The 72089-nt window shown below is 33.2% G+C and overlaps 1 protein-coding gene across 1 annotated transcript; it reads right to left on the bottom strand.

The window, feature by feature from the left end:
* Window positions 1–14715: 14715 nt before the first annotated feature.
* Window positions 14716–64315, bottom strand: CDH19 (cadherin 19; the record flags this gene model as incomplete). The annotated part of the gene is made up of 11 exons (XM_082852785.1): window positions 14716–15206; window positions 18125–18376; window positions 20643–20757; window positions 39834–39955; window positions 42734–42855; window positions 47809–48062; window positions 48813–48994; window positions 50709–50873; window positions 53926–54045; window positions 60601–60895; window positions 64121–64315. 11 exons carry the CDS (start codon window positions 64313–64315, stop codon window positions 14716–14718), a joined length of 2313 nt encoding a protein of 770 aa, XP_082708911.1.
* Window positions 64316–72089: the final 7774 nt, after the last annotated feature.

Raw genomic sequence — 72089 nt, 5'->3', positions numbered from 1 at the left:
AGTCTTTTTTTATGTTTGTTTTGTTTGTTTTGCGGTACGCGGGCCTCTCACTGTTGCGGCCTCTCCCATTGCGCAGCACAGGCTCCGGACGCGCATGCTCAGCGGCTACGGCTCACGGGCCCAGGCGCTCCGCGGCATGTGGGATCTTCGCGGACCGAGGTACGAACCCGCGTCCCCTGCATCGGCAGGTGGACTGTCAACCACTGCGCCACCAGGGAAGCCCGGCGTAGTCTTTTGTTTTTTCTTCTTTCCAGATAGTGCCACCTTTGTGCTCCCCTCTGCCTTGCCCCAGCTGGTGGGCTCCATCTTCATGTTTTCCTTCTGCCTTGCTTAAATTTTGACGAGAGATTTCTGGCACAAGCAACGACAGATAAAGAGCTTGGAAGACGTCACCCCCATTCTTACAATAGTAACAGCAAAAGCTGAACAAACTGAAATTCACTGACTTTTCTTAAACCCGTCAGATAACTGATATTGCAGCTTATTATTGGAAGAATGCCACGCTGAACTTTGGAAAGACGGGTGAATCCAGTCAGTCTCAGCTCCTGGACCCATTAACTGGTAGTTTGAACTAATTGCCGGGGACTGAGTGTGGTCTAGCGTGAGTGTGAGAAACTCCTAAAAGCTGCAGTCTTTGGTGGATTTCCCCTCTGGAATTCCAGCAGCTTTTATGAAAAAGAGCCCCAGGTCCCCCAAAACAAACAGGAAAGAAAATGGAGAAGGGAGAAAGGAGAGAAGAAGAAAAGAAAGAAGGAAGGAAAGAGAAGGTAACAAAGAAAGGTTCCTTGTGTTTCTGGCAGTGGGGAAAGAAAAATAATCTTTGTGAAAATACGCCCCGAATATTCTTGGTAGACCTGTAGAACAGGGTTATCGCCGTGGCCTACCCTCCAGGGAAACAGACCTTTCCAGAGACAAACCCACCTAGAGACAAGGGCATTTATCTAAGTCTAGCTCCCACTACCGTTCTGCCTTACGTAAGCGGTGGGGGGAAGAAAGAAATACTTGTGAAGGTCACAGCGCTGGGACAGAGGGCCACTAAGAGAGATTAATCATAAGCTGAGATTTAATCATAATGTTATAGAATGCTTCCCCTCCCCCCCCCACATTATTACCGCCTCATCAGAGCTCCAGTAAATAAGAATGGATTATAAATGAAATAACCGCAACCCAAGGACTCCGTGTAAGGAGACAAACAGAAGGACACTAGGCGAATTTGAAGATATATACATGTAATCACTTTAAATATGAATGGTATAATCATTAAAAAAAAGAGATTGTAAGAGTGGATATAAAAATAACCCACTATGAGCTGGGTATATGAAATGCACTTTAAATGTAAAAAGTCAAATAAGTTAAAAGGGATGAGAAAAATGTACCATATAAATATTAATTTAAAAAAACCTCAAATCTGTATATAAATTTCAGAAAAAGTAGACTTCAGGACAGAGAAAAGTAGCAGGTATAAAGAGGGATATTATATAGATTATAGACATAGACATAGGAATAGATATAGTCAATTGTCCATGAAAATATAACAGATAACGGTCCTTAATGTGTATACATCTAACAAAAGAGCACCAACATGAGGCAAAAACTGAAAGAACTAAAGGATACATAAACAAATCCATTCTTTGACACTTCAACACCCTCTTTTAGTAACTGACAGTTCAAGCACGCAGAAAATCAGTAATAATATAATTACCTGACCAACATTGTCATTCAATCGAATTGACATTTATAGAATACTCCATCTAAACACAGCTGAATAGACACATACAAAGTTTCATCCCAAAGGGGTACTTGTTAACAATTCTGATACTGCTATAGATGTATATTAGAATTGAATAATTAAGTAAATGGATGGCAGATATTAGAAACCACGTTTCTCACTGTTGGAGCATAGTCTAGATAATAGCAAGTGTAGAAGGCTAGAATGACCCATTAGCTAATGGATTAGTGTTGGAAACATAAGTATAAGCTCAGGTTTTGCTTAATACAGATGCAGATGGTTGCATATGGAAATATTTATGATATGATTAAGATATGTGTATCTACACATGACAGTAAACACATGTATATTTCCCTGCTCTTACGGCTGAGAGCCTAAAAGGAGGAAAAATAAAAAAAAAGAAAAACCAGTACCCGAGTAGCAATAAACACTCTTATTGCCCAAATCTTGGTTTCTAACATCATTCACCAGATGAACATCATTCACCAGATCATTCACCAGATCATTCACCAAGGTCCCAGAGCTCATTGGAGAAATGGCTGCTTCTGGGAGTGAAGCAGGAAATATACAAAATAAACCTAGAACATCTTATTGTGCCAGAAAGTAAGAAAGTGCTACGCACAGACATATACACATACACAGAGTCATGGGGGGGGGGTGTCAAAATGACACAAAATCCAAATATAAGAACTCCTAATGGCCGAAGCTGGAACAATCTGAGCAACAAAATAAAGTAATATTGGATTATAACCCAAAATATAAAGTAAATATCCATGAGTATATACTGATATAAATAACTGAGTGAATACATAATCAGGAGACCTGTCTCCCATGCATAAGAATCTCTGAAAGTATGCACTTACTCTGCCCTCAATGAGGGGAAGCATAATTCCCCATGTCCTAGATGTGGGCTGTACATAGGCACTTCCTTCCAAAAAATATAGTGTGAAAAGGGAGAAAAAAAGAGTAACTTAACTGTGGAGAAAAGTGACAGACGCTACCCCAACCAGGCAAAGCCAACAACAGCAACAACAAATCATATGGAAAGTGTGTACCCTTGATCTGGTATGATTAAAATGGCACCTCAGTGATCTGCCCCCCAAAACACACAACCCCAGTCGAAACACTAGGAAGACATTAGTCCAATTAAATTAGAGGGACGTTCAACAAAATTCCTGACCAGAGATATTCAAAACAGTCAGGTTCATCAGAAACAGTGAAAGCCTGAGAAACTCACAGCCAAGAGGGGCCTAAGGAGCAGTGAAAACAAAGTGTGTTGTATCCTGAATAGGACCCTGGAACAAAGGAGACATTAGTTAATAGCTAAGGAAATTTTAATAAATTGTGGACTTTATTTAATAATAATATATCATTCTTGGTTCATTAATTGTAGTAAGTGTACTATACTAATGTAGACTGTTGATACTGGGGAGACTGGGTATGTGGTATATGGGTAGTCTGTACTATCAACACAAATGTAAATGTAAAATGCAACATAACAAACATAAATCTAGAATTGTTTGAAAAATAAAGTATATTCACAATTTTCTTCGGAGAGAGACATTTGTGGCCAGAGTTGCCTCATGAGTCAAATCCTATTGCAACACTGATTGCAAATGAATGGCGCCCCTAAGAGTTTCTCTATGCATGGTTATGCCCTCTACCTAGCTGTCTGCATTTGCACAAAAACTGGCATTCACTACTTGTATATTTGGGGCAAGCCTAGCTTTGAGGTAATTCTTATGTACCTGCAAGCTAAACGGTGTCACCAGAAGGTTCTGTCTAACATCTAAAGAAATTCCACTGTGTGGTAGGTAAATGTGTATGAGGTACAGTATTGTATCCACAAAAAGCATGTGAACAACCATCTCCTTGTCAAACTTCTTCAAACCCAGCTCAAATATCACCAGCTTATGGAGTGTTTTCTCACCACACCTCTCTGCCCTATCCCCTACTGGGCACTGCTAGCTTTGGGATTATGAGAAATGTATTGTTGCACACCTGTCTCTCATTTAGAGTATATTTTGGGTATTAAGAGACCTTGTAGTATTCTCTTTGATTTTCTCAGCATCTACTAAAGTGCTTGCCATGTAATCAGTGCTCAATAAGTATTTATTGATTGGGGTTTTAAAGGGAAAATTGAATAAATAGTAAATATGCTACATGTCCTTAGAAAGAACCAGGGATGAGAACATAGCAGAATAGATTCTCACTATCTTATGATGTGACTTCTGCCTCTTATGATATATGTTACTATGAGTTGTTATATATACATAATGGTATTTTTCATTGCACAACTCTATAGGTACTTAGTATAACTAGAACCAAATCATCTTAAGAAATGCAACAATATAGGATCACATAGCTATCACATTTTAAAGATATTTAATAGTATTATTCAAATGGATCTTTTGAAGAAAATAATTGCTTAAGTAACAAAATATCGTCTAAAATTTGCATTTTCAACTTTTCTTGCTACTTTTAGTAGGTGAAGGACACTTTAAGGACATTGTGTCTTACAAGTAGTTTAACAGTGGTTTAACTGTGTGAAATTTAACTTTTGAAAAGATTAACAATGTTTACTCACATTATATTTCCTCAAAGAATATCTACTAAATACTTGCGTATTCCAAACCAAATTGCTTGACTCTTTTATTACTAATGCGAAGCAGTATGGGTATGATATTTAAAAATTCATTGTTATTCTGATCCTCTCCCATCTGGGGCAATGTGTTAAGTCAAAAGCTAATTGTGAAAGCCACACATCTCTCAGATAATTTCTTCTTGAATAAAGGAACTGCCTGGAAGAAGAGAGGCATCTTGAATTGCTTTATAAAGGTGTGATGTTGTTGAGATTCCCAGTCTCTCAGTGGGAAAGTTGCCATGTTTAACATATTTAATACATTTAACTATCCTACCTTTCAGAAAAGCAATTAGAGGTCATAATGGAATACTCTGATTAACTTAATGTTATATACAGTATGAAAATCAATGGAAGTGATTAGGGAAGGGAAAATATGGGCTGAAACCTTCCTCAGAGATTAGCATACATGCCACAAAAAAGTAGCATTTGGCTTTTGGAAGTGTAAGCCGTGTGGCAAAGCAAGAGTCAGCTTGGAAATGAATCGCTCTGCCCCCACAAGGCATTTGAGTTCAAATCCCAAGGTTCCATAAGCTTTGTGCAACCAATTTAATTAGAAAAAAGAATACGTTATAAGGTAGCAAATGATTTACAAGGGCAGAAACCTTTCTGCAATCTGGAATGTTAAATACAATACGATGACTCATTCCTAAAAGCTTCAGCTATGACTTTCAGTTCTAGTTATCTATACATTTTAATAAATCTAGTAGTTTTTATTAATGTTGCAAACCAAAATTTTTTTAAAGGCTGAAAACCATAAGAAATTCAGGATTTTAATGTAATATAAAATTCTGTGTGGGTTGGTGCTACTTCCTCATACATATTCAGTTATATTCTCTTACTCTGAGCTGATAATGGTAATGTTTGCTTTGACACAAAATACAGAAGGGCCCATAGTCTTCTCTCTAAGTAAAAATGGGTAGAATGCACCCCCTGCAGGGACAGATTATATGGGTGTCTTGTCTACCTTGCCTTTCCCAGATCAGAGTCAAACTTCATTTCATCAATAGTAACAAGGCATTTTAATTACTTGGTTAGGAACACAGTAATGATTCAATGCTAATAACTGCCCACCATGTTTTAATATTCACTCTACAAATATTAAGAGGAAGAATTTTAGGTTACATTCTTTCCACATGGAGAGTAGAAAGAGAGCATGGAGAATAGTCACTTGAATACATTTCCTTTGCAAATGGCTCTAGGTATGTGGCTCCTGAGTTATTCTCTTTCTTGTTTTCATCCTTTCCAGGTTTATTATATTAAAGATTTGCATGGTTTTTGGCCCAAAAGTTTATCAGAAGACAATTTTAAACAAAGAATTTCAAGTTAAAAACTTGAAATTTTTAAAGTCAAATTAAATTGACTTGTATCATTCTATGTTGACCACCTTAAAAATTAAGACCAGAGGGCTTCCCTGATGGCGCAGTGGTTAAGAATCTGCCTGCTAATGCAGGGGACACGGTTTGAGCCCTGGTCTGGGAAGGTCCCACATGCCGCGGAGCAACTAAGCCCGCGAGCCACAACTACTGAGCCCACGTGCCACAATTACTGAGCCCACGTGCCACAACTACTGAAGCCCGCACACCTCGGGCCCGTGCTCCACAACAACAGAAGCCACTGCAATGAGAAGCCCGTGCACCACAACGAAGAGTAGACCCCGCTCGCCACGACTAGAGAAAGCCCGCGCACAGCAACAAAGACCCAGTGCAGCCAAAAATAAATAGATAGATAGATAAATAGATAAATAAATAAAGACCATATTTGAGTATGTATGTAGAAAGATCAAAAATAAAAACAATTACAATTCAGATGTGCAAAAAATCAGTTGATTGATATGCTTCCCAGTGTATTAATTTTATATGATGACCATATATCCCAATATACAATCACACATTGCTGTGGAAAAAATAGAAACTTCTATTTTGTTTTCATCCTGAGTGAAGAGGATGTGTGCTGGCGAAACCAATAGATGACCTGGTGCTCAGTAGTGATGGTGGCTATTATCTTGGTATTTCAGGTGGTTTCTTGGTCAATTGCTGTCTCCCTTATTCAAAGAGTACTACATTCTTTAATATGATTCAGACCATGAACTCTGATATCAGTAGAGGAAAGCTAAAGGAACACGTCAGACTTATTATCATGCTTTTATTCCTAAGGCACAGATCATTGCTGAAAAATACATCAGGGAATCATCTGTGTTTATTTACGAAAGCTTACTTTGTGCTACCCAACCACATCAGAATAATTCAACAATCCTGTGAGTCTTGATGTTCAGTTCTCTGTTTCTATGAATCTCAAAAGTCATTGCTTAAAAATAGCTAATCCTTGTCTCTGATTGAGGATTAAATTATGAAAAATAAATCAAGCACATTCTAAGATACAGAAAATGCTCAAATAGAAAAAAAAAAACAGCAAAGAAAGAAGCAGAGGAACGTGACAAAAGCAATGTAAATGAATGGTAGTTGCTCTGAATTCCCAATGTGAATTTAGTGGTTTTTTCATATTCTTGCCTAATCTTCTTTCTTTCTTTTGCTCATTATTTATTTGCTATTCATGACAACATATACACAAGTATTTATTTTATTCCCTTTATGGGGGGATTATTACTAAGGAGAGGGAAAAATATAAGTCATATTAAGTAAATTAATGTACTGGATTTTTATGCCATTATCTAATATAACAATAATTTGAGTATCCTTAAATAACCAATCTTCTTTCTGTTCTCAAATATGTTTTGAGGGTGTCATTTCTATGGTTGATTAGTAGCAATAAGGAATGGTATGTAATAATAATGGGAAAAGTAAAATGTTCAGCACTTCATTTTGATAGAAACAGTTTCAGTAATAATAATATAAAAATAGCTCAGTATGTTTTGAAAAAAGAATACTAATCAACTCTTTATCCTATCTATATGTATATATAATTTATATGCTACCATAACATCTAAAGTAACAAAAAAAATCACTGGTAACCAAATGAATAAAGCCCCTACATTAATAACATAAGGAGGTGATGCAAATTAGAAGCCGGTATGGTATGATGGGTGAAAGCCTGGAATCTAGAACTAACTTGCCTGGGTTTACATTATCACCACGTATTACATGTATGACTTCGGGCAAATTGCTCAGTCTTTCTTTGTCCCAGTTTCCTTATTAGTATGCTAGGAGTAACATCAGTACTTTTCTCTTATAATAGAGATTTAAATAACACTTAAAACAACACTTAGAATAACACCTGGAAATGCAACTGCATTTAAAAAAAAAAGAAAAAAAAAGTGAGAGAGATTTAAAGGAACAGCTTTATTTATTTTCTTTTTTCACATCTTTATTGGAGTATAATTGCTTTACAATGGTGTGTTAGTTTCTGCTTTATAACAAAGTGCATCAGCTATACATATACATATATCCCCATATCTCCTCCCTCTTGCGTCTCCCTCCCTCCCACCCTCCCTATCCCACCCCTCTAGGTGGTCACAAAGCACCCAGCTGACCTCCCTGTGCTATGTCGCTGCTTCCCACTAGCTATCTATTTTACGTTTGGTAATGTATATATGTCCATGCCACTCTCTCACTTCGTCCCAGCTTACACTTCCCCTCCCCGTGTCCTCAAGTCCATTCTTTTTGTCTGCGTAAAGGAACAGCTTTGACATATTCAGAAACATCTGAAAGAATACAAATCTCATCATTAATACTTTCCTGTTTGGGGCCAGTAGCGTAACTGAATGAAGAGCAGTAAGAGGCAGTGACTCCTTTGCAAAGCACAGAGGGGAGCTGAACTCAACACCAAATCTCACCTTAGCGCCAGCTGTCACCCTGGTCACAGTCTCTCACTCCACCTCCACTTGTTCCTCACCATAATTTTTCCAGCGAGGATGCAGATATAGCATTTGTTAGGATTCCAATCAGGGTTCATTATGCAGTACTCAACTTGGAGATGCTCAGTAGATGATTCTAGTGGATAAAATCTTTGATGTTTGTTATTTACTTATGGCGATGGGTGAACACAAGTGTGAGAAATACGTAGGATTTTCACAGTTCACACTTTTTGCTAGTATGTCTGGTACAGATTTCATTTTCAAGCATTTATGTAAAAAAATAAAGTAACATGACTGTAGACTATTTTATAAAGTGGGAGAAATTTTTGCTCCTAAAAACTATGTTATTGGGACAAATTATTTTAATAATGTGTGATAATGGTAAGGTAGTATGAATAAATATACCATATGATTTATCAACTTCTAATTTTATTTATATAATCGCTAAAACTTAAAACATTTTCAATTGATCAGATGAAATTCTATGTAAATTGAATTTGTCATGTGCAGGCATGTTTTAAGTTTTAAAGAGAGTTAAAATTAGTTAATTAGCTCCGCAGAGGAATAATACGGAGGTCATCTGGGATAAGAAAGGAGTTTCTGAAAACTGAGGTGGCAGTATGAGCTGGATAATTGCCTAGAAGTTGCCTGAGTCCTAAGATTGGATAGAAGAAAAGGAGATGATAAAAATGTACTCATCAGAGAACATATGGCAACAGGTCCTTAATTTTTTGTTTTTAAAATGAGAAAGGACAGGGGAATGTAGATAGAAGCCAAAGTGCAGCTTTTCATTTTGTATCTTCAGAGTTGCTGAGAACAATCTGCTTTGTAATTTAATTTTAAATTCTTAACATAAAATTAGAACTGTGGGTATCAGACCTTAGATATTACAACTGGTATGAAAGCTTTCTCTTGGAGCCATTAGCATGTGAACTTCACGTTTTCCATGTAGTTCTAATAAAGCATAGAAATAACTTCATTTCTCCATTAGTTACAAAAGTGAGCAAAACCAACCCTTTCTTTTCTTTTTTGATAGTTTTTGTTTGTTTCTAAAATATTTATACCTAGAAAAAGTTGCCAGCAAATGTTGTTACTACTTAACTTAGCAGGTCTTTTTCCAAATAAATGTCACAGAGGAACGACTTTCAATCAGAACATCTCATACATAATGTATAACTTGAGCAATTAATTTTTTCCTTTGGTAATAATGGCACATTACCCTGGAAGGGTGAAGGTGTTCAGGCAGGAAGTAACAGCAAGTTAATTATTGTCCTGAATTAATTAATTTTCTTCTCTCCATTTTTTTGTATTATTAACCACAGTCAGCACACTGTACATTATATCCCCAGGATTTATTTATTTTATAACTGGAAGTTTGTACCTTTTAGCCATCTTTGCCCATTTCCACTTCATTTTCTTTTTGGCCATAATATTTCAAGAGTAAGGAGATAAGTCTATGAGCATTCCTAAAGTTAAACTTAATATAATTATAATAATTATTATTTTAAGAATCACAACAGGTAAAAATGTCATGTTTGCTATACATTAAGCCCAGTTAATTATTTATATGTATTATTTCAGTTAATTCCTCCAATGATATGATGACTTATATATCCTTAATATCCCTATTGTACAGATGAATCCCATATATAATCTCTATTCCCTTTCCTAGGACAAAATATTCTATAGATTTGTACCTCTATGTAATCATGAATATATGGTCATTTCCATGTCCAGCCTTATTTCTAGCTGAGATAAACCACTTAGCACTGCAGAAGCCAAAAGAACATATCACATTTTAACTATTAAAATGAATAAGCACAAAGAAATAGCATGAAATAAAGTTGTATAAACTATTGTAACAGGCTTTCAAATGTCCTAAGAACACTATAAATTATATTTACTTTTTTTGTATTTTGCTAATGTTTTCTACTAGTAAGGTGAAATTTAAATTATTCAAACTATATGAAATGCCAAATTGATTTGATATGTTAATGTATCCACTTTATCGATTAGTTTGTAACTTGAAAGAAACATCATGAAAATGTTTCATTTTATTCCGTTTTTAAGAAACACTTGCCTTGATCTTTCTTATGCCCACTTTGGCCAAGGTGGTTTTCTCTCTCCCTGTTCCACTTACTCTGCTGCATCTGGACCTCTGGTTTCTGGGTGGGGATGGAGAGATGAGAGATAAAGGGCATATAAACAAGGCTGGCTCTATCATAATTTCACAGCCAAAGTTCTGTGTGATGACAGGCATCTGACTGCTGGCACTCTATTCTGGAGCTCATGCATTGGGTATTTGGAGACATTTTAAGGACCAGAGGTCCCTGTTTTTCCTTAGCCTGTGTGACACAGTCTTTGGATGACTGATTTAAGCTCCCTTTCAGCTTCTACATTCTGTGCAAAATTTCTACACCTGGAACCACTTAACCTATGGGAAATTCATGCAGTTTTGCCTTGCCAAAGGCTAAGAACTGCATTTTTCCCAGTTTTAGCCCTCTCTGTTTCCCTGCCATTTCATATCAGGCAGCTTCCTATCCTTAGAGCTCTCTAGGAAAAAAAGACAGCAAGAAATACTAACGTGTCTCAAGGATCTAATCTGTGATTGAGATGCTAGTCTCTAATGTAATTGTGAAATTATAGTTTCCTGGAAGAGGGGATAGATAGTAGAAAGGAGATAGTTGATAGATGGATATGTGGATGGGAGGATGGTTGGAGGGGTACATAGATATATAAGACAGATGTAATTGGATATGTAAAAGCCACATAATCCTTTTCTACATTTATTTCCAGCTTTTAATGTACTTGATATCTAATGCCTATTTATATCATATAAAAGAACATGAAGCTACCTTGTAGGTTTTGTGTAGCCCTGTGAGCTTAACAATGCATTTGTTACCAAATTGTATTCTAAAACATGAAGCATAGAATTCTCATGCATCGCAAATGTTTTCCTATTCATCACACTTCATGGGAACTTATTCATATGAGAACTTCTACAGCAATCATCAAAGGATGTGTTTTGACTAAACAGTATAACATTATTACCTTTCCCCACAGCAGGAAATGATATCAATAAGTACAAACTAGTTAAAATACCAAATTCATATAATTTCTAGAAAGATTTTGAAAAATCTTATTGTAACCCAGAACTACCCAGTGCTAACCTGGTTAGAAAAATACATTAATTTCACATTAATATTCAACAACGTCAATACGGCTTCTATACAGGACCAAGTAAAATAGATTGGGATTCATTATTACATTCATTTAAGAAATATTTATTGGTCACATACCATGTGCTAGAAACAATTTTAGACAAGAACAAATGAAAAAGTCCGGCAACCCCTTGCCCAATTAGAGTTTACATTCTAATAAAGGATAAAGGCAATAACAAGTAACATATATATAATGTACTTGCTACAAAGTAGCTGAGTGATTTGATGCAAAGAAAGGCAGAGCAAGGGACACAGTGGGAGAGAGTGGTCCGGTAGGCCTTTCTGAGGAAGTTGCAATTGATCACGGACTTGAATGAAGTGAGGGAATGAAAAATAGAAATGTTTGGAGGAAGATTGCTTCAGGCCTAGAGCATGGCATTAGAAGAGGTCAGAGCACACAGAGATAAGCAGACACAGGATAATATATGACCTTGTATGTCAGGTCAGAAAACTGATTTATATTTCAAATGCACTGTGAAGCCCTTGGGATCACTCAGTGCTAGAAAAGAAAGGGATCTGTGCATTCCAGCAGAATAAGGTCAGCTGTTACGATGCTGGGCTGATATTTATTGAACTCTTGTGCTTTGTCTGGTACTACGTGTGCTTCCTGTTTTACTTATTCTTCACAACAATCGTGTGAAATACATACATTGGACCTCGTTTTACCGATCACAACCTCAGATACGGAAAGATTAGACAGTTCGATAAAGTTCACACAATTATTTAAATAAAAGTGAACTAATTCAAACTCAGATCTGATAGGCTCAAGCTATGTGCTTAGTGAACAACTATTATTGCTAACATTTTCTGATCCCTATAAAGGATTTCAATATTTTCCTGTTTCAACCACTAGTAACTTAAGACTTACACATAAACCTGTAAGTTAATGAAGGGTGCTGTTTAAGTAGTGCAGGTATTAATGCAAAGCTGTGCTATTTCATAAATATCCTCGCATTGATTTACCTTTATTAAAATTTACAAAAATGAGACCTTAATGTCATGTCTTTAGCTTAGGATATAGCTGTGTTCTTGCAACAGCTGTGTGACTAGAAAAAAAGGTTAAAATAGTTATTGAAATACTACCAAGTATAACTTCTAGAAAATTGCAACTTCTCTACTAGAATCAGATAGTATTTTCTTGATATAGTTTAAAAGGACACTTTCTAGACTAGCAAATAGGTATCCAGCCCTGAATCTCTTTTCCTATGTACCCTATGATTGACAATCCTATCATTAACTAAACCAGAATTTATTTTAACACATCTTCTTAGTGCCACTGGACTCAAACACTAAACTTAGTGATGCAGATACTGCATTTTTATAAGGTGTTCATCCAAGTTGATAAGTTGTTTATAAGGCTTTCATTCATGACTGAACTAACTGCAAGCCTCCAAAGACCCTATTTCTTTTTTTCTAATCTATTTTCCATGGATTGCTTCATCTGCTGTTTATCATACATTCCAGTTCAACCAAGATTATATAGCACTATTTTCTAAATACAGGGTACAGCCATTCATGGAATAATTCATGAAAATTTCCCTAACTATACTCTTTCAATTTTTATGTCCATATGATAGGAATATAAATGTTCTCTCAACACATACATTTTTTTACCTGCAAGTTTTTACTTTGTTTTTGAATTTTCTTTTGTTTACTGTTCTTACTTTTCCCTAAGTAAATAACGATATGAATATACCAGGAGTTACTACAGCTTATGTCCTCTCTACTACATTTAATATCTTCCTAAATTGTTGTATTTCAAGTCTGATTTTCTCAGGCTTTTGTAAAATGGTGATATCTGTGTTGCTGACATAATGGTACCTGATTGATACTGATGAAAAAATTCTCTTCTATTACATGGTATGGATGGTATTGTCTTAAAGTACAGAGAAAAAATATACTGTAGCTATTGAACTACTCCAACTTTAGCTCAAAATTATTTGAAGTACTTGATTAGAACATATATGGTCCATTTGGTTCAGCTCAGTTTCACATGCTATTAATAAAAAATGAACAGATAAAGCTATTTTGAGGACACAGTATTCACTACTTTCTTTCTGTTCAACCTGTGAATTTTGAATTCCACTTTGATTTGGATAGAATAATTGAGAATCATTCTTACAAGGTTGATTAAAATTAAAGTGTTTTATTATCTTACTATCTAATGTTACCTTAAAGCTTTATGTCCAGCAGCTTAGCATACTTCCTTCATAGTGTTACCATAAAAGTAACTATTGTACCTAATTTTATATTCCATAATAAAAAAATGACACAGAAGAATCAGTTATAGTCTAATCTCTTAATAAAAAAGGAAATGCTGAGAATTTTATCATGTTTTATTTTATGCATGGTAAGAGCAGGGCAGCTGATCGTAACATTTAGGATGAATAATAACTCCAGTTTGAATCCAGTACTCCTTTCATTTATATTATTTTTAGTAGCAATAAAATTAGAAATCAAAAACTAAAATTAAAAAAATTTCACACTTTCTACCATTTTCTTAAAGTTCAAATTTAATGTTCAGTAAATGTTGATATGTGTTTTATCATAGTATTGTGACATGATAAAGATGTATTTTGGATACATAAGAAAATAACATATGAAAATCTCCTAAACAAAGTCTATGTCCCTTTTTTTATATAATGCTGTAATATCAAAGAGAATACAAATTTACACTATATCTTTGAGTAATTAACAGATACAAAGCATCTGTCTAAATTTGAAATCAGTTTTAAAATATGGTCTTGATGACATTTTTAAAATATCAAACTAGAATGAATCATAGACTCTCAGTCAGAAGCTTGCTTATTCATAGAAAAGAAACAGTTTTTAAAAGATGTATATAACCACCGAGATTCTCCTAGGTGTTTATCTCTGTAGAGTATCGGGAGCTTACCACACATAAACTCTTCACTCTTACTTTGTAAGATTTTAAAAATGGATAAATGAAATAATATTAAGACAATCTAGATCAGGGCCCTTTTCACATTAAACTTTCAAAAATTTTGAGAATTTGTATTGGATGGTATTGGAAAAATGTCAGAGGAGTATTTCAGGGGCACACTAGAGCTGGCCTGCCTTGGCACCCGAGAGCTGACTGTTAGCTTCACTTCCCCATACCTGCAGTCAGTGACAATGGATGGGTAGCTTGAAATAACCATGGGATACTTACCCCAAGAATATCAGAAAACATTATAAATTGGGTCTTTTCCTTTTTCCCAAGAACCGGAGTATACAACTCTTTACCAAGAGACTACCAGTTTGCCCAAATACACATTAGCATTTAAAAAAATTTATTAATAAAAAAGCCCTAATTATTTGACTGCATAGCCGAACCAAACATGCATGCTAATCTTTTAAAGCGAGGTCCCAATTCATTAAGGTAATCATAGTTTTCATCCTGATCAAAGACTGCTGACCCTAAAGAGCTCAGGGATCCAGCTAAGGACCCTGTCCCCTCAAAAGCATAGGTCTGGAGGGAGTCAAAAGGAGGGGCACAGGGATCAGTGTTAGCCTCTTCGAGCTTTTCTAGAATGAATTTCTTGAATACGGCACTATCTGGGCCAACCTGCAAAGACTGCCTGTACAGGCTCCGAATCTCTACCCTGGTGGCTCTCCGAGTCTTGCGTTCCCGCATGACTGTGCCACCCTGCAGCTCCACTATGTCAAATGCCTCTGTATCCTCCTCTCCGCCACCTTCATCATCATATCTGAATATATTCTCTCTGAAATCTTCACCTTTCTCAGGAAATAGAGTCTGTTTCCTTCGTTGTTTCAGACCTAGGTTCAAAAAAATAAACCCTGTCAAAGAGAGCATACAAGAACATTAATTAACACAAATATAATACAATATTATATATTATAAATACATATGTTTCATATTACCCATAATATTACTATTATATTATAAATATATAATAAATATCATATATTAGTATGTTATATATTTATACTAAACACATTATTAAATATTGTATGTTACAATATTTTATATTATATATTATACATAAAAATATAATGTACTATTTAATAAATATTATGTCATAATATATTATATAAGATATTATTAAATATTGTTATTTATAATAAACTATATAATTCTTGCTTCTGTTACAAGCTCAAGACATAAGCTTCGATTTTCTGATTATAAGACAAAAAGATATATTTGCTATTGAAAATTTACTGAAGGGACTTGCAGAATGACAAGGAAGTATAACAATCTTTCTGGCTGATGGTTTAAAGTAGAAAAACATCATAAAAATATAGTGAATTGGGCTTCCCTGGTGGCGCAGTGGTTGAGAGTCCACCTGCCGGTGCAGGGGGCGCGGGCTCGTGCCCCGGTCCGGGAGGATCCCGCGTGCCGCGGAGCGGCTGGGCCTGTGAGCCGTGGCCGCTAGGCCTGCGCGTCCGGAGCCTGTGCTCCGCGACGGGAGAGGTCGCGGCGGTGAGAGGCCCGTGTACCGTAAAAAAAAAAAAAAAAAAAAAAAAAAATATATATATATATATATATATATATATATATATAGTGAATTGTTTATGATGATCAATTTAAGATTAAAAATTTTATATTTTTCTTATATATTGAAAACGGAACAAAGCAGAATCTATATGCATCTGCCAATCTCAGTAACCAATGATCCATGTTAGTGGAAGTTAAGCACACAGAACTGATTTGTTTTTCACCATTGAGACAAATTCTGTGGCATAATTATTTTCTAAGTTAATATTTATTGACTACAAAGTATGTACCAGTCATTTTTCTGAAAGCTTTACATTTATTCATTGATTAGTTATGATACCTGTATTTTATTATAATTCTCTATTAAAGATAAGGAAACTGAAGTGCAGAGAGATTAAGTCACATACCCAGAGTCACACAGCTAGGAAACAAAAAGCTGGCATTCAAAACCAGAAAGTTGGTTCAGAAGCCGTGCTTTGTTATACCATATTAATTTCAGAAATTCCAAACCTATCAGGTTTCTGAATCATAACACTGGTATGTCCACATCGATCAATTATATAAGATAATTTTAGCATTGTGTAGAAATAGAACAATTTCAGAATGCCTTTTTAAATTTTAAAGAAAAGTGCGTGTGTATATGTGTGTGTTTGTGTGTGTTTCATGGATAGCCAATCCTTACACAATCTTGGATCTTATGTAGCTGTTCAGCATTTCATCTATAAGAATTAAAACAGGAAGTAATGTCATTAATATTATCACAAAGAGAAATACATTAGGATATATTTTATATAAATTTTACATTTAAAGAAATTGAAATAGTGTTCTTGAAATAAGGCCATCGTGTTTGAATCCTGGCACTGTACTTTAATACAGCAGAGGTATATGGTTGAAATAGAAAGGGATCTAATAAATAATTTTTCAATCTATGAACATTGAAGAGCGTATTCTTGAAACTTTCACAGGAAACTGCTGACTACTGGTTTACCCTGATTTCCCACCTTCTCAGTATTACTCGTGCCCTTGACTGTGAGGCTGCCCTTGGTATTTACTTGCAGGGTTTCGGGACTAGGTTTAGTTCTGTACCAGTGAGTAACTTAGTACTTGCATCCTGCAAACATTATACTGTTTTTACTACTTCTTGCTTCTGATATCTAGCTATGTAGCTCTAAATTCAGTTTTTGATCAAAGATCATTAAAAATAATTTTGAAAAACTGAAGCTAGGTAGAAATGAAGGGTAACTTTGAATGGTAAAAGAGGAAAGCTTTGAGACAGACGAGAAGAGTGAAGGCAAAGCAAATCCTGAAACATTTTGTATGTCCCTTCGAGCAGTGAGTTTGGGATTCCAGAACCCATGGCTGATACCATTGCTGTCAACACTCTGTAAAGCTGTGTTGGCTTTGATATGAAGCTATGAGGGAAAGCAAGAGAAGGGTTTAGATTATATATACTGGTATGTTAAAGAAAGGGAAAATGTTTTGCTAGATGCATGTAGTTTTGAAAGCCTGGCTAAAACATTTGGGGCCTCATTTGCCTCATCCGTAAAATGAGAATAACTTATCTCCTTGTGAAAACAACAGCAGCAACAAAAACAAACAAAAACAGGTGGAGCTATTTTACTATTTCTTTTGTGTTTAGCACTTTAAGTAAGACCCTCTCTTTTACATTTTTTCATCTTAACATTTACTTCCTCAATGCTCCTAGGCTTCAGTGAGCTGCAGTATCAGGTTGGATAGAGGTGTGTTATGGAATATTAGCACTTCATTTACTAGCTGCATGACCCTTTGTAAACCATATAACTCTTGGAATTTCACTTTCTTCATCTACACAATGAAGGTGATAATAGTCGCCACTTCTTAAGGTTATCTTGAGGATCAAACTGCATAATTTCTGTAAAGCACTTAGGACAGTCTCCTGGAGTATAATAAGCACTCAATGGAATCTCACCATTATTATTACTAATTTTTATATTGCTACATATGTTACAATGTGTGTGTCCAAAACACTCTTAAAAGGATGGGCACAGGTATACTCATATACTCATAGAATTCAAGGATCAACTATTTTCAACCTGAAGTGCATATTCACTCTATTTTTCATTCACTCCACTTGATTTTAGAATTGTAACACATTAAGAAGGGCAATTAAATGCAGACACACACACAAGCCCACACATACCATTATAATGGAATTAACTCTTTTCTATATTTATCATGTTACTGTCAATAAATGAAGATATGCTCCGTTCACACAACTTACCACATATTATCATAATGCATATCAGAATAGCAATTATGACTTCTGTCCTGAATCCCATGGAAAGCATAAGATCCTTATTACTGCAGGTCTGTGTGCTACCAGTGTCATCACAGGCACAGACGTGTATGGTAAGGGTGTTTGTGCTTGTAAGTGATGGGATTCCATTGTCAGCAATTAGGATGGATACGTAGAAGACAGGCTCTTCTTGAAGGCTGAAACCAGTTCTATTAGTCAAAATTACAGCTGTGTTATCTAAAACAAAAATCCATGTGCATGATTTTTTCAATAATACAAAAGAAATTCATACCAGTTAACTGTACTAGAGGCAGCAGTGTAGAGCTCAAATAAGTTCAAATAGGGAAGAGCAAATTTCTGATAAAAAAGACATGAGATCAACTCAAAAAGTCATTATTGATTTTGACATTGCCTAAATCCCAATTTAAAAATTAGATAAGGTATATGAATCAATTCCAAAATGTTTTTTGATAAATATATGAAATGTACATGTGGAACACAGAAAAGAAAACAGCATTTTAATTAGATATCAATAGTAAATAGGGGGTACTAGCATTAAATTTATATTGACAGTATCAGTTTCATTTGGGTTAAATACTCATGACAGTGCTTTTTCTAGTAGAAACTCATTATTTTCACAAATACTATAAATACACAAGATTTTCAAGTCATCTCCCTATCACAGCAAGTGATCTCAAATAATGTATTTACTAATAAGACAAAATAATTCATTTTACTTGGTGTAAAAGATTCTATTAGAATGTTTCATTTCACTTTGACATTATTAACCCATTTTCTACTTAAATTTCAGAGAATCGTTAAACCTTGGTAGTACTGATTAATTTACCTAGACAGAAGATTCAAAAAATTAACAAAAATAAACAATATATACTTCAACACATTTGAAATTGCTTTTCCCTCAATCCCAAATTATTCTAAATAGTCTTTTCCAGGGCAGTTTATTGTGTCTCAGTACTAGTGTTTACCCCCGACTTGACTTTGATTTTTTTTTTTTTTTTTTTTTTTTCGGTACGTGGGCCTCTCACTGTTCTGGCCTCTCCCGTTGCGGAGCACAGGCTCCGGACGCACAGGCTCAGTGGCCATGGCTCACGGGCCCAGCCGCTCCGCGGCATGTGGGATCTTCCCGGACCGGGGCACGAACCCGTGTCCCCTGCATCGGCAGGCGGACTCTCAACCACTGCGCCACCAGGGAAGCCCTTGACTTTGATTTTTGGTATTGGCATTCCCTGAAATATTTTCTGTGGCAATCAAACAAATTTTAGAAGACACAAACAAATAAATGGAAATATATAAATGGAAGAATTTGAAATAGGCAAATGCAAATAAATAGAAGTCTTTTGAAATGTATGCCTACTTATGACTTTTCCCAAATCACCTTTTAAAAACTAATTCTCCATCATGCTCTTGAAGTCTATAAAACACTTGTGATTTTATTCACTAGGCAGATTGAAGAGGTGAGAGAGTTTATATATTTTTGGTATGTATTTCATTAAATTCCTTGTAACTGCAAACATTAAACCAAATCAATTATTCTCTTTATATTTCAATATATTTATTTTGTCCCACTAACTTATTTTATATTTACATAAACAAAACTAACCCACAGCTTATTTCTTATATTGATATTTGCATTTTTTTAAATCCTAAATCTATTTGAGTTTCCTTCACTGGGGAATTTGACAAAGGCAAAAGGAAAAGAACGTGTCTGCATTTATTCTCCCATAACAGATCTCCCCTTATATGGAGCTTAAACTCAGTTGTAAGGAAGGACAGCTGCAGGTGTTTGGTTATAGATGCTTGAGTAATGAATCCTACGGTGTTTCATATCTTTGAGATATGAAGCAAAATTAGAATAGAAATCCATGTAATGACAAAAAAATATTTTACTGAAGTGAAGGAAAAAAGAACAGAGTGGCTTTGTAAAAAGTTATTCCCCTTCTATATGGAAGGAAAAGGAATTCTGTCCCTCTGTACAAAATCCTTTAGAACATTTTGTTCTCAGGCTGATATAATCACTTCGTTTTGAAGGAAAAAGCATAGTCTTAAGCCAATTCCAAATACTTATAGCTCCTAATTAATGACTCCAACTATCTTTCAATCAATCAAGCTAACATGATTATATATCATTTTCTTCCCCAGACATGGGTTGAAGTTTGAGTTATGTGAAGACGTGAAAGGAACCATGGTGTCAGAACTGCAATTATATTTGCAAGGTCATTCAGACTTTACAGGGGCCTATAGCCAATGATGACTTGAAAAAGTGCTTCTAATTTAAAGAAATCCAGTGGGAAATGGGGAAATGATATTCCTAGGACACTACTTTGAGTTTTGTTTCCAATTTCCATTGCCACTCCTTGCTCTATTTCTCAACATTATCATATTTCAGGTATAGTATAAAAAGTAATGTTACAAATTTCCTTAAAATTAAACAAGATTCTCGAAGAAGAATGGATAGAAAGTTATTATGAGTGAATGGCATTACCTTGATTATCTATGATTGTAAAACTTGAGTTATTTTCTACCACAGATACATTAAAGTAAAAGTGGTGATCTTCTATGGATTCATCTCTATCCACTGCACTGATGGTCTGAATCACCTAGAAAAAAATAGGGATAAGCTTTTTATATTATTATTCAGAAAAATGATCATTATCATTATTATATTCTTCTTATTATTAGCTTTTATTAAAATTGCTTTACCAAAATCTTTATGGATATTGCAGAGGATATCTCAAACTGGTGGAGAATATGAAAATATTTTTTCAGATTAAAAATATGTTTACTTGGGGCTTCCCTAGTGGCGCAGTGATTGAGAGTCCGCCTGCCGATGCAGGGCACATGGGTTCGTGCCCTGGTCCGGGAAGACCCCACATGCCGCGGAGCGGCTGGGCCCGTGAGCCATGGCCGCTGAGCCTGCGCGTCAACGTGAGAGGCCACAGCAGTGAGAGGCCCGCGTACAGAAAAAAAAAAAAAATATATATATATATATATATATGTTTACTTGCTCCTTTCAAAAGAACATTTTAATATTACATAATAAATAAACTCTTGTTAACAGAGGAGAAGATTTCCATAAGCTAAGTTCGTTAGAAAACATCCTCCCATCCTTCCTGCCTGGATTTCTCCCTTCCTTCCTTTTTTCCTTCTCCCTTTCTTATCTGAATACCAACCATTATGATTTGCTGAAGTTATATATTTCCTGCTTATATTGACAGCATAGCTGTGGTAAGCTTATTGTCTTACTAGAGTATTTGCTAAAGTAATGAGCTTTTAAATTGATTTGAGGAAGTAATGCATTTAAAGCTTAGGGGCAATGTACATGATTTCCTTGACCCACAAAGATTATAGGAAAAGTGTTCCACGTCAAATAAATCCCTCTCTCTATCTCAGATCATAAAAAAGTGAAATAATGCAACTATGAACAAACGACAATTAGTTCTTTGCTTTCAAGACATGAAAGTGTCAGTCAAGTAGTTAATTATTGTCAAAAAAGAGATGTGCTGTCAAGATCAAATAATGAGATTGTGATTAATTCTGGAAATTAAAGTAAATTGACTATAGAAGTTATTGCTTTGAATTTTCTAGAATGAAAGTGCTTTTAACAATGTGTCAAACAAAAATATCCTTAGTTACAAGATGACAGACCCATAATTTATAATGTTACACTTCAAAGGGTATCTCCCCACATGCATAAAGAACCTTGTGAAACTAATGCAATTTGTACATTATTTCTCTACATTGATTTATCTTTTCCCTCATAACACGTTCTTAATTAAATCATAATCATGTAATGTTAAATAATCTAATAAAAGAAAACATTTTGATTCAATTCATGACTACAATAATAAATGTTCATCGTATGAGGATAATTATTTTATTCTGGGTTATTATAAGATTTTGTATAGCCAGGGAGAAGGGCAAGGACTTGGAAGTCTGATACTCTGAATTCTGCCTTTACCACTTAATTTTCTAAGCTTAAAAACTGGAGATACTTTTTTTTTTTTAACTTTTTAATTTTTTTGTCCGCATTGCACGGCTTGCACGTGGGATCTTAGATCGCTAACCAGGGATCGAACCTGTGCCCCCTCCACTGGAAGCACAAATTCTTAACCACTGGACCGTCAGACAATTCACTTTGCTGTACACCTGAAACTAACACAACATTGTAAATCAACTATGCTCCAATAACATTTTTTTTTTAAATGGAGATACTAATACTTAACTTTTAGGATTCAATGTCTTAGCTTGTCAAAGTGCTTGTCATATAAGCAGTACACATTTTTACGTGTTTTCTTCGGGAAAACATTGTCTTGTTGGGATTTGCATAGGATGGTGTCCTGAATACTGTGAGTAATCTTGTTATATATATATTTGCTCAATTAAGATGGATAGCAAATTGTAAAAAAAATCACGTTTATCTTGTTGGCATATGCAGCCTTGATGTTTAGACAAGGAATAATTTATCTTACTACCTGACTTTCTGTTTTAGACACATGCCTCTGACTAAATGTTGAAAATGTTTTCCTTTCCTGTATGAAGGCTCAAGAACACTAGAGAGATTTTGACTTTGTATATATTTTAAAATACTTTAAAAACCAAACTACCAGGGTGAGCTGTGACAAAGCGAGAGAGAGGCATGGACATATATACACTACCAAACATAAGGTAGATAGCTAGTGGGAAGCAGCTGCATAGCACAGGGAGATCAGCTCGGTGCTTTGTGACTGCCTGGAGGGGTAGGATAGGGAGGGTGGGAGGGAGGGAGACGCAAGAGGGAAGAGATATGGGAACATATATATATGTATAACTGATTCACTTTCTTATAAAGCAGAAACTAACACACCATTGTAAAGCAATTATACTCCAATAAAGATGTTAAAAAAAAAAACCAAACTACCCTATACATATGTATAGGTAAATGGAATATGTACAGATTTCTCCTGCCTTTTTCAATGAACATACCTCCACTTATAAATTGCTTTGTAAACTGGGTTTCCATATGTTTTATTGGGTTCCACCACTTTACAAAAATAGGAACCCACTGACATAATAGAATCAGTCACATAGTGGGTATCATTAATTCTATTGAACCAACCTCAAACACGTATATTTTTCTTGAAAACGCAAATCTCTAAAAAGGGGTCAACATTAATATACCTTCAAGTCTTTTTTTTTTTTGCAGTACATGGGCCTCTCACTGCTGTGGCCTCTCCCGTTGTGGAGCACAGGCTCCGGACACACAGGCTTAGCAGCCATGGCTCACAGGCCCAGCCACTCCATGGCATGTGGGATCTTCCCGGACCGGGGCATGAACCCATGTCCCCTGCATCGGCAGGCGGACTCTCAACCACTGCGCCATCAGGGAAGCCCTTCCTTCAAGCCTTGACTGAGGATATTGATTTTTTATTTTAATATAACAATGGAAAGTTTTTCATTTTAATTTTCAAATAAAATTCTAAGAAAAATCCCTATTTGTTGCATTGGTTAGATTTCTAAACTATATACTTATATCTACTTACCTGGATCCTATCTCTGGCCTTATACATTTATGAGAGAAGCAAAGAAATCAAAATGCAAAGCTCATACAAAGAACAGCTGTGTTTGACAAATTCTGAAACTGTAGCTTTTTCATTTCTCTTTGCTCTCTGGGCAGAATTTTGTCCAATTTCCCTCTGACACAGTACATGTGATTTTCTGTCTATACTACTTTGAAGTCTACAATGGAAATATATTTTGTAAGCATAGAGAACCTAACAATAACCACCTTTCACTGAGAACTTACCTATTGGCCGGGGTTTGTTCTATATATTACCATAGCTGATCTTTGCAACAATCTTGTGGAATAAACCTTATCATTGTCCCAATTTTATATTTTCTTATATTAAGTTTCAAGTCAGTTATATATCTTAGGTAGGTAAAATTGCAGGGTCAGAATTTGAATGTAAGCTGATGCAACAGCTGGTGTGAAATATGAGTAGTATATATGCCCCCCAGAGTCTTTTTTCAACTTTATTTAGATATAATTGACAAATAAAATTGTAAGATATTTAAAGATAATCAAGGAAGACATATAATTATTTTCCTTCTATTAATTACCTTTCATTATGGCTTTTTTTTTTTTAAAGAGGCACCCATGGACCAGCTTACTAAAATGTCATTCCCAGATTAAATAGCCTGATTTTAAATCAGTCCAATACTCATTTCTCCACAAACTATAGGTATGGCCTTTGTTAAACATGCAATTTTTTGAAAGCTAGTCAATAAGCAAGTGTTATATACTGTGATTTGGAGCAAACAACTCAATTGAGTCTGTTTCCTTACCTCTAATGGCAGATATCAGTGAAATCTACTTCCAAGGTTAGTTGAGGAACACATTTTTGAATTATTATGAACTATAAATTGAATTATAAACTATAAATCAATACACAGGTACTGAGTATCAATTGATGTAAATTATTAATTCCCTGAAATGTGCTTAATAAATAATTTCTCTCAATGCAAGCTATATTAATTAACCAAAAAGTAGGAGTTGCAGTAAATGAATATGTGGAAGGATTTTTAAAAATCTTATCAAAATTGCTTATCTAGTTAAGACCGTCACTTCTTATAGTACTTCCAAATCAGATTCCAAATCAGATCTGTTTGAAAAAATAAATCTATGGAATTCAAAAATGTTGTTGAACACCTGTTCAAAAGGTCAAAGTGCTAATTAATAAAATAATAGAGCCACAAGATAACTGAGTCTGTAGTCTGTTTTCTTTCTTTGTTTAGAATGTTTTTAGGGGAAAAATGTTGAGATGCTCATGATATTCTAATATTTTGGTCCTAGACAGAGGCAGAGCTACTCTGTTTTAAAAAAATAAGTTTTCACAAAATTTTATTAGATGTATTTAAAAGCCGTAGATATTGCAATGTTTTGCCATTAACTTATAGAAATCTACCCATATTCTGTTACAAATTATACATTATTAGATTTTTATTGCAATATATTTAGTTTTTATTTTCCTTTGACAAATTAAATTTTAATCATTCTTTATAAGTTCACATAACATCATATATAAATTTAAAATTAAATTATGAAAATATCTAATTAATATCCCAAATGTATCCATTTAACAAATATTTCATTGACACTTGGAACATGCCATGTCATCTCAGGTCTGGGTGTCCCATGGTGGCTGGGGTCAAGAGTGTCTCTCTCACCACTGTTTACATTCTAGTGGAATAGAGGTAGAAGCAGGACTGCAAACTTAGAGTGTTGAGTAAGGACCTAATACCTAAAGTACAGAATAAAAGCATATAATAAAACACCTAAAGTACATAATACTCAAACTTTTGGGGTCAGAGGACCTGGCATCTAAACTGAAATTAGATTTTACTTCAGAGTTGATTGGTGGCCACACAAACATTTATTTAAGGAGGGCATTTTACAGAGTTTGGACTTCACACCAATGGCCACTCACAAGTTTTAAACTGGGAAAGACAAAAGTATTTTTATTTAGAATCCCAAATTATTGGGGGAAGTTTTGCATTTTAAAAGGCTCATTCTATGGACATCCTTAGTGTGGGTATGAAAATAGAAGACCTAGTTAGCAAGCTTGGGAGCAACCGGTTGGTAAACAAAACTCCTGGATGTGCTATACAAAAAGACAGCAACAATCAGTGATAGGATGTAAGTTACTTTAAATGAGAAAGTACATATAAATTACTGAAGTGTTTGCATAAACTGAAGATGGTACAACATGCTTCCAGATGGAGATACAGTTTCCCAGGTCCCCAATTTTCTCTAAGGGTAGGTCGATGTCACCAAAGTAAGGTCTTTTTATCATTTCTAAGAAGGCACACAATATATTCTTCTGACCATTGCCGCAAAACTTAAAACTGACTGTCATAGAAGCGGTTTACGTGCCTACAGGCTTACCTAACGATAACTAATGAACAACCGTAGTATATCTCTGCATGTCGGCTGTGAGATCGGGTAATTCAACATTTGATTTTACAGGAACGTCCCTCAGCAGAACTAAGGTTCACTGCGCAAGTGTTGCTGGCCCTTGTGAGCTTAGTAAGAGTGGGGATAGGGTACGATGACAGATGACAGAAAAATTTAGGAGATGGAATCAACTGAACTTAATGATTGATTGGATATAAAGAATAAAAGCCTAGAAAGAATTAACGATAATATCCATTTGTCTTTCTTGCACGACTTGGTGAACTGTAGTAATTTTGCTGGGGACACTGTAAAAAAAAGGCAGGCTTGGGAACAAATCTGGTGTGACCATAGGACACCCGAGTAAGTATTTCATCTAATTAGTTGGACCTATAGCTTAAAATACAAGAGAAAGAACTGGCATAAAGATCTAGAAGTCACTTGAATATGAACTGTATTTAAGACATATTTGTGGAGGATAGCAGGAAGAGTGAGTCTGAAACAAATGAAAAGTATAGGACACAAGAGAGAAAGGAAGATGAAGAGAAACCAGGGATCACACTGTGGGATCACAGAAATTTAGTCAAAAGAATACTTTTACATGGAGACAATGTAAATGTCTTTACATTAGACAGTGTATTGGTATGAAAGAATCTAAAAATCACTGCTATTACACTTTACTTCTGGAAAAGAGATTTGGTATAAGTCAAGATAATGGGAATCATTAATTTGAAAAATAACTATTTACACCAAACAGAAAAGACAAATTGCCCTAATGTCAGCTCATTTATTATATTCACATTTTGCAAACCAATGAAAAATTTTCTCCTTCCTCTCCTCCCCATTCTGGCCATTTACACACTAAGAAGAGAAATAAAACTTCTGTTTACCCACATAGGTCATTAAGGAAATGTCTGATTTCCTCCAGAATACAGTGCAGCTATTCTGGTATTTTGATTTTTTATAATGAATGTTATTATCTACCCAAAGCAGATAGATATAGGAGACCTTTTAACTTGTCATCTTGTCCAGCTGTTTGAGCCTGTGGGAAATGGGATGGGAGTGATTTTCATAGTATGAGAAAACATATAAAATATATCCCTTTTGATTTTTAATTCATTACATGTGAAAATCACAATATTCTGTATATATTGTGTCAAATAAACATTAAAATTAATTTCATCAGTTTCTCTTTGACATACTAAAAACTTTAATTGTGATAAGAGCACTTGACATGAGATCGACCCTCTTAACACATTTTTAAGTATCGCTAACTATAGAGACAATGTCGCATGCAGATTTCTAGAGCTTATTCACCCAGCTTAATGGAAACCTTATGCCTGTTGGATAGCAACCTCTCCTCTTTTAAAAATATTTTTAAATGTGCCTTTAAGAAAATTTAAAATTCTGTCATATTTATTTGTCAGTATTTTACTAGATAATCTTATCTTCTCAAATAAATTTTCTTCTTTCCAGTAACTCTGTTTTGTATGTATTTTATATATTATTGTGTGGACCTAAGCTTCAGAACACTATGCATTGATAGTGTGGAAAGCAGGAATTCCTTTCTCATTACTGTTTTAAATTATGCTACCAGGTGTGTTTCAGTATTAAGTGAGATTTTGACTATTGATTTGAGTACACTATTTCATTCTTACTATTTATATTATGTCTGCATTTTGACTCATTTTATTTGTAATCCAAAATTTAAGTTTTTCTCAAAGGACTTCTTAGCATCAAATGAAAAGTTTACACATATTTTTACATTATGTGTATACTATATCACTATATCTAAGGAAAATATTAATAGGTTTTAAAATATTGTTTTGTTATTCTCCTAAAAATACTGAATATGTTTTCTCTTATGGATTGGGCTTTTGGTGACATATTTAAGAACTCTTTGCCTAGCCATAGAAGAGAATTTCTTCTCCTCTGCTTCTAAAAGTTTTGTTGCTTTAGGTTGACATTTAAATATATGATACATTTTGAAATAATCTTTGTATAAGGTGTGAGGTTAAGGTAGAGTTTTCCATTTCCTCCCTATGAATACCCATTTGCAACAGTAAAATTTGTTGAAAAGACTTGAGAATTTAAATGTATTTGTGTATCTTCTCCCCAATACTGCTCATATCATCCAGATTTTCAAATTATTAGAACACACAAATATCATATTATAAAACAGAGATTTAATTTTTACTCCTGTTTATCTAATTATTCTTTCTTTTTCTTGATTTGCATTCTCAAAGGTATCATTTCATTGTCTTTCAAACAATAGTTTTGAAATAAAATAATTTGGTAAACAAATATTAACTTAAAGAAAGAAAAATGATAAATGCAATTTATTGAATTATTACTCCAGAGATTTAAAAAAAAGCTTAATGTTTCAAACCAATCAAAATAAATCAAGAATCTGACCAAAAAAACTCCAAAAAAAAAAACCCAACATCAATAATATGTTTATATTGGTTTTTGTAACTTTCAATTTTTATTTTATAAGTAATGGTTTCCTTTAAGCATTGAATGAGAGACATTAACCTGCTTCCACCCTCATCTGCATATACAGTGACAGACAGTGTTGTTTCTATGCACTATCCAGTGTACACAGACGACTCATAGCTCATCAGAATCTCTTTAGAAGGGTATGGGCCCCATGTAAAGAACTTGTAATGTATGACACGACTCTTAAATGTTTGCTGCTGTTAGTATTTACAAAATTACTTTGAATAAAGTTCAATTCTACCAATTTTCTCATTTAATAGTATTTTTTAAGTATTTTATCTTTACTAACCCTTTTGTAGAGCAAAAGTTGTATCATTCTTTTTCATATGAGGAGACCAGTATTCAGCATGGTTAGATTATCACTGAATTCAGTTAGTGTGGATGAGTTTAGTCAAGTTCTCTTGCTATTACGCCAGGCAATCTTTCTATTATTGCTGCTTAACTGTCGTTATTGATGTTTCATTCCCACAGTAGGGGAAACATATTTGAATTACATAACTGATTTTTAGACAATAAAAAATACCAATCAGTCCATACCATGCCCCAAATTAACACTAGAAAACAAACGTTCATTGCAATCCTCTCTAAAGGACCACTCTGTCTCTCAAAAACATGAAACAAAACAAGACACAACAAATAAAAAACAAAGGACAACAGGTAGAGAATAAAGGGAAGAAAAATTATTTTGCTATCCTTTTCATTTTTTCTCAAATGCTAAGAGAAGCAAATCCATCAAACTTACACAAATACACACAGTTATCATTGGAAAGCTGTGTACATGTATTGCTTAAGACTAAATTAAAAGTGTAGTAGAGGGCTTCCCTGGTGGTGCAGTGGTTGGGAGTCCGCCGGCCGGTGCGGGGAACGTGGGTTCGTGCCCCGGTCCGGGAGGATCCCACATGCCGCGGAGCGGCTGGGCCCGTGGGCCATGGCCTCTGGGCCTGCGTGTCCGGAGCCTGTGCTCCGCAACAGGAGAGGCCGCAGCGGTGGGAGGCCCGCGTACCGAAAAAAAAAAAAGTGTAGTAGACAATGCCACTCAAAAAAGAGAAAAAAAACTTAGAGAAGCCTGAGTTAATAAGTACTTCTTTTTTTGACTCTGTGGTCACTTTGATGCCAAGAATGATAATTAGCTGGAAAGAAAATGGCTTGTTGTTTAGTTTTCTGACGTTCTAGCACAGTTAAGCAATCTTCAGTATCTCAAAATAAATTCATTAACAAATTACCAATGTTTGTAAAACAATCAAATCCCGATTTGAGATAATCAAGAAAATATTGTATATATAATAGAACATGGTTTTAAGATATAGATATATTTGTTGAAATTTGTTTGGAAAATTTTTAATAATTTTAAAATGCGATACTTTTGCCCTTCCTACTTATTCATAGATCTGCACTATAAAAAGCGAACCAGCAAAGCTCATGGAAAATCTCATGAATTCTTATACACATAGTCACATTATAAGCTTTAAAAAACAAGTTTCACAATTCAAAGCATTTTTCCCTAATTGTTTTTGAACCCAAGTTTTAAAAATTTGATAATCTTGATGTCAAAATAAAGATAAGGGAAAATGTTGCTTTTACAGGATGACACTGATTGTTCTGGAATCTAATTATTTCAAACTGTGCTACTTCAAGACTCATTAGTCTGGTTGTTCTAATAATCTAGGAGCTAATTAGAAAGAATGCTTTTCTTTTATTGGTTTTAAGGTGATTTATTAGGTAATTGGTATTTCAAAACATCTTTCATTTTGTTTGTTTTTCCTAAATTAAGTAAAATTATCTATATGCTTAAATTATATTTTATACTCATTTTTATATACTCACTTGGTATTTCTATAGTCATAAGTAATTTACAAATATGTTTTCTATAAATCAATTTATTAAAAATGTTCACTTCCTATGAATATTAGTAGTAGATTCTATTATAAAAGACTATACAGTAAAATGTGGTTTTGATAAAAATGAAAAATAGATTAATTTATAGTAATACATATTATAGAAAATGATTTGGATAAACTTCAATAGGACCACTATATTCTAGAGAAAACATTCATATTGACAAATCATTAACATGTCATCTGTAATGGATACAAAGTACCCGGATATTTATTTATTGACAAATTTATTCATAGTATTTCCAAAAGACAGTTACTACATCAGTATCAAGGAACCAGCTTTTAATAAGATGATTTCTTATCAATCAGCATGCCCTCTTATATGTTAATAACAGAAGCACTTTTTTTTCAGTTTTTGCAAATAATTATTTTCCCTCTATCTTTTACCTTTATTTTTAATTAAAATTTATTGATATACCAAAAATGTATAGGATTTGTGAATATATTTACTTGTAATGGAAAACATTTACTAAATTTGACACTGTTTTCAATCATTTTATTTTTTAAATAGAATTTGCTTCTTCATCCTTTGTCTTTTAAGTTTCTGAGAGTGTGTGATATGTAAAATTGATTTTTTATCTTTTGGGTATCATCACCTTATAATATTTTTCATATTAATTCTATTACATTTAAGAATAGAGAGTCTTGTACTAGTCCTAGGATTCAAGTCTCTATTAGACATTTAGATGAAGTATTTTGGTCAGAAAGCCCACGTTATTTGCCATAGCTGTATACGTATATATTGTACACACATTTATGGCAGAACTATCCTAACTAGTGCTGAAATATAAGTGGGATTATCTTTTGCAATTTGAGAAAAAATTATTTACCTCTAAATATTTATAAGTGTTCTAATTAAAGAGGACCTCTGAAAATTATCATACCTATCTTTCTCTAAAATATATTAATTGTACATAACTGAAGAAAATAAAGAAACTTGCAAAGAAATAACAAAATGAGATGGAGTTTTCCTTACAGTGGTCTTCAATACTATTAAAAATATGAGAGAGAGAGAAGAAGAGAGCTAAGATAGTAGGGTAAGAGAAAGAGAGAGCAGGGTTTTCCTTGGTTTACATGGACAGATATCCCAATTTTATTTAGATATTGCATCTACATTTTCTATAATTCTCCACTAAAAATATCACAGAATCTTGGAAAAATAACTGATTTGAGATCTTGAACAGGAAATATAAAATGATCCTATGTATCAGTCTATTTCCAATTGAGAGAGACAGTAATTTAAATGAAGGAAGTTTAATATAAAGAATTATTAAGCTATAATAGGGGAGTAACTATAAAGATGTAATGAGAACTCCAAAGGGTACTCTGGGGTTCAGTGAGATCATCTAAGGACAGACAAATGTGGAAGGGAGACAAGCTTCAGATGTCCTTGGAGGAGGTGTGGTTGCGGCATCTTGCACGCAGGGCAAAGGAATTTACTGGGCTAGAACCAGTCCACATTCTCCAGGCAAACATGGATAATCCTCCAGGGTACAAGTGGGCTGGTGGTTGGAAATGTAGAGGGAATTGGGAGACCACTGCAGGTGCAAGGCCTGGAGCACACAGTGACGACACTGGCAGGGCTGTAAGACCTCCTCTGGCCTGGGCTGGAGTCCTACGGTTGCCAAGGGAATGTACATTTGGGACTTTGGGAACTGTGCTTGTGGTTAGGCAAAGCAATACATGTATTTCCACACATCCAGTTAGCTGGTTAACCGTTCAGCATGAGAAAGGGAAAAGCAAAAATGCTACACACATAGAACGAGGAAGAGGAGTCCTTTTCCTCCTGCAATGTGCATTCAGTGCCCTTTATTGACAAGACTCAACCTTGCACTCACAATAAAAAATGCTCTAATGGGCCAATCCATTATCATAGTTTCACAGTGCCAGTTCTTTTTAAGCAGGTAGTGAAGGATGAATGTGCAGCTAGGAAGCAATAAATTGGTAAGTGGCAGAGCCTAGAACATACTGCTGTACCAAAAACGATGAAAGCAATCAAAGACTAATAGGTCGTGTCTAAAGTACACAGAAACGGATACAAATTCTGAAGATATATTTTTCTTAACATTGCCCATTTATAAATCTGTGATGTAGATTGGTTACATTCTTTTCTTTTGTTTTTACTTGAGTGTATGTATGTGTACCCATGCAAACGCACATGTATTTATTTTTTAAACTAGCATGGCTCTGGGTTTTTTGAACATCAAAGAGGACTTTTCTTTGTGTGTGTGGTGTGGGGAAGGAGAGTGTGTGGGAGAAAAAAGAGTGAACTTCACTTTGGGATTCTTAGTATAAACAAATTCACACCAAGTCTATTGTCCTTGGCACAAAGTATCCCCTCAGATTTTACTATTAAGAAGTTTTATGTTTCTTACTCCAATATTTTCTAAATTACATATTCTCTATATTTTATTCTTAGCAATTAACTTTGGGGAACCTCAGGCTGAGAGGTGTATTGCAAAAGGTTCTTCTTTCTCATTACATTCCCTTTCTCATCTCATCAAAAGGTGAGATTCTTTCCTCTCTGCTTTCACCACCCAACTTTCCTGTTTGCCATCTGGGGAAGTATATGCTGTTTCTTCATCTTCTCTCTGCTTAAGCCAGAATTTACACTATGTGACATGTATAGTTCTCATTTTATGTTTTGATGGTGCAGCCACTTCCTTATTTTATTGATTATTTATTCTTTATTTTTAATAAAAAAAATTCCCTCTGAAAAATTTTAAACAGAATGCTCTTAACAATATTTCACTTATCAGCACCATTTGGTTTCGTTGTCAAGATTATGATAAACAAGTAACTTTTACTACCCTTTGTAATATTTTTATGAAACTTATTTATATAGATATAAAACTTAAACTAATTATGGTTTCTACATAAAAACCATTCAGTTACACAAGATATGCTTTACTATCTTTTAAAGCAAATATTTTCTGAGAGCTTAATCCATTAAGTTTAAACGTTCACACATTACTATCAAACTTTTAGGAATGAGTAAGAAATTAACAGCACTTTTGAAAGTTTGTATTGGTACCCTGGGAGGTATGTATTAATATTTGGTGCTTTGTTTTAGTTGTACTTGAAGGAAGCCTACCCAGTAAATTTCAGACCAGATATATGAGTGTAAGTTAGTCTGATTCCACATGTAACATCTAAGAAAACATGGGGGAAACCGTGACAATCCAGGAGCCATGATAGCCCTAATGCCCATATTATTTTTTCTTTTTCCATGTTATTAAAATAAGGTCATTGCCATGTACTAGGAAGAAAGTACGTATGGTAACGTTGCACATATTGGCAGAACTCAAATTGTCCGTCCGTTGAACTGATTTCAATTCATAAATCATAGTGTATGTAGCAGTGCCAGTGGGAATTTTTGGAGTCCATTTGAATTTGAGTGGAAGAACATTACAGGTACCCATGCTATGTACCATTCTTTCAGGTACATATAGACCTGGGAAAAACTCCTAGGTTTGATAGTGACATCTATGAGCCCTCTAAGAACTATTTGATGATTTCTGGCCTTCCTCCTTAAAGGAAACTGATTGTAATATAGGGCTGATCAATGTGACTTATTCTGAATTTGAGCAGTACACATTCCGGGAAGGAGGTGAGGATCAGCTGTATTGACCTTATTTTAATTTTTGTCCTTAAACTTGTAAATGTAATTACTTATGAGTACAGAAAGAGAAAAACCTTTTTCCTATTTCTCTTTGGATTGAGCAAGTAATCTAAGGATAGCTAGTCTTTATGATTAGAAGGGCATAGTTAAATGAGCATCATTCTTGGAGATTGATACAAATGATAATTCCTGCTTAACCACTTATAAGCTATATGATGTTGAAAAAGTTACCTAATTTTTTGAAGCATAATATACACATCTCTAAAATTATAAAAATATAGAATTTCATAGATTTTCAATGCTGGTTTACATGTAAACTCTTAACAAGTCACAAGAGAACTCTATGCCACTGCATCCAATGGACATTTTTCTTCCACAGCAGAGTTTAACTCTCAGTATAGTTTTAGAGTTCATTGAACCAAAAATTAGTATTTGTGTTACTTTTTGAGCAGTTTTACTTATTTCTAAACATTGGTATTTCATTTTTTTAATTCTTAGAAGTGTCCAAATAATAAAGAAATATCAATTTATCTTTAAATAAATAAATTAACCCTATCTTCAATTACTGAATGGTCACACTGGATACTTTTATAGATCTAGGATACATTATAAGAACTTAGTGATATGATTCTTTTTATGCCTATTTCATCATCCTACAAATTTCACCATTACTCATAAAGTTTTCCCAATGCGCTTTTTAAAACTTATATAAAACTTGTATGATGAATGGCCTAGAAGGTTGATGCAACAATAAAATAAATTTTCCCATTGCATCATTCCCTTCTTTGTAAATGTATTGCTCAAAGTATTGCATCATCTTTCAAAAAAGATATAAAAGCAATGATACACTAACTTTTTAGTCTGATATTGTTCTTCATTAAACACAGTAGAAAATTCAAATTTAAAATTTTACATCCATAATGACAAAGAAAATAAAATTGCCAAAGGAAGATATTTCACAGTTCTTAGGTGAATTAGAAGATGAATACCAAAAGCAGAAGCCAGCACTATAGACTCAAGAAGATGGTGAAACTTATCATGTAAGCAAAACTTTAGACTGTGAGTCCTCAGATGAAGATAGAACACATGAATATTTTCAAAATCAAGAATCAATGAGTGAACAATATGATTCTAAGGATAAAGAGAAAATATAGTAATCATCCTTTTAGTCATTCAATAGGAAGGACTTCCTTACAGAATATTTTTTAATGAGAATCTGGGCTGTTCTGTTTTGCTAAAATTAAATGTGACAGTGTTTTTTCATCTATTATAAAATTTTTGCAGCAAAATCTATTTGATTTATCCTGAAAATTGGTGAAGACAGAATGTATCCAAATGTAACTGGAAGGAAAAGGATGCAATAGAATATTTCTTTTTAAGTAGATTGATTATGCTATTTGCTTTTTATAAATCTAAAGATTAAATGCTCTGCAATCATGGAACAAAGAAGATAGCCATTCTCCAGCAAAAATATGAGCTGTAAAAGATTTTTTAAAACTTCTCGAAGTATTATATATTGACAAATACGTATTTGCCATGTTTGCATTTTATTAACATTTGATCAGGAGAGCCATAACATTCCCCTCAGCTTGACTCAGTTTCAGACAAATTTCTTCCTGACTAGAGACTCCTGATGTACATTTTCTTAGAACAATTACACTAGAAAACTTCTAATCACAAAATCTTTCTCTGCCCCTTTGGAATAGAGATAAATCTTCTCCCAGCCTTTTCTCACTTTATAATGCCAGATGGTCTTTCTCAAGGACCTGGAAACCATTCCTCTGAAATGTAATCATCAAGAAAGACAGGGCCCCTATCTCCCGGTCTCTATGGGAGATCAGGAGCCTAACTTCTGCAAGAGTCAATCAGCAAACGTAGATGGTCTAATCACATTGACCAACCTCTCTGCTGACGTGCCCTCCAGGACGTTTTCACTAGCTCACACCAGTGTTTAAAAACTCTCCTGCTTTTGGTTTCAATAGATTTAAGTTCTCTCTCCCCTACTGCAATAGTCTCAACCTTTTGTAATAATCTTGAATAGCATCTTCCTTGGGATCCTTAACAAGCGTCCGGTGCAATTTTGGTTTGCCACATTTTAATAAAGTTGTTTGGCACTGTCTCTTTATATAGCTGTGAATTGTTTATAAAATACATTTTTTTAAGTAAATGACCAAATGGTGAACTGTGAGAGCTGTTTTTTCCCCTGAAATAGTGGGAATGGAGGCTATTGATACTTCTTCCTTCAAAAACTATCACCTCTATGCATGTCCACATCAAAAATCTTTTTGTTTCCTTTTTACCTCACTGGTCACACCTACTTAGTATCTTTTGCAGGCTTCTCTTCCTTTAGCAAATCCTTAAATATTGCTGTTCCCAAAGGCTCTACCCTATGTTCTTTCATATTCTCACTTTATATTTTCTTCCTGGGTGACATCATATACTTTCTTACCTACAAATACTCTAGTAAGTCCCAAATTGTTGAATTCGAATGGACTTTTTCTTTTCTGCTTTTACCTGACCTGTAAGCAGTAAATAAAAAAGGTAATAACTCCCTCCCCCTTGGAACACTTTCTTTATTTGGTTTGTAGGCTCCCACACTCTCCTGGTTTGCTCCTTACAACTCCCAGTACTTACTACGGAGTATCTGGGTCTCAGTCTTTAGACTTAGTCTTTTCTCTGTCTACTCTCTCTCCTTAAGGGATCTTAACACACTAAAAGTTTTAAATATCACATATAGGTTAATAAATTCAAATGTATATCTACAGAGAATTGTAGAGAAAAATACCCTATCATTGTTTCAAGAAACATAGTCTTCATGCTCTGTTCATATATTCAGCTAATTATTATTATCAAGAATATCAAAATAAACTCGCTCATTTATCACAAATATCTTATAATCTAGAAAACATGCAAAACTAGAGACAACTTGTTTGACAAATGTATAAGATCTATTCAAACTAGGTATAGATAGGGAGCAAAAACATGACGGTGAAATGCATGGATTCTGATGCCAGCACTTGGGATAAAATATCTCTCTGTTTTTTCTTAGGAAGTAACTTTTCTGGGCCTCAGTTTCTTCACCTGGAAAATGAGGCATGTAATATATTTTCCTCATATATTTCTTGAGAATTAAATGGGTTAATGCTATAGTGTTTGCTAGAATCATGTGTGGGACATTGTCAACATTATTTATTTGTTTAAAATTGGTTAGATTACTTATGGTAAATTTGAGTTCAGTTTGCAATATAGTTAAAATTTAAACAGAATTAGATAAAGACATTTCAGAAAGGAGAGTTGATATGAACAAAACTACAAATTAGAAAGTGTTATCTATGTTTCAAAAAACAAGCAGTTCAGAGTATGAACAAGACTTTTTTTTTAAATCAAAGTAGATAAAATTGTGACCAAATCAAAGACAGTGATAAATATGAGGCCAGGGAGTTTTGCACTTTTATGTGCTAGTTTTGGAAAAACCACTGAAGTTTTTTTTAACACTGAAGTCAGAAAACTGTGCTGTAGGAAATTTCTTCTGCTCTGCCTTCTGCTATTATTTCCTCTGTACCTAATGTCCAAAGATTCTTATGATCATGCTTTCACTGTCACTGAGCAATGAGTAGAAAAAACAAACACTCATTTCTCAAAAAAGGTGATTATTCTGCTATATTATAAATGTACTGACTTCTGAGTTCTTGCCTAAGAGTCAGGGTCGGTGAAAAGGTCCACTGAGTCAGTAAATATATGAATGGAGTGAAAAGAATGAAAGGTCCACTGAGTCAGTAAATACATGAATGGATTCTAATGCAATAGTGAAGGGAGCTAGCTCCTACTAGGAATGTACATCTCCATCTTGCCACATGATGCAAAAGTTGCAAAAGGTTATTATAAACATTTTAAATTATGATTGTTATTATAAATGACAATTGAGGAGTTAGGATAAAAGTTCCAGTGTAGTCATTGGACATAGGTAGCATTATTCTAGAAGCATTTATCACCATGAGCTAGAGCTCTGGTCTAAGTCTTTTACTGTGTAAATCATGTTGCATTCCCAAATCTTCTGCCCAACTCAGCCTGGTCAAGACCACTGAACATGCAATTTTGTTGGGTAAGTGGACTTACCACCAAGGACATTTACAGAAAGAAATGTATAGCGTATGAAGTAAATTAAGTCTATTTTTTTTTAAGTTTGAGTCTACATTGTCCCATCAATGGGGTACTCTGAATATATTCATATTTACGTAAAGTTTGTAAAACAACAAACCACACTAGTTTTATACTTTAAATTTGACATATATAACTATAAAATATAGTACTACTTATAATAATTGTAAAAATATAATTTACCTGACATATGTAAATATGTATAGGTTAGAAAATTGTAAGATAAATTGATTATTCCCCAAATTATGTGACTTTTAAGGAAACTGAGTTACTACATTTAAAGTATCATTTATTAGATTTACATGAATTATTTACGTGATTTTTTACAAAGTTGCCTATTTGTTGATGTGTCCAGGTAACCAGGTATGTTTGAAATGCTTGAGAAACTTAGATATATCAAATTTTTAAGCATAGATCTATTTGTAACAGCAAGTTTAAAGAGATGTCTAAGCCCAGTGTCTATAGAAGCGATGGGTCCCAGTTCACTTGCATTCTGTTTTTGAATCTTTCTATCCTATGTTGTATGTTCACAGGTTTCTAAATCAGTTTGCTTTTGGATCTAGAGGACAGTGTGCTGCATTGTGGAGAGTCTCTGAAAGTTTTATGCTAACCTTTCACTTTATCAAAAACCCTGGGTACAAATCCATTTAAAATAGATATTTTAAGTTTAAATTCATTTGTATATTTATAATCATTTTTTATTATTTTTAAAAATATTTAGGAAATACTTATAGGCAAGATTTGAAAATTCTTTCCAGAATAAAACGTATTCTAGCATAAACTTAGCTGAATAAATTTCACAAGACATTTTAAGATCCATGTAAAATCCAAATTGTCTTCAGCTAGCTTTATTGATAAATTCAAGCCTACTTAGAATAATTGATTTTATAGTATATATACTTATTCGGTATTTTGAAAACTAGTTTATAAGTTTTTAAAATGTTTTATGACATTTAATAGGATACCTAAAAAAATGTAAAGTTATTGTGTACTGGAACTGAGACACTCAAAGAAGAATCTAATTTAAACTCTACATTTTACAAATGAAAAAAGGTAAGCTCCACATGAGAAAATGTGTGAAAAAAATTGTGAAGTAATGATAATTTATTTCAAAATGAGTATGCTTTCATAAGTCTTTACATACTTAGTAATTCATTTGAAATTGAGTTTCATTTGTGTTGATGTCTGATATATTTTATATATCATTTTATCTTTATCTTCATGATGAATGGAAAAATAAAAGTTAATTAAAATTATTTATTCTATGGAATCACAAAAAATAATTTTTCTTTATTGAACTGACAAAGTACAAAGGATTTACTCTTGAATCCTGACTGTTAGCAGATTTTTCAAACATTTGAGGAATTTGGAAGTAGAAAATGTGAAGTTTACATATTTTTTTAAAAGAAAGAAATTTAAATTATACAGAATTTACAGCATTAAAGCATGAAATTAATATAGCTAAATAACGCTTATTTTTATCATTTCAAAGTGGGAGGAATACATAGCAAAAGTTATTCTATATAATACAAGGCAATGTTTCGACGTCGGCAATTTATTATGGATTCTTACCTGACCAGAGACTGCATTTTCACAAACGTAAGTCTCATAGTATTCGGAGAACTCAGGAGCATGATCATTGATATCGAGAACTTGCACATACACAGGGACTGCAGAACTCTGTTCTATACTGTCTGCAGATTGAATAAACGGAATGAAAATAAAGAATGCTAATGCTGTGTTTAGGGGAAAAATGGTCATGAAAACTGCATTAGAGCCTACGTGGTACATTTTTATTTTACTTGAATAAAAGCTGAGGACAGGATAGGTATATAATTCATCTATTTATCAACAATACAGCCTAGAAAAAATGTTCTCGACACATTCAGCTCAACCAGTGTTAATCCAGTGCCTTGTATCTGCCATGGACTGTAGGAGCTGTTGAGGAAAAGTAGTAAAAGTAAAGGAGATAGTCAGGTACATGAGCACCCTCCACTCTAGTTGTGATGATCTAAATTGTCTTCAGACATGGTCAAATGTACTAGGAGGCAAAAGTGCCTGCAGTTGCGATGTGTTGCTCTATCATAACTCTCACAAAGGCGCTTGCTCACCAGAAATGAGGAGAATGATGATTTAGTCCTTGTGTTAAATATGAAACACAGAGCCAGTGATGGTGGAAGGATTAAAAATAGTGGGATGTTAGCCCTTTCTAGAACCTAATCTGGCAATGGATAGTAAAAGTTAAACTACACGTATCTTTGACCCAGTCATTAGTTTGGGAAACCTATGCTGCAGTCCAAGGCACCAATATATAAGAGTATGTAATCCAATTTATTTATTCCAGAATTGTTTGCATCCCAACCAAACAACTGGAAGTAACCCAAAAGGGATTGGGGAAATAAATTACCACCAAACTATGAAATTGTGTATGCTTATTAAAAATGAATGCATCAATGTAACACATGTGGTAATATCATGAACTTCAAAAATGTATTTTAATCTTGGTTCTCAATTGGAGAAAAATGCTTACCACTGTTTGTCTCAGTTGGTTTTCTGTAAAATGGAAATGATACTAGTAACAAGCTTATAGAGCTGTTATAAAGATTAAATGAATTAATACATATGAAACATTTAGAAGATCACTTATATAAATAAGCAATAAACACTAAATACTATTATTTTATTTATCTACTAACTAGAAGTGATATACATGATGTTTTGTGAAGTGCTAAAAAACAATTTGCAGCATAAGGTATTGTATATTTGTATATCATTATTTTAAATCTTTCTTTTTTATTTTAAAAAGCCATGGGAAGGTACATACATTGAAGAGTGGGGAGAGGGAGTTTCTTTTGTTGGTCTCAGTGTTTTTATTTATAATCTTACATGCTCTTTCTTTTAAAATCACAAAGCATTATATTTGCAATTGTAATTCATAAGGGCAAATACAAACTTAAAAAAAAAAGAGGCTTAACTCTACCTGTTGAAAATTAGGGAAAAGTCTTTCCTTCCTTCCTCTTAGAGAAGAGGACACAGTATTTATGTCTAACAATACAAATAACACATTTTAAAGACTCTGCTTTTTAATAACTTAAATTGTAGTACTTCTAATTTAACAGAAGTTAATGATATAGTCTTACAAAAAAATTCCCCTTATATATAAAATAAGATTACAGTGGCTAATTATTTACATAAATTCATTAAAACATGCTCTTTCAATAGTTGAAGGCTACTTTACATAGAAACACATTTTTCAAAGATGTCCAGTCCTCCTTTGAACTGATTTGAATTCTTTTCTCAGTAGTCTTGTAAGTAATGGTATAAATAATTTGTTCTCAGAAATATGCAATGAATAAAAGTTTCTTGCTTTTAGACAAACATCTTTGTGTTTTCTGACACCAAAAGCCTTGGCATTTCTTCTGTGCAGCAGGCATTTACTCCCCTGCAACATTTGCTCCCCATCATTTATCGTTTAGTTAAACAGAAAATTCAGAACCCAGACCCAGTCCTTCTGCAGTTTCCAAAGAGCTATTCAATGTATGACAAAAAGTATGCAAGAGATGCTTTGTACTCCACAGTCTCATCAGCCTACTGCTCAATAAGGTGAGTAGTAAGATATATGTTCAAAGACTTTCAAAGAACAAGCCAAGAAAGTAAACACGATTAATAAAATTCTATGCAAAATCAGTTTTGAAAGGATGCAATCTAAAACATTGAAAACTCACAAATTGAATCCTTTACTGTACTATATTAAAACCATTGACTAAGTAATAGGGAAGATTTTGATAATCGTTTCCATTGTGTTCTATCTATTCTTTTGAGCCTGAATGAATATGGTTGATCTAATTCTGATTAAGAATTCTGAAGACACAATCTAAGTGTTAAACTGGGATGATTTTATCTATGTTTTGCAACCTGAAAATGGAATCATCTGCTTCTCTGTGAAAAAAAACTGGTCACTACTGATTATTAAAGATGTGACTATCAGCACTGCTGACACAATGAGTTTAATTTGAACACATTTTACTAGGCAATATTTTATATGTCCAGTTTGAAAAAACTTACAAAATTTATATTCAATTTTTAAAAATTGATTTAAAAATGCACTCATGAAAAATATGGTAAGAACATATAATTATATAATTAAAAGTTCTTAGAATTTCAAGGGATTTTTTGTTTATTTCTTGTGTTTTTCTGAATTTTCCATGATTTATTTCTTGCATTAAACATTATTTATTGCCATAATAAAAATGAAGATATTTAGTGGTAAGTATATAAATAAGATGTAGTAAGAATGTGCAGACATTTTGAATTTAAAATAATAAATTAAATACACATGTATGAATTGACATATAAAATACCATTTAATTCTAATTTCAGCAACACTTTAGCTTTTGTCTCTATGTTTAGAGATTACTGAATGGTTTAAAAAATATGGGGAACCAATATATGGTTCCCAAATGAGTACTTACATTTTTCTGTGGCTGTAACACTTAGGTTATACCAAGCACTAATCTCTCGATCAAGAGGGTTAGTTGTGAAGACTGTACCATTGTCATCAATACTGAACACTTTGCTTCTGGTAATAGAATACCTGCACACACAAAAATAATTCCTTAATTTAATTATTTTCCCCATATAATACTCTTTAAAGAGTGTATAACACTCTTTTTAAGCAATAAAATATTATCAGGTCCACACTCTACACAGCTAATGCAATGCTGAACAATTTTCAGAAAGGTACATTCTACATTTAAGATTCAACTCAATGGAGACAGAAACAAAAAACACCAAAAACCTAAAACAGTTCTAGATTTCAATTGACACGTGTGAAATCTAGACACATGTCACTCATTCTTATTCCCAGAAGAGAATTTTCATAAGTGAATGACTTGGTTAAAAAGAAATGGCAAATGTCTTTTGCAAAATGAAGAGAAGTACAAATAAACGGGGGTAAAAATTAAAGCTTGTGAACCTATTTTTTCCTTTGAATCAATGTAAAACAAATTCTCAGTTTAGGCTGCTGAGTCTCCTTGTTACACCACATAGTTACTTTCTAAATCTGTGCATCATATTATAGTTAATTGATTGCTGACATATGAGAAATGTTTGTTTTTATTTAAGGAAATAATTAGATAATATCTAATAAAAATAAAGTATGTATTTATTACATATATTTATATACGTATATATGTGTGTGTATACACATATAAACATATCTATATATATACATATATAAATATATATACATATATAAACATATCTCCTAAAAGTGAGGAAGTAAGGATAGTAGGTGTAATGTGCTATTATTAGATCATGCATGGAAAGAAGCCAGATAATAAAATTCTCTCATGCAAAAGCCCAGAAAATAATCTCAAATTCCACAATGAAAGAAGTCTTTGAAGTACTCAGCATGTCTTATCTGCTTGCAAATGATCAATAATTAAAATTAAAGAAGAGTAATAACTAGGGTTCAGTGATGCCTTCTCATTGCATATATATTCCTAAAGATTTTGATAAGACATCAATGAGATTTACCATAATTATGTGGCAAAAGATGAGAATATTTTAATCTTGAATTGACAGTTCTCTAAAAATATCACACTAATTTGTAGGTTGGTGTTGAGGGGAAAATTAAAACAGAAACTACAAAGAATTAAGCTTTAAAAGAATTCAGTTTTAGCTCTACTCATTTTTAAACCTTTATAAGCAATTTGCTTACATATCCACAAGTGGTCACATTTCCTACTTAGATTTGTTGCCAAAACGAAACAGTAGTTTAATATTTTGTAGTAAGGGTACAGAATATCCTGTTTCTATAATACACCATTCCAAATAAAACCAACCAAAAGTTTGAGATTATTTCCTTATAAAAGTTTTTAAAAATTATGACCCTGAGTCATCAGTAACATTTAAAATAATAGTGAATACACACCATTTAAGAAAGGAAAGAAGTGTGTAATACATATTAGAAAGAGCTTGAACTAAAAAGCTTAAAAAATAAAGTTTTAATCTTTGGTTTGCTTCACAGTTCCTTTTTTAAAGACTCTTCATTCCTCTAAAAATGCTGAGTGAATAGCATGTGGCTATGTAATGTTTTCTCATTGCTAAGAGCTCTTGACAGAATGATAGAAACAAAAGATTCTTCCATACATATAAGGATGTCTTTATATCAGGTTCTTAATCTTCGTACACCTCTACTATTCCCACTTCCCAGAAGAAAAACTGAGAAACATAATAGCCAAGCCCATATACAAAGCCTAGAGATTCCCAAGTAGGTGCAACTCCACCAGATCTTTCAAGAATTTTAAAGTACTTTTATAATGCACAGGTGAAAAATGTTTAAAGACAGCCTCTTCCACTTGTGAAAGATGCCATGATACTATACATAGAGAATCCTAAAGATGTCACCAGAAAACTACTAGAGCCAGTCAATGAATTTGGTAAAGTTGCAGGATACAAAATTAATGCACAGAAATCTCTGGCATTCCTATACACTAATGATGAAAAATCTGAGAGAGAAATTAAGGAAACACTCCCATTTACCATTGCAACAAGAAGAATCAAATACCTAGGAATAAACCTACCTAGGGAGACAAAAGACCTGTATGCAGAAAACTATAAGACACTGATGAAAGAAATTAAAGATGATACCAACAGATGGAGAGATATATCATGTTCTTAGATTGGAAGAATCAATATTGTGAAAATGACTATACTACCCAGAGCAATCTACAGATTCAATGCTATCCCTATCAAATTACCAATGGCATTTTTTACAGAACTAGAACAAAAAATCTTAAAATCTGTATGTAGACACAAAAGACCCTGAAAAGCCAAAGCTGTATTGAGGGAAGAAAATGGAGCTGGAGGAATCAGACTCCCTGACTTCAGACTATACTACAAATCTACAGTAATCAAGACAATATGGTACTGGCACAAAAACAGAAATATAGATCAATAGAACAAGATAGAAAGCCAAGAGGTAAACCCACGCACCTATGGTCAACTAATCTATGACAAAGGAGGCAAGGATATACAGTGGAGAAAAGACAGTCTGTTCAGTAAGTGGTGCTGGGAAAACTGGACAGCTACATGTAAAAGAATGAAATTATAACAGTCACTAACACCATACACAAAAATAAACTCAAAATGGATTAGAGACCTAAATGTGAGATCAGGCACTATAAAACTCTTAGAGGAAAACATAGGAAGAACACTCTTTGACATAAATCACAGCAAGATCTTTTTTGATCCACCTCCTAGAGTAATGGAAATAAAAACAAAAATAAACAAATGGGACCTAAAGAAACTTCAAAGCTTTTGCACAGCAAAGGAAACCATAAATAAAACAAAAAGACAACCCTCAGAATTGGAGAAAATATTTGCAAATGAATCAACAGACAAAGGATTAATCTCCAAAATATATAAACAGCTCATGCAGCTCAATATTAAAAAAACAAACAACCCATTCCATAAATGGGCAGAAGACCTAAATAGAAATTTCTCCAAAGAAGACATACAGATGGCCAAGAAGCACAGGAAAAGCTGCTCAACATCATTAATTATTAGAGAAATGCAAATCAAAACTACAATGAGGTATCACCTCACACCAGTTAGAATGGGCATCATCAGAAAATCTACAAACAACAAATGCTGGAGAGGGTGTGGAGAAAAGGGAACCCTCTTGCACTGTTGGTGGGAATGTAAATTGATACAGCCAGTATGGAGAACAGTAAGGAGGTTCCTTAAAAAACTGAAAATAGAATTACCGTATGATCAGCAATCCCACTACTGGGCATATACCCAGAGAAAACCATAATTCAAAAAGACACATGCATCCCAATGTTCATTGCAGCATTATTTACAATAGCCAGGTCATGGAAGCAACCTAAATGCCCATCAACAGACGAATGGATAAAGAATATGTGGTACATATATACAATGGAATATTACTCAGCCATAAAAAGGAATGAAACTGGGTCATTTGTAGAGACGCGGATGGACCTAGAGACTGTCATACAGAGTGAAGTAAGTCAGAAAGAGAAAAACAAATATCGTATATTAACGCATGTATGTGAAACCTAGAAAAATGGTACAGATGAACCAGTTTGTAGGGCAGAAATTGAGACACAGATGTAGAGAACAAACATATGGACACCAAGGAGGGAAAGTGGTGGGCAGGTGGGTGTGGTGGTGTGATGAATTGGGAGATTGGGATTGACATGTATACACTGATGTGTATAAAATTGATGATTAATAAGAACCTGCTGTATAAAAAATAAATTAAATTAAATTAAAAAAACAAAACCAAAAAAACACAACCTCTGTTAATATTTGGGTGTGCTCACTTACTTTTCTCATTTATTTTACATAATATTTTACTTGTAGTAAACATACAACTCTGATGATTTTGTATTTTTATTATTTTTGATTTTGTATTATTTTTAAAGAATCATGCCATGTCTTTATGTTCATAAGCATCATTAGAAATCATTCATTGCCTTATTTACACCACTGAGATTAGATATTTAAATTGTTTCTACAATTTTATTATTATAAAGAATAATATAATGAAAGATTCAATCATGAAAGCATTTTTTAAAATTATGTATTCTTTAGTATTGTCAGAAAAACAAACAGGTTAATATACTCTTTAAAATCTAAACAATTAATTTACTGACTTGTATACACACACACATATATACTTATATTCATTATTAAAGTTCCTGCTAATAAATAGGAACTGTATCTACATATTAGAAGGCAGCATTTTATGATTAGGAATTACAGTGGAAAAGTGGGAGCATCGTCTCTCTCAGAAATTTAAAGAAGCTCTTCTTTGTGTCAGTAGCCCTTCCAAAGAGCAAAGCAGTACCCAGCACCTTAATAAATATATGGAAGTTTGTGTAAGTCCCTGGACTGTAAAGTATGGAAAATGGATGAGCAAGGGAAGGTGGTGGAAGGAAACATGTAAAAGGTTTTGCTTTTATTTTTAACCAGAACTATGATGCAAATACAAAAAAAAAAAACAGAAAGAAAATATACTACCTGAATATAACAGACTAATTTAATAGATGGTAAATATTGTTTAATTGCAACACAGAAATTTATTTCTAATTGATTGGACTTACTTCATTTTTACTCCTTTAGCAGTACCCTATAAAAGCTTAGTTTATTTTTGAATATCATTTTAATTAAACAGTGTTTAGATGAACCACATTGTGATCAGCTTTGTTTCTGCTCTGATTTGGCATAATCAAGGGTTTCTTTTCCCTCACCTTTTTACCCCAATTAATAGAGAGTTGACTGTATCTAATTTTAGTTGGTGATTGCCTCTTTCTTGCATGTTTTCAAGTTCTTATTTCACTGCATCTTAACCAATAGTGAGGCTATTTCAACTTGTTTAAACTGTTGCAAATTTTATAAGTACCTTAGAGAGAAATACAGATCTAGATATATCCTTGTTACATTAATACGAAATTTTATTTTCAAGCTAATCTGTGTTCCCTCATTTACTAATGCAAAGCTGGCCTTCCAGACATACCTGATAGGAGATTTCCTCTGATCCGGATCTGTGGCAGAGACGGTGCCTACAAATGATCCGTACGGGCTTCCTTCAAAGATTTCAAATAAGTAATACGGGAGGAGGAAAACAGGAGGTTCATCAACATCTTCCACCTGGATCTTGATGAAAGTGGTGGAAGCTTCAGTATGGTATTTCCTGAGCTGCTCATCAACTCGGCGGTTTTTAACTTTTGCTCTAATACGATAGTGGTTCTGGTGCTCAAAGTCTACTCTCTGCAAAGAAATGCAGTGTACACAGAAAACTGGTATCAGTGACCCGAGGAATTACTTAAGAAAAAAAAGTTTTCGTTGTTAAATTAAGTCTCAGTTGCTTTCCAGTTAGGTTTTACTATTTATGTTCTTGGATACCTCTGATATTTTCATTAAGTAGTTGTGTAGCAAATCCCTATGTGTATTTTGTTATTTATGTCTATTATAAAATGTTTTGGGTTAATAATTATATTTTTTATCTAGGATTAAAAGTATACTTTTCTGAGTATAAATATGGAGTTGAGAATTAATTTCCTGTTATTTAAGATAATTTCAAAAAGTTTCTCCTGTGTATTAAACTCTTTTAAAAAAACTACTCTACAATATAATTCAAAAGATCTTGGTAACAATTAACTCTCTCATCAATTATATTTGAAATATATAGATATAAAATATAAATAACAGCTTTTTTCTTTATGTTTTCAGAAGTATCTTGCATAAAACTGATAATTAGCTATTTGTATATTATTATTTGTAATTAATACTAAAATGTAGGTAATAATCATATATGTTAATATTCTAAAAAATGAAATATCTTAGAATTTTTTATAAAAGCACATATAATATATCTTTTCTTTTGCTCCCTAAACTAAATCACAGGGTCTTATTTTAATTACGTAACAAAGCAAAAACTAACTGTTTACACAAAATATATATGCATTTCTGATTTGATTTTGCATTATTATGCAAAACAAGTAATTTTAATGCATCTACCTTTTTTAATATAATTATTCCTTCTTGGGTCTCATTATTAGTAATGACATCGAACGTTTTTGAATCATCTTCTATGCTGTAATCCATTTCTGCATTCTCTCCTATGTCATTATCATATGCCATGATTTTTCCAATCGACATCCCAACAGATGCAGATTCAGAGACAGTCAAGCGATATAAACCTTTAAAAACAAAATTCAGGATATTTTGCACAGATAATTAACATAAAAAACTCCTAAATATAACACCCTCCCTTTATTATGGGCTGTCGGGAAAACCATACCCACCCTTTTCACCAATTACTTGTTCTAAATACCTCTCTCTGTTGCTCTCTCTCTCCCTTTATTATTTTGCAATCTGAACGTTTCCCTCATATCTTTTTGAGTATCTATTATTTTCTCTTAAATATATCTTAGGAAGTCCTTTCACCAGTACATATAATTTCCAAATTTCTATTCATATGTATACCTTCTCAATATTCTTAGTTTTATTTTTATTGTATCCTTCCACCATGCCAAATTAAATTTAATTAAAAGAGTTTTTCAATTTCACTCAAGAATTCTCTGATACCTAAAATAACCAATAAATATTGAGTTGGCCAAAAGGTTCGTTTGGGTTTTTCCATAAGATGTTACAAAAAAGCCTGAACGAACTTTTTGGCCAACCCACTATAAGTATGAATTAAAGACGGTAGAGTCCAAAAACAAATAGTTGAGTTCTAAGGGTAACAGTTTGACTTTGAGAATCTGAGCCTGGATTGCATTAATTCCATTCCATTAGTGGAAATGGAAAAGAAAGATATGGAATATTATGCAACCATAACAAAGAATGAAATAATGCCATTTGCAGCAACATGGATGAACCTAGAGATTATCATACTAACTGAAGTAACTCAGAAAGAGAAAGACAAATACCATAAGATATCACTTATATGTGGAATTTAAAATGTGACACAAATGAACTTACCTATGAAACAGAAACAGACTCAGAGACATAGAGAACAGACTTGTGGTTGTCAGGAGGATGGGGGTGGGGGAGGGATGGATTGGGAGTTTGAGGCTAGCTGATGCAAACTATTGTATATAGAATGGATAAACAACAATGTCCTACTGAACAGTACAGGGAACTATATTCAATATCCTCTGATAAACCATAAAGGAAAAGAATATCAAAAAGAATTATATATATATATGTATAACTCAATCACTTTTCTGTACAGTAGAAATTAACACAACATTGTAAATCGACCATATCTCAGTAAAATAAATTTTAAAAAGAGAGAGAAAGATGAAGTCAGATGACCCCATTGTTTTGGTCACAAGAAACTACTGGCAGTTATATTTGAAATACATAGATATAAATATAAATAAGGTTTTTTCTCTTTACTTTTCAGAAGTAACTTGCATAAAACTTACAAAGAACTAGTCATTCATATATCATTTGTAATTTATGCTAAAATGTACAAAATAATCACAGGTGTTAATATCCTAAAGAATAAATCTTTTAGAATTAAAAAAAGGAGCATGTTCAGTGTAATTTTTCTTTAAAGGGATTCTTGACTTCCTTAGTAGCATATAGCAGGTCATTCCACAGACTGCTTTGTGAGATTTTCCTTTTTTAAGTGGGAGAAATGTTACTTTAAAGTTGGTAATATTTTGCTGTTTTCAGGAAGTAATAGTGTAACTGTGCTACTGTGTCTCTTTCATTGTAGGAAAATTAAAAGAACCGTTCATTTGATTGTACAAATTAAAAATTGCCAACAAGTTAATCTGGAGGAAAGAGTGACACTACCCTAAATCTGAAAGCAGATGCTTTAAGCACTTTGCTAAATCAAGACTTAGTTTGTGCTATTTCCCATACTTTCAAAAATTATTTATTAGAATCCTTTTTACTTACTGTCTTTAAATATAGGCTTATTGTCATTAACATCAGAAAGTTTGATTAATACACTTGTTGTTCCCGACAGTGCTCCAGGCAGACCAATCATGTCTTTGGCTTGAATAATCACCCAATACTCATCTTGCAGTTCTCTATCCATTTTAGAAGATATTCTTATGACTCCTTTAAAGACATAATAAACTATAATTATTATTTCATTATTAACCATGGCATCTTCCTAGTTAATTTCTTAAGAATTCAAACATAAAATCATTCTTTTGACACATTTTGAACCACTACAATGTGCTAGATGCTGCCCTGGAGAAAAAAATACAACAATAATCAGTCAATCACCACCTCTGCCTAAAGTTTAGAGTGGCCATCACAATACTAATAGTAGTGGAATCTTAATAAAATACTATGTTAAGATAAACCACAGGGAGAGAAGAAGAATGTCTTATTTTTACCTCAACTTATTTTCTGCTTTCTTCTCTAACATAATATTAGGGCTCTACAATTAACTTTTCCCCTAAACTTAGAAGAAGTTAGTTTATTATGGATACATGTAAAACTATAATACCAAATTTATGCAAAAATATTGTGCACCTGTGATGTTAAGTTTATTTTGAGTCATAATATATGAAGAAGAGCTGATTTTTGACTCACAGTTATTCATAATCCACCGAGATATTCATATACATATTGGACCATGGAAATGTTGTAATAAGTGTCCACTTTCTATAAAATTATTTAGTAAAAAGTTAATCATCACTGAAAACAACCTAGGAAAAATTTAAGGTGGTGAATAGAAGGGTTGTAATCCTAAAGATTTGGGGAACACAAATATAATACAAATATAAGAAAGAGAATGGCTAATCTTCAAATATGTCTGGGGAAAAAGTGTTAATTAAAAAATTGTGATACCTGTAAAAAAATAAAAGAAGGACAAATTGGACCACATTATGATGAGATTTTAATTGTGGACTGAAGTGTTTCACAACTATATTATATGAATCAGTATGGAAACCATGGAATATATGAAACACATGCTCCTAATATCTTCCTGTGTGTGACTCAACAGAGAATTGTGTTTCCTATTAGCAAAGGAGAATAGTATTAGAGTATTAGGTGTAGAGATTAGTCAGCGAGTGAGACGAACACAGAGGCCTTCACTTCCCATGTATGGAGGCTTCAATTAACTTTGCTGACTTTATTTTCAACCTGTCTTCTTACCTTCAGAATGGATAAAGGACATATATTCCTAGATCCTCTTACACACTCGAAAACTTACCACTTCTGTGCTTTGGCTTCCAATTGTCTTGCTGTCTTGCTGTCGGCTCTACTGCTCCTCCATTAATACAATTAATTGCTTTAGCTAATTTGCTCAATTGTTTAGCTAATTTGCTCAGCCCTCCAGTGAGGGCTGGAGGAACAGACAGTGATCAAAATGGTTGTGAAGATCCAGTGTCACCCAGCACACATCTACTACACAGATAGCCCATTTTCTAGTCTCCTCCTCGGTGCTTTTTCACATTGGTGTCTAGTTAGTCTAAGAGCTTAAACACTCTCCTTTCTCAGGAATTTCCTATACATTCTTCCCATAACCTAGAATGCCTTCCATGCTCTCCTCACCTTGGTCACATCACAGCTCAGCATTCTGGTTTCAGTGTATTCTGCCTTGGCCACAAAATATGAAGGAGTTCTTACTTTCTTCTATTGAACCTTGTTTATTTCACTTCATAATATTCACAAACTTAATGCATGTATTTATTAATACACAAATGTTTAATATTTATTTGTAAGTTCCAAGAGAAAAGAGTCCCTGTTGCTTTCCTTTTATTATTATTATTATTTGTTTTTGTTTTTGTTTTTTGCAGTACACGGGCCTCTCACTGTTGTGGCCTCTCCCACTGTGGAGCACAGGCTCTGGACGCGCAGGCTCAGCGGCCATGGCCCATGGGCCCAGCCACTCCGTGGCATGTGGGATCTTCTCGGACCAGGGCACGAACCCATGTCCCTTGCATTGGCAGGCAGACTCTCAACCACTGTGCCACCAGGGAAGCCCTATTATTATTTTTTTAATGTTGCAATGGTGTCCTGCTGTAAACGTAGTATACTGTACAAGGCCTGTTGCATATTCAACCCTTCTCAACCAAAATTGTGTAAGGGAATGTCTTAAGGCATCCATTGCATGTATTAAAATAACTTTAACCTGTACTTTCAGAATAATAGAAACTAGGTATTATCCTGGGGAGAATTAAGAATATAGTCACTCAAATCATATTTTTCAGAATCTGATTCTCAAAAGAAACTTGACTGATAAAGGCTGACCTATTTAATACTTGCTAAATGAATGAATCAATAACAAATGCTTAAAGACCCAACACATGCTTTAATTTTTTAAAGCTTTTCATGTCATCAAGATGGAAATAATATTTGTCTCATTAACAATCACAGAATTTTATTGCTTTTGGAACTTGCCACATTCTTCGTTGGTTAGTCAGGTATTTTTTTTTTTTTTTCTCATCTTTAGAGACTATAAGCTCATTTATATGGGTTTAATCTTTGTAGTGACCAAAGCAATCAATATTTGTTCAATCAATATCACATAATTCTTAACTGTTTAATAGATATAAATAAATAAGAGCAATTTTTAAATTTATTTTATAAAGTATTCAATTGATTAACAGAAATTGGAGAAGGACAGAAAAAGCAAATGTTGTATTCATGTGAATCAAAAAGACATACAATACAGAACTATTTTTTTTTAAGTTCCTACACCCAGCCATAAACTCAGCTTAATCTCATTCTGGCTGGGTGTACAGGTGGAACTCTGTGATTTTAATTTGCATTTCCATGATGACTAATGAGGTTGAGCAATTTTAATATGCTTGCAGGCTTTTTGTTTGTCGATTTTTTGCCAATTGCTTTTAAATGTCTTTTCCCCATATATTTAAATTGGGTTGTCTGTAGTTCTGTAATTAATTTGTAATAATCCTTAAGTATGTTTTATATCCCATACACAAATCATTTGTGGTATGGGTGAGAAAAATCCAATCTCCCAACCTTAGAAAAACCAGCTAAAAGATTAAAAATAATTAAATGCTTAACATTACAACCCATTTATTTATTGAAACATCAGGTCTACTTTACAACATGTTTGTAGGCAGAGAACTTTTGCTCTGACTTTGCCTTAGAATCATGTTGAATTGCACATCGTTTCTTCCAGGAATACCTGTTGTTGGTTCAATGGAGAAATATGGTTGGCCTTGTCGTAAGCTGTACAGGAGACGAGCATTATTGCCACTTGAAGGATCATCAGCATCACTTGCTGTCACCTGGATGACAAATGTTCCTGAAGAGAAAATACATAGTTACAAGAAATTAAGTCTATGGTCTTCTTGAAAAACGGATTCCAGTTCTGTAAGGTATTCTTTAGCAAGGAGGATGATGATATGCAATAAAAGACTAGTCCTCCCTGTTCTGAATTATAAAACAAGTATCTTTCTGTATAGACAAGAAAATAAAACCTTATACAAAATAACCCTAATTTCCATACACCATATAGAGTTTTAAATATGTGAATCCATGATCTAATGAAATATAACTATTAAACAACCCGTTACAATACGTAATTAAGGATCATTTAAAGATGTGTTATTAGCAGAGGAATCAAAGGGAAATTAGAAACAGTTTTCTTCAAAAAACTATGTTGTGACCTGTACCTCAAAAAATTACAGAATATTAGTAAAATATTAATAAAGATTATTGAAATGATCTCGACATAGTGTGAAGATGAGCATAATTATTTGGCTTGCTTCATCCCCTTCTGTAAAATGCCTACTTTCTTTAACGATTTTTTTTAAAGTGCAAAACAAAATCTACCAGATTGATAAGGTAAGTATTCTCATTAAAATTCAGTAACAATCAATAAAACTCATGGGAAATAAGTATTTGTATGTTTAAAATTAATGGTCAAATTAAAAATATTTCTTTAATGAGCTTGTAAATTATTTTTATGTAAACATGGAATCTAGCATTATGGGTCTTGTTGGAAATCCACATCTTTTGAAACACTATGTTCTATGTCAATAAGAATGGCAACACAAATGGCACTAAATCAAATAGGCTTGTGATTTTATATGAAATTAGCATTATGAAGTTTTTCATTACAATCTAATTTTATAAACTGACACATTCTAACATGAAGCCATTCTATGCTTCAGTAATAAAAATGTTGAAACTTTTACTGTGGTTCTCAATTGCATGTATTGATAGCATTTGCTGTTTTGTTTTAGAATTGTTATGTTAGTTATTTAACACTTGTTTTATACTGTCCTCCACTCAACATGTAGACACTCATTAGTTTCAGGTGTTTTAAATACATTCCTGCCATTTGAGACAACATGGTTGGACCTTGAGGGCATTATGCTAAGTCAAAGGCAGAGTATGCAATGAATTATATGAGGAATCTTAAAAAAAAAAAAAAAGCAGAACTCACAGAGACAGTGGATTACTGGTTACCAGGGTCTTGGTTGTAGGGGAATTGGGATGTTTGTCAAAGGGTACAAACTTACAGTTAGAATATGAATAAGCTCTGGGGAGATTATGTACCTTATAGTGATTATAGTCAGCAATACTGTATTATATACTTCAAAGTTGCTAAGAGACTAGATCTGAAATGTTTTCATCACGGAAATGATAATCATGTGACATGATGGAAATGATAGCTAAGGCTATAGTGGTAACCACATTGCAATATATAAATGTATGAAATCAGCACATTGTATGCCTTAAACTTACACAATTATCAATTATATCACAAAAATACAAATACTAAATAAATGAATAGATAGATATATCCCTGTAGGAATCGTAAAGAATTATTCCAACAAAAGGCTTCTTAGAGACCATTTCTATCAGTTTGTAATAGGCATGTCTTGTTCTTTTAACTATGCTTCTATGCACTCATCCATTTCCTTCCCCTACATTTCCTCATGATGTCTCCATTTCATTTATTTCTATCAGGGTTTCCTGTCTCTAGTTTGCAGAACTAGACCACCTGTATTTGGCTTCAGTAACAACAGTCAAAATCATTGTACTGTTAGTTGTTGACCAAGAGAAATTCTTAATTAAGACTTTAGATTTCTTAGTACCGTACAAATGAGAATCAGGAAGACCAAGAAAATGCACTGACTCATAGACCACCCATACTTCATTTCTAGAGACAAGAGCTGTGGAGTTAGGTTATTCTTCCCAGTTCAGTTTATTTTAAAGCCCATTTTAATCGACGCTTCATTTACTTCTAACCAAAACATACCTCTTCAATGTCCTAATATGTCATGAACTTTTTCTCTACTAAATGGAAAACTTAATGTAATATATTAATGTCACAAAAAATAATTTCTTTGCGTGTGGGGTAAGTCCAAAAAAGTCAAACTCAGAAAATTTAGTGGATAAAAATATGATATTATAAATATTCAGAATAACTCTCTCATGTGAATTTGTTAGGGAGTTCAATTTCTAGGAAAATAATTATTGTTCTCCCGTATAAGACTCACTGCACTTTTAAATTAAAAGTAGCAATCCTACAGAACTGGCATAATTCTACAATGTTTCAATGTTTCAAACAGTGCTTGATAATGAACCATTGATGACTAACCAGTGATTCACTTTTTATGTTTGTGAGTGAGTGAGTGTGTGTGTGCGTGCGTGTGTGTGAAATCATGCGTCTGTGAATCTTACTATAAACTTACCATGGAAAAAAGAAATGTAAAATAAATTAAGATGATACAAAAATGCAGCAGAATTTCTAAAAGTTCATTGCGTAAAGTCTTGCTTTATTTTTACTCATAATTTGTAAATGTCGCCTATTAAGTTCAGAAGGACTTTAGCAATGCTCAACTCTTACATCACTCTGATGATCTGATTTTATTTTCTTCAGTTGTTTCAGTCTTTCCTTTTTTCCTGTTTCAGTTTTATTGACATTACAATTCATTAAATACAGATTAAGCAACTTTAAACCCTCTAAATATTTTCTAAATGTTTTTTCTAAAAAAGTCAATAGAGAGAAGTAAGCCTGTATACTTTCCTAATCAGTAATTTAAATACTGTAGAAATCTTCAAAAAATAGTCAAACGTAAATAAATAGTAATAATAAATAAACATCAAAGCAATTAAGAAATACAAAAATATTTGATAATATTTTGTATATTTATGTTTTCCATGAGGACTTGTCATGTGTAAGAGGAATTGTGCATTCACTTGCAGTTAGGTATGCTATACTATAGTGCATACAAAGTTGAAAAAATCACTATGAGGCCAATAATGTGTCTTTCATGGAAATAATCAATAATTTTTTCACAGTACCCCCTTCCTTGTGTCACCAGTTAAATATAGGCAACAGACACTTAGTTGTTGAGTATCATCTTTAATGTGCATTACTGACTCGATCAATGTATGAAGCATGGTACTTGTGACATATATAATCTAACCTGTTTAGTCTCTCTTTATTCATTTTACTGTGCTCTCACTAAAAGTGACAAAGTTGGGTTTATTACATTAATGGATCAAAAATTAAATTCTCTCTAAATTATATTAGAAATAAAGGTATTTCTAAAGGATAAATGGTCTATATGTACGTTAATGAAAGATATCTTATGCAGACTATTTTAACCTGAAATATATCATCAGAAGGATATTCTTCATACATATTTACATTATTTAATAGGTTTCTTAGCTTAACTGTGTTTTATCATATAGTGTACTGGGTTATAACTAGCCCTCTTTCAGATTTAACCATGTCTTAAACAACTTTATTCACTGCCCACATGTCTCACACACTTTTTCTCACACACCATGAAAGAAACTGCAAGTAAAAAAAGTAGATGTCTACCAAATTAACTCTGGCTTGTTGTAATGCAGATACTAATAAAATTTTTAAAAAACTAAAAATCAGGGACAAATGCTTCTAGGACAAGATGCCAGAAAAAAGAAAAATAGGGTTTAGTAGGGCTCTCATAGGTAGAATTGGAAATCTGATCGCCCTACTTTAGAACACCAGTGACAATGCAAAATGATCACAATGATTATGTGTAAAGGGAAGGGCCAATAACCCAGAACGAATATGTGTATACTGAATCCTCTCACCCTTAACTCCTATTATTCCACCTTAAGACACCATCCTGTAATTAGAATTGAATAACTGATGGCAACTCCTAAAAATTTAAATTGACTAGATTCATGAAATTGAATTAGCAAGGAATGTAGACCAGAGAGTGGGAAAAGCCTTCTCTTGGTGACTGAAGGATCCAAAGGTCATTGTGAGCCTCTGAGTTGAGTCAGCATAGCTTGATCACAGATGGCCAAACTATTTGGAAATGCAAAGAGCCAATGATGGACTCTTGCAGCCTGAAGATCTCTTAAATCAGTTGGTATCTACCCTGTTAAGTGAACAAAAGTTTAATTCTAAAAAATTATTGTCTCAGAATCAGATTTTAATAAAAGTAGTTTCTCAGTTTACTTGTTCCTATAATAAACTTCAACATAATATGTTGTAATATATCAATTCTGCATTCTATCCATTACATTGATAGTTGATATTGTTTGCCTATATTACCCTTGAGAGATTTTCTTCAAACATGCAAAATTTAAATCAGTTGTGTCTTTCTAGGTAGCTTTCTAGAATCTTAAATCTAGTTTTTACAAAGGACTTCATAAAAATAAATTTAAGACGATATTTGACTATGCCCACTTTATCAGACATATCATATTGCAAAAGCTTATTTTACATAGGTGATGCAGCATGTAAACTTGTACCAAAGGCTTGAGAAATAATAACGTTGATTTTATTCAACCTCAAAGCAGCTTCCACAGAGTTGGAGGATCTCTTCTTGTGCAACGTCTCTCCTCGTGTCTTTCTTTTCTTACGTGACTGACCAATCTCATTGATTCTAATTCAGCAGTCAACTAAGTTCTAACAGTTCGGTCACCCTGTATGTTTGCCTTTTCTCTACCTAAATTCTCTACTAAGGGGATCTCATCCTTTGTCATGTCCTCCATGCCAGCAATATGCCAATAACTCCAATACTGATATATGCAATTCTCCTCACCCTGCAATGGAATTCTTTTTTCCCCAGAACATGGCATGGCTGGCCCCTTTGTATCACTTCCTTCAAATGTCACCTCCTAAATGTCCCCATTTCCTCCAGTCAATTAATCATCATCATACTTTACCCATACTTAACACTTTAATAACATACAATGTCAAATATTACCTGGCTTATTTAAAAGAGTTATTTACTGTTCGTGTGCTATAACTAAAATATAAGTTCCATACTAGCCGTTACTTCATATATTTCCTTTACAACTGAATCCCCAGTCTTACAAAAAGTTCCTAGAACATGTGAGGCCCATAACATATGCTAGTTGAAGAAGAAGGAGGAAGAGGAGGAGAGAAAGGAGGAGGAGAAGAAGAATGGAAAGGGGAAAAAGAAATATCACTGCAGGACTTCCCTGTGGCTCAGTGGTTAAGAACCCGCCTGCCAATGAATGGGACACGGGTTCAAGCCCTGGTCCAGGAAGATCCCACATGCCGCGGAGCAACTAAGCACGTGTGCCACAACTACTGAGCCTGTGCTCTAGAACCCGCGAGCCACAACTACTGAGGCTGCGTGCCACAACTACTGAAGCCCATGCACCTAGAGCCTGTGCTCCGCAACAAGAGAAGCCACCGCAATGAGAAACCTGCACACCCCAATGAAGAATGGTCCCCGCTTGCCACAGCTAGAGAAAGCCTGCGCACAACAGAGAAGACCCAGTGCAGCCAAAAATAAATAAATAAATAAATAAATAAACAAATAAATTTATTTTAAAAAAGAAGAAATATATCACTGCCTAGCTATCAAATAGGACAATATTAATGTGTCAATTTTATCTAAGGACAGTTTGTCTTGATACATGCTACACAGCTAAATTTGTTTAGGCTGTTGTTAAAAACCTATGTTCTGAATACATGTAGAAATAGGTCTTTAAATTGTTACCTGGAATGTTAAAAAAAATGAAGAATCAGGAAAATATATAATGGAATATACCTTTTTAGACTTCCTGGCTAATGAATCAAATGTTTAGGTAAGGCAGTTTTAAAGCACATTAGCACAATTTAAAAATGACAATTATTAAATCACATTGAAGTTTATCATACTTAAGTAAATTTTGTGAATTAAATTTTACTATCTGTTGTATTATTAAACTTTTCTGACAAAGAATGAGTGGACAAATTTTGTATAACCATACCATGATTTTCCCCCTATTGGAAAGACATGTCTGATTTACATCTCATGGAAAGCATTGTCTTCTACAAGCATTATATTTAAAATATTGATTAAAGTGACATTGGGTTTGAAAAAGAACTTAAAAATGGATATGGCTAAACAGAGGTCTTCAACCATTTTGTTTTGTTTTTAGTTTTCATGTTCCGTTGTTTGGATGCATCTAGGATTCTAGTCTTATAAATTGGTTTCTCCTGTTTTTATGTGTGACTCTTTCAGGATGATCTTATGTATTTTTTGAGATACAAAAGAATAGTTTGTTTTGGAAAGTAAATTATTTTATTGAAGAAACCAATAAGTGAACAAGCTAAAGAATTTTATGTATACTCAAATAAACGTTTCTTTCTATTGAAGACTGAAATTATATTTTAACAAGACAAATTACTTATTAATATATAGTATGATTATTTACAAGATTTTAATCATTAGTCTAATTTTTCAAATATTTTACTTAACACATTTGCAGAAGGAAGTACCCGTGTAGAATGGTAAATAATTCACTTCCAAAACATATGCTCGAAATTTTAAATCTGCTTTCATTGTTAATAGGTACATCTTTGACATAAATTAATATGCAATACCTTCTGGAGACATCTCTGGTACAATGGCCTCATAAGGTTCATCTAGGAATTTTGGTTCATTGTCATTGATATCCGACACTCTGATGACAAACTCAGACTCAGGTTCCATAGCCCTTCCAGTAGTGGTGTCTATTACCTGGGCTCTTAGAGTGTAGAGGGACCGTTCCTCTCTATCAAGCTTCTGTACAGCATATATGTCACCTGTTCTTTCATCAATGACAAAAATACTTCCAGCTCCAGCTCCCAAAAGCTTGTACTGGAAAGAGTTGTTTCCATTGTCTAAATCAGATCTTAGCTGCAAGTGCAAAGAGAGATAATTTACTTTCCAAACATGTTAAGACAAATTTTAATCATTGCATCTTCATGTCTGTTAATTATTCCCTAAGTTAAAAATTCCATATAATTCCCATATTATATTAAGTGAGGTAAAATGTTAAGTTTAAGATTAAAATCTATCACCAGGCAGAGAAGTCTTTGAATTTTCAACGTAAAGTGCTATACAAATTTCATTACTCTAAACAGATGATTCTAATTAGAAACTACAATGATTGAAAAACAAAGCCCATTTATACATTATGCACAAAAAAGTTGGTTCATGTTTACTCTATATGATTACATTTTTAGTCACTAAAACCATACTCTCAAATATTTATATTAGATGGGGGCCTAGAGACAGAGAGATAATGATCTAAAATAAATTTAAACAGTGATGTTCTATCTCTAGGCTAAAAACACATAGAAAACATGGAAATACTAGTAACAAAATTAGGGAGCATGTTGAGAAGATGATAATAATCTCAATCATCCATAAAATCTACAAATTGCTTTATATTTTTAGTTTTCTCAATTAATCCTCATGCATTCATTGTAAAATACACATAATTGATATAATAAATTCTTTCAATAGAGAAGGAAAATGAGACTGAAAATTTTAAAAACTTTCACAGCGTCACATGGTTTTGGGGTAGAATTATGATTTACACCAAAAGGCCTGTTTGATCTCAGATCCTCCCCTGCAAACCAGTACCTAACATGGTCTTTTAGTCCTTGAGTTTTAGCCAAATTAACCCTAACTCTTCCTTTCCAACATAGGTCACTCAGTTATCAAATGTACTTCTTTTGTCCTCACTATTTTATTTATCTAAGAGCAAAGTAAATTTGTTCATTATTCATAGTGTGAATGGAATTTTGAATTTTATATATAAAAAAGATGTCATGATATAGGTAACATTGTATGATTTTTCATATCCAACTTATTTTTACATAAAGAAAGGAAGCATTAGAGAATAATCTCTTAATTATTGTGAATCCATGGTTTTCTTGATTCACCATTTATGAATATACCCTTCTGCAAAGTAAGAGCTTCTCTGAAAATTTACAAAGTTAGCCAAAAAATACAACCTTAATTTCATAATTTTTCTGATAGCTTGAAGTACAATATATTATTCTGGACTAATTAATAATTTTTTCTATGTGATTGTGGAGAATATCTAAAGATATCTAAAACAACTAATTTTAATAATGTGTTGAACATCACTGCTCTACAATGAAAGAACCAAATTGGACATAATAAAAAGATAATAAAAAAGAGTTACAGCTTTTAAAATTTGAAAGTCCTTCATTACTCATAAAAGTGAAATCCCCATGCCCCAGTGATAAGAAATTGTGGAAAACAAATGTATTCTCCAATAAGTATACCAAATGAAAGCAATGCATAGCCCCTGGTTTCCAAATATTATTTCAATGTAGTTTGAAAATTTGAATGTTAGAATGAAGACAAGTCAAATTCAGTCATGAATAAATGTATTTCAAGTACATTCATGTTAATTTTCATAGATCAGTGAGCTTGATCTTTTTAAGGACCCATATTTAATTAAAAAAAATTGAACATCTTCCTCTTGTCACAAAATGCATAAGTTAAACACATTTCAATTTTGTGAATTCTAGTGTTATAAAATTTTCTGTATTTCCATTCAAAAATATTTTTTCAATTACATAGTTACTATCAATTTGGCAAATCAATATGACTAAATTTTTACCTAATTGTGCTTTCCAAATTTAATCTCTTTTAACAAACAGATCAAAAAGAAAGTTATTTTGGACACATCAACTACATTTTATTTTTACCAGCTCTATTATTATAAGCATGTATGTATTCATTATTACTCTATTTTAAACCAGTTACCTGCATGTGGTTTAAGCTTAATGAGGCTGTTTAGAGGAAAAGAATCTGTTAGAATATTTTCATAAATATTTTTACAGAATGAAAAGAAGCAAAATAAACCGCTATATGAAAGGAGGTAATGGGAGATATGTGTAGGGAGCAGAAAAACAAAACCCAGAAAATGTGAGTTATTCAGTGACTAGTCCCTGTTCTGACTGCATTGATGCACTTCCCTGTAGAGCCTTACCACTAACATTCGCCTGCCAATAGTAGCATGTCTCCTTATTCAGTGGTGGGAGAGCCTATGGGGGTCTGTGGAGTCCACTGTAAATATGGCTAGAGACTCAGGTAACTAGCAGACACTTAACAACGGACCTCACACTGTTCGGCCTGTGCTTTACCTGGAGTTATCTTAGAAAATAAAAAGGGATGAGAAATATTACTTATAGCAGGCAGGCACACGCGCGTGCGGGTGCATACGCGCGCGCGCGCAATTGAAATCTGTTTGCCTAAAACCCTAATCTAGGCCTTTGGATGAATGTACTCATATATTTGGCTGATGGGACAGATGAACCCATATGGAATCCAGACAACACACTAACACTGCAGCTCTCCTAAAAGGGCTAGAAAAAGAGAGTTAATAAATTTCGAGTGTTTCACACTTTGGGCCCAATTAAATTTTAGTGTCAGTTAATTAGTGGTTAAACTTATTTCAGTACATTCATCCAGAGAAAGAGCCTTACAGAGAAGGACATGATATTATAACTACCTCTGTTTGAAGAAAATCAAATAATAGCAAAACCCAAAAACATAAATAGGAAATGTTTTGTCTCATTAAGGAAATTTTCTTAAAATGTATTCTTATAAGAAAATGAAATAATTATTTGTTTTACTTCAACTTCACTAATCAAATGAAGTGTGTAGGCTCTTGAAGCTACATAACTGTAAAAGGACTTGGTATTAATCTGCTTCATTAAAAATTAATGAGGGGTAAATCAACACCTACTTATCATAATGGAAAATCAAGCTAAATACCGTTGGTAAATATTACTGTTCTCCGTGTGGTGGCTTTGATCCATTACCAAAAATAACACCATCACATTTCCAGATGTTGATAAATGCTGCAATTTTGTATGAGGTTAAAGTGAAATTTAAAAACCAGAGCTTTCCCTCTTCTTCAAGTTTTTGCGACTATTTTAGGTGCTTGCAAATATAACAATCAATTATGCTGGTGTTTGAAGCTTTCTAATGGTTCCACTAAGAAAAACGGAGAATTCATCAAATACCAAAGCCTCCTCCACTCTTTCGATCAGATTTACAAGGTTATTTCCTGTGGCACTTTCAGAAAATCAGTACCTGGCCAATGTGATGTCTAGTCTTATTCATTTCTTCTGGTACAAAAAACTGGTTCCACATCCAGCCCCGCCTCACTCTCAAATGAGATCCTGCTGGGTGCTTAACTTCCTCTGTTTTAGAGTTTTCTGTTGCTATAAGGCAAGGCAATAGGAGAGGAATTCCCAACATAAAAGGCAGCAATAAGCAGCAATTCATTCTGATCTTGATTCCAACTGGTACTCTTCAGAGAAACAGTATGTTGCAAACAAAAATCTTATGTTCCCTTGTAAGATTTTTAACTTTTAGGTATCTTTCATATTCCTAGAGAACAAAAAACAAAACAAAATTCTCGACATTTAAAAAATAACATTTTCTCGCATAATTGTTAAAGACATGATACAACTTTTGCATCTGTAAAAATGGAACAGAAATACACACTCATCTTCCAGTTAAGCTACTTAATTATGTTTTGTAACTCAGCAATAATTTGAATGGTACAATTACAAATTTCTGCTCAGTCATTGTAGTCATAAATTTGCCTGAAGGTTGAAAAGTTGCTCTAGCAATCTCCTTGATTGATAACTGACACTGAGATATTTTTAAAAATTTAACCTGCTTACTTCTTCCTTTCTATCTCAGTAAAATTCAAACTATCCAATTAAATCAACCATCAAGCCAGGGAAAAATGTGACATTTTTCCTCTTTTTCAATAGATACGCTTTGGCATCCAGTTTCCCATGTTATGGTATTTTACATAGCTAATTAAATAGACAAAATGGCAATTCAACTTAAAACCTGGGGGATTTAAACATTTACACCGATTTATGCTGATGTTATAAAACATCATGTGAATAGAAATCCTGTTAAGATATTTTTATATTGCAAAAGGTATGAAAGAAATGTTTTTCATCTTAACAAAGAAATAAAGCGATTTTTTAAAAAATAAATGAAAAATTACAGTGCTTGGGTAAAATGGCTGAATGTTTATAATACGTAAAATGGAGATGAAAGGTATCTTTTAGTATGTAAATATTAAGACAAAAAACTCAAGCTACTGACTTTACCATTTAAAATTTTCCATTAACCTGATACTGATCATACCAGCTCTCCATGATATGATTGGTAATTCTCACCCTTATATGAAACTGAATAACTTTGCAATTTCCACATCTATATAGAGCCTCCTTATAACCAAATTGGATTTGTTTGTTTGGGATTAATGAAGAAAAATAATTTTGTCCAATCTACAATGCCATAATCAGCAGAAAAGTCATAGAATCTCTTTCTGCTAGGAGTTTTTCATATAACCTTGTTTTGAATTTTCTCCACATATTTTTGATTGTCCCTGACAGGTTTTTTAGGTCTTTGGCTCGTTAGGAAGAGTTATTAAAAACACCTAATTAAGAAAGAACACATTGTCATAAACGGGGATCCTGTGGTCCCGCTGTAATTCTTTCAAGCAGATGTATTCTTTGTTATAAGTTTACTTAATGAAAGTCATGAAGAAATTCAGCTGAGGTGAAAATTAAAGATGAATTTCACCCTATGTTAAATATTTGAAATTCTTATGTCTGTTGCTTAGAAATAGCTAAAATATATATTTTGATAGCTAGTGAATAATGAAGACATTTGGAACAAGTACAGTTTTCTTTATGAGAAGATATTTTATATACATTTGTAAAACTATCACTAACAGTGATATGAATTATGCTTAAAATGTTGGGTAAATAACATCTATGTTAACTTTATATTTTGGTATCTTCATACATCTAAACAGAGTATAATGAACACTTATATACCATTACTTAGGTTCAAAATTATCAAAACACAGTCAGTCTTGTTTAATCTATATACATATCCACTTCCTGATATTAAAACAAATTTTAAATGTCGTTATCATTTTAACCATTCATTACACACACACACACACACACACACACACACACACACACACACAAACACACTTGGGCACAAATGCTACATGACCTTTTTAAAGATCAAAATTGAATACTAAAAATTAAGAGTAAGTCTTCAATATAATCAAATATCCAACCAATACTCAAATTAAAATTCTTTAGACATCTTTGAGTCAGGATTCAGCTATGTCCACACAATGCAGTTTGTTGAGACATTCATTAAGTCTCAGTTAATCCACAAGATTCATGACTCTAAATTTAATTTTTCTTTCCATTTATGTCTTGAACAAACAAGGTCATTGATCCTATAGAGTTTCCCACATTATGGACTTTTCTGACTGCATGCCCATAGTGTGGTTTAATATAGTTCTTTATTCGCTTTAAATTAGTAGAGTCTTGATTAGATGCAATTTTAAATATTTGTCAACAATACTCATAGCTGATGCTGTATATTTCATATTCCATGATATCTGGAGGCACAAAATACTTAGTTTTGTCACATTTTGTTTCCTGTCCTGAAGTTGTTGTTCTTGTTCCTAAGATTCATTAGGAATTCATTCATTCATCACTGTCATTTGAATCATTTATTATGAATTTCCTAGTCACCCTTTCTTTTAAAGTTTTACCAGTTATTGATGACAATTGTCTAAATCAAATATTTCAGTGACCATGTGATGAAACAGAGCAAAAAAAGAAAAACTCAAAAATGAAACTTCTAGAACTGAATGATATAATATCTGAAATCCAAAATTGTTTTATCAAAAGATTGAACATTACAGAAGAAAATGTCATTGGCTTAAAGACTGCTTTATGGAAATGATTCAAATTAAAGTAGAAAGATAACATCGACAGTAGAAAAAATAATTTTTTAAAATAGAGAGAATTTCAATAATTATGGGACAATCTCAAATAGTATAACATATATATATAACTGGAACCCCAAAAAGAAAGAGGAGAAAATAATAGTGGCCAATGGTTTTTCAAACGTGAAGAACAATATCCCACCCAAAAAGACACTCAACAAACACTAAGCAAGAATAAAACAAAACAAACAAAAATCATGTTATTGTAAAATTACTAAAAATAAAATATAAAGAGAAAATATTAAACACTAACCAGAGGAAAAAGGGAAATAATAAGAATATCCATTAAATGTTCATCAGAAATAATGTAAGACTGATGGCAATAGAATGACATGCATAAAGTTCTGAGACAAAAACTTTTAACATGTAATTACATATCCTTCAAAACAAGAGTAATATAAAGCAAATTAGAAGAATTAATCAATAGCACAATTGCACTATAAAAATATTAAGTAGAAACTCTTCAGAATGAAGGACATATGAACCAACATAAAGTAATGAAATTAGAAGGCAATATTAAATATATAGATAAATATAAATGGCTTTTTATTAATATTTTAAAAATACTTTACTATTTATAAATTAATAGCAATATTATGGGATATATAACATGCAGAATATAATGGCACAAATAATGGGATGTGGGAAATTAAACTATCTGGTGGTCAGCTTCTTACATTATAGATAAAGTGATATAGCAATTATTCAAGTAGACTGCTGTGAGAAGTGAAGGATGCACATCGAAATCACTAGAGCACTCACTGAAAACAAACAAAAGGCCATATCAAGTGACTAAGAAAGGGAAAAAAGATTCCAAAAATTACCTTCCATTAGTACAATAATAAACAGGAGAATAAGGGGAAAGAAGTAAACTCAAGAGTGTATAGCAAATTTAACCAAATGAATCATTGCATTAAAAAGAGATTAATAAAACACAACAACTAATATGCACTGTTTGTCAGTTTTGGATTTAAAAACTTAACCCAACTATGTACTAAAGAAATCATTTAATTATAAATACACAGATAGGTTGTAAGGACAAGGATGAGAAAAGATATACCATAAAATAATAATCAGAAGTTAGCTGAAATGCTGTATTAATATCTCAGAAACAAGACCTCAAGACAAGAAGTATTACCTGCCATAACAAGTACATTTATAAAGATAAAAAAGTAAATTGATCAAAAAGGCCTAACAGTCCTATGTGACTGAAGTTAATATCAGAGCTTTAGAATACATGAAATAAATATCAACAGAGCTAAGGAGAAGTAGACAGTTATAATCGTGGAGTAGGTAACACTGGTCTCCTCTATTGAAATGCCAATAGGACAAAAAAAATCACTGATGTATAAAAAATGTTAAAAGTACCATCAATCAACATAAAATAATTAAGACTATAGATTGCTGCACCAAATGGAATATAGTTTCTTTTCATGCACTGCTGGTGGGAATGGAACCCGACACAACCATTGTAGAAAACAGATGCGGAGTTTGTTAAAAACTTAAACATACGCTGACCGTATGATCCAGCCATTCTGTTCTCAGATATTTGCCCCAGAGAAATAAAATTATTTGCCCATACAAAGACGTTTACAAGAATGTTTAAAGCAACTTTATTTATAATAGCCCAAACTGGATACAAATCAAATACCCACCAACAAGTTAATGTATTAACAAAGTGTGGTATGTCCATGTGGTGTAATAATGCTCAGTAGTAAAAAGAAATGAACTATTGATGCACAAAGTGACATCTCCAATAGTTATGCTGAGTGAAAGAAGCTTGACAAAAAGTAGTTCAGATTGCATGTTTCCATTTATATATAATTCTAGAAAATTCAAAGCTATTACAGTGACAGAAAACAGATAAGTTCTTGAGAGAGAATAGAGATGGAGAGGAATAGGAAGAAGGTATTACCAAGGGTCACAAGAGAAAATTTGGGGGTGATGGCTATGTTCATTATCTTGATTGTGATGATGGTCTTACAGAAGTATAAATATGTCCAAAAATGAAACCAAAATAACCAAAGAAGTCCAAATTGTTAATCTTTCTATGGATTTTCTACCCACCTTGTGATCTGTGGAACAGCAGCATCTTATTAAAAATGCTGAATCTTGAGCTACTCCAGATATACTGACACTGAGTCTGCATTTATCACACTATGTGTGAGATCGTATACACAATGAATTTTAAATAGCATTTGTCTATCAAAAAACTGATATAGTTTCTTCATGTCAGTAGTTTGAGAAAAAAAGTGAGGGGTTTTAAAGAAGATAATATACTAGATTAAAAGATGTTTAAGACACAAAACAAGTGTAAAATGGAGATATTATCTAGATCTTGATATGTATAAGCCTATTTTTATCTTTACATTTTTATGAATCTGTAATATTTAATATAAGTTGGTTATTAGATGATAAAGAGAAAATATTGTTAATTTTGTTAGTTATAAAAGTTTCTTTGTGGTCATACTGGTAATTAATATCCTTGAAATTGGTTAATAAGTATTTGCACAGCTATTTTTTTATTCTTCACTTGTGTTTAAAACATATATATTCAACAACAACAAAATAAAAATGATTTATTTTTCATTTTTAAAATCACTATGATGGACCAAAATTATTAAATATTTTAGTACCAGCCATTGATAAAAATATACAGAAAATAGAACTCCTATACAATGTTAATGAAGCTGAAAATTTGGACAATCATTGTGGAGATAATTTGTCCAAATTTAGTATATTTAAAAGTGAGCTTAATCTATAAACTAAGAGCTTCTGTTTTACTGCTTTACACCTAGAAAAATTTATCCACTTAGACGCAAATGTCAATTGGATTAACTAGAAAAAATGTATATAAAAAAAGTTCAAATTAGGGCACCACGTGATACCAGATAAAAATGTTTCAAAGTTGTAAGATGATGCCATATGAGACTATTCTCATAAGTTGATTTTGTAAAATAAGCTTAGGAAAAGAAAAACAACACACAAAATTTATTATGGTAATTAACATGATAGGAGAAAGAGAAACTGGTTTAAAGTTTGAAGTTTAGAAGTATCTGTCACATTTTCCTCCCTCTAAAATAATCTAAAGGTGTCAAATCATAATATTCATTAAACCTGGGTAATTTTTCTACCATATGTTATTTTTTTTTTCAGTTTAAGTGTATGATTGAAATATTTAAAAATTAAACTATCACTATTTCATATTCCTATATCATAACAAAACAGATATGAATACCCTTTCATTTGAACCTCAATATAAAAATAGAGGAATGAAACGGTGGCAGTAAGCATGCCCAAATGATGATCTATTGTGACTTCGTTTACACTCTTGCATATTCCAAATATTCTATAATGGTCATACATTTCAGGGGAAGGGAAAAACGTTTCAAATAATAGTCCACTTCTGATTGAAGAGTGTTGACAGCTGTCAGCAGTGCCAGACTGAGAAATATTCAGGGCTGAGTTCAGGCTAATAAGGAAAACTGTTATCAGTTAGTATGTCTGAAATGGGCCCTAGAAAAACTATTCAGAAATTTTAAGTGACCTGCATAGTACCAAATAGAGGTAGGACTGGAAATCTAATTTTAAGGGCATGGAGTGTACAATATATATTGTGCTTTACTGAATGGAAGAAAGAAAATGCATATATATCTAACACTGTGTATGACATCTTTCGCTGATAGTTCATGTTATTGAAGTTGAATAAAGATCTATAAATTGCATTTTAACATTTGGACCAGTCTTGAACTAGATATAATAAAATGTTTTCTATTATCTCCTTTTGGACCGTCATTTTCTCTCTTACTCTAAAGATTCTTGGGGTCACAAAAAAAAAACAAAGGGAAAGAATAAGTCAGAATGATGGATTTGGTGGCTGTGTGTGGGGAGATAAAAGTTGGAGCTGGGGAAATGTGGATGGGATAAATATAGAAACTTAATCCTATTTGTGATCTCAAAAATCAAGGGAAACTTGGCAGTCTCTTAGAGTGACATTATAAATAAAGGCTTTTACATGGCTTTCTTAGAACTGCTAATAAGAATATAACAAGAAATGGGTGGATATAGCTTGCAGATATAAGTGAGAAGGAAGAAAGACAATTTTTGAACCAAAAATTATAATTAACCATGTGCTAGTTCTTTATTAATAAATCTAGAATGTTAAAGACCTTTTCTTTGTCCCATTTATAAACTCTCGTTAGACTTACATTTTGAGTATTTACTGTGGAATTAAAAGTGTATGCCACACATGAAGCAATATAGTGTCAGAACACCTGTATGAGAATCTCCTAAGCCCTCTTTGAACTTACAGCCTTCCCCATTCACTATGTGTGTAGTGTCCTAAAATATGGAGTCGTTCCATTCCTGGTCTGGCTGTTGTGAACTCTGTTCTGGAGTAGTGGGGAGGGCTGTGGATTAATGAGCCCCATATTTGGAGTGCTATGTGTTGACAAGATTGAACCTGACCATGCAAAATATTCTAGAATGAGAAGAGACAGATTCCAGTTGATGAAATACACACTGGCAAAATCTCATTTTTAAAAGTCTCATATTCTACCTTTTATTCCCCTTCCACAAGCTACCAAAATATGATTTATTCTTATAATTTCAAGGCTAAATCTTGGTATGCTTCTGAGCTGAAGATTGGCCTAAACTACTTTTGGACTATATTCCTCACTACATGTGGCCAATGCAATTAATATGTAAAGAACTTAATTATGTCTTTACTACTTTTGTAATCTAATTTTAATTTAGCCATTGCATGTCCATAGGCTATTTCTCACACTTATTTTCTTGTGTGACTGCTGTGAAAATACTTTCTTTTTTTGAAATCTTTTAATGTTCTTGTGAAAGTATATAACATGGACAAATAAAACAGTGCTTTATTTCTAACACCTAAAAAGGTATTCTAATATATTATTTCTGGAGATAACCCATATGTATTTGTCTATATTTTTCTATCATTGTATAATTTTAAAACACTGGAAAATCACTGAATACCCTATATATCATTTGGAGAAGATATACAAAATTGCTCTCAGAGTTGACAAAGAAACAACTGAAAAAAAACAAATTTCAAAATTCATGTTAACATAATGTTATTCACTTATTATGTTGCTGTAAATGTTGTGCTGTAAAGTCATTTAATGAAACAGAAATATGCTGCTACACTTTTTTAGGTGAAAGAAATAAATTAAATACACAGAAAAT

Source organism: Leucopleurus acutus (assembly GCF_964270905.1).
Source record: "Leucopleurus acutus genome assembly, chromosome: 13".
Classification (NCBI taxonomy): Eukaryota; Metazoa; Chordata; class Mammalia; order Artiodactyla; family Delphinidae; genus Leucopleurus; species Leucopleurus acutus.
This window is presented reverse-complemented; position numbering and strand designations above follow the sequence as displayed.